General features: G+C 40.9%; 2 protein-coding genes across 6 annotated transcripts; both read right to left on the minus strand.

Moving 5' to 3' along the window:
• Positions 1-9,531: 9,531 nt before the first annotated feature.
• On the minus strand, positions 9,532-14,086 carry LOC125465407 (tumor necrosis factor ligand superfamily member 15-like). Of its 2 annotated transcripts, XM_048558869.2 has the most exons (4): positions 13,762-14,086; positions 13,624-13,657; positions 12,012-12,062; positions 9,532-10,347 (listed from the first exon to the last, which is right to left on the minus strand). In XM_048558869.2, the coding sequence occupies exons 1-4, from the start codon at positions 13,876-13,878 to the stop codon at positions 9,938-9,940; spliced, it is 612 nt and encodes a 203-aa protein (XP_048414826.1). In that variant the 5' UTR covers positions 13,879-14,086; the 3' UTR covers positions 9,532-9,937. The 2 variants fall into 2 exon arrangements, with proteins under 2 accessions (XP_048414826.1, XP_048414827.1); XM_048558870.2 differs by lacking the exon at positions 12,012-12,062 and having other exon boundaries at positions 13,762-14,083.
• On the minus strand, positions 13,623-44,747 carry LOC132205981 (tumor necrosis factor ligand superfamily member 15-like). Of its 4 annotated transcripts, none has more exons than XM_059638176.1 (5): positions 43,640-44,747; positions 43,269-43,296; positions 43,110-43,154; positions 41,728-42,067; positions 13,623-13,786 (listed from the first exon to the last, which is right to left on the minus strand). In XM_059638176.1, the coding sequence occupies exons 1-5, from the start codon at positions 43,943-43,945 to the stop codon at positions 13,753-13,755; spliced, it is 753 nt and encodes a 250-aa protein (XP_059494159.1). In that variant the 5' UTR covers positions 43,946-44,747; the 3' UTR covers positions 13,623-13,752. The 4 variants fall into 4 exon arrangements, with proteins under 4 accessions (XP_059494159.1, XP_059494160.1, XP_048414825.1 ...); XM_059638177.1 differs by lacking the exon at positions 13,623-13,786 and adding an exon at positions 33,104-33,849 and having other exon boundaries at positions 41,944-42,067; XM_048558868.2 differs by lacking the exon at positions 13,623-13,786 and having other exon boundaries at positions 40,039-42,067; positions 43,772-44,747.
• Positions 44,748-72,089: the final 27,342 nt, after the last annotated feature.

A 72,089-nucleotide genomic window follows, 5' to 3' on the forward strand; every position in this document is an offset into this window, starting at 1 on the left:
GGATCGGACCTGGTTGAGGGCCCTGTCGACAATGGAGCTGGGGATTCCTTAGTTGAGGAAGAAGGTGGACATTTCGGATGCTCCCGTGTCGAAGTTGGCCTCATCTGAATGTATGCGATAGGGATGGAGGAACTGAGAGAATGGGATGGAGTCTTTGCAGGAAGTGGGGTGTGAGGATGTATAATCCAGATAGCTGTGAGAGTCAGTGGGTTTGTATTGGATATTAGGGTTCAGTCTATCCCCAGAAATGGAAACAGAAATGTTGAGGAAGGGAAGGGAGGAGTCAGAGATAGACCAGGTGAAAGCGAGGGCAGGCTGGAATTTGGAGGCAAAATTGATGAAGTTTTCCAATTCCAGACGAGAGAGAGAAGCAGCAATGATGACATCATTGATGTATCGGAGAAAGAGTTGTGGCTGGGGACCGGAATAGGAGTGGACCAAGGAATCACTTTTAATCACTTTAGTTAACTTGCCATTTGCTTATCATAATGTATCTGAAATGCCCTGGACTATGTTCTGTATTAATAGTAATAGATTTGCAGCAATGATGCTTGAAATTGAGAGGAAAAAGCTTAAATTGCTGCAAGGTAATTAATTATTATACAAACTCAAGAACCAGAAAATACAGGGGAACATTTTAACGTGCCGACGTATTTGATATCAATCTCTTTTTACAGGACTGAATTTAAACTGATAAAAAGAAGTCATGATAGTGACAGAGACATCACTTGTGGCAGAATGTTGACCTCATCTCTTCATATTTTCATTCCTTTGACAAAATATTTATTTCAGCTCGCTTCACATCTCAGTTATAGATCTCTTTTCCTTACACCCCAAATCCATTTGATATAGTCCAACAGATTAAGTTCCATTATTGTGTAACTAGTTTTGTAAGAAGTAGGTGAAGGAGACACTCATGATATTGGTACAGGTATTTTCTAACCTTGGTCATTCCATAGAATTTCCTGATTGACGTGACAGAATAATCAACATTGAGCTGATACAATCAGGACCTGTCTCTCTTGTTTAAAGCCCATGTTGTCAAACTGAATCTAGACACCAATGGTGATATTACTTTATCTAACTCCACTGTATTAGCAGACTTACACTAACTGAACAACTGAATTTCTTCCAAAACTGAGAAGACATTACATGCATAACACACACGATCACACATATTTGTGCATGATGATTCTCACCTCAAATTCAGATGAAACCAGAACATCCGCGGACATGGTCACTGCCACACTTTGTAAGTAGCCACCTTACATTAGCTGCAAACCAAGAAAAACATACTTCTAATAGACTGAAACATATTTGAATTTTCCACAAAACAGCAATCCTCATTGAATTCCCAATCTTCTACTATTTTTCTGCACTTGTTGAAATTCTTGATTTCTCGTTGGGTCTTCCAATCCTTGCTTTGACAGAGACATGTAGTGGTTTTCCATCAATCTGGTCTCAAATAGGGCTGAATCATGATTGTGGGGAGAGCCCACCACCCTTTTTTAACAGCACTAGCTGCCATACCTCAAGTGTTCAAATGACCAGACGTTTTTCAACGTTTGAGTAAATAGGTAATCAAATGGGTAAAAATGAGCAGGTTCAGTGAGCCAAGTGGTTAAATGGATTGGGTTGCAGCTGAGTAGAGTGGCAATAGGGTGGGGTGGGCAGTCGGTTTGTCAGGGAGGACAGAGATTTAGGTCAGGTTGTCAGGTGGAGAGCTAGTCAGTTTGGGTTGGAGGATAATCAAACAATGGGGGCTGAGAAAGCTGATTTGGGGCAGTTTGGAATCAGGCAGGGTAACTGGAAAGATGGGGTCAGTTATGTAGTTACCCAGGACCAGGAGTTAGGCTAGGATTTTCCAGTCTAACTCTTCTTGGGTAACTACCTACATAAATAAATCAGAATTGCTCACCTTGTCAATTCTAACTCAGGGCAGGAAACAATTTTCAGAGGCTTCTAAGAATGAGGAAATATCAATCAGAAATTCAAACTTCCTGGATTATTCCCACAAAGTCAACATGAACATCTTGAATGCGGGAGCACCTTGCATCGTATGCTGTCAGTGTCTGACAGTCTGGAAACAGGAAGATCTGGGTCACTGCCCATCAGAATGTCAGAATAAACCCTAGATTACAGTATGCTGAATTGCCTTTTATCAAATAGAATTAAAGAGAATATATCATTTAAACAGAAAAATACAGACAGGAAAATTCTGATGCCCTTTCTCATTGAAACCTTCATACCCCCATTTTTCACTAAAGCTACATTCAAGTTCCTTCATTCCAAATTATATCCTTTCATCAAATTTATTTGCTGATCATACAATTAAGTGTGTTTGGGAATAAGATTATTGCTAAATAATTACTCTAATACTTTGGGGTGGTAGTGAAGTATTTTGTTCAGCAATTCTCAAGTGATACCTGTATATTTCTACAACGAGTAGCTCAGTGATTAGCATTGTTGCTTTGCAGTGCTAAATACGTGGGTTCAGTTCCAGCCTCAGGTGACTGTCTGTGTGGAGTTTGTACATTTTCCCCATCTGCTGCATGTTCCAGTTTCCTCCCACAGTCCAAAGATGTGCAGGTTAGCCGCATTGGCCATGCTAAATTGCCCTCTAGGATCCAGGAATGTGCAGACTAGGTGGTTGAGTTGTGATCAATGTGAGGTTATGGGATAGAATGGGAGCTGGTTCCAGGTAAGATGCTCTTTGGAAGTTCAGTGCTGACTCTGTGGGCAAAATGACTTCTTTCCACACTGTAGGGATCCTATATGATGTACATATGAGAGCAGAACAATATTATCCCACTTTGCTTGAGTAGCTTGATAGCCCAACCTGTACTGTCTTCTGCTGTTGGGCTTTACTTCGATTCCTGACTTCCATAATTAAGTGTAGTTCTTGCAATTGTATCAACCAGACACTTATATATCAATCAAAGTTGCTGGAAAAGCTCAGCAGGTCTGGCAATATCTGTGAAGAAAAAAATCAGAGTTAACGTTTGGGATCTGGTGACCCTTCCTCAGAACTTCAAACTGGGGTTTTAGTGTGAACCTTCTCTTAATTTCTGAACATTTTTAAAAAATAATGGAGTAAAGATACTTGATGGGATGTGGAGAAGTGGTGTTTAAGGATTTTGAACAGGCTTTGATTTATGGATTTGAGAAATTTAAGGACCTTAAAACTATCAAGGTTAATGGATCAAAGTCATTTCAAAAACTCGAGAGCACTTGCCTGAACAAAGACATATTTTGATTGTAAAGGATATAAAAGCAGAGCATTTAGAAATACATAATGGAATTAAGCAGATTCAACATGACTTCTCGAGAGGGGGAAATCATGCCTGGCAAGTTTTCAAAAACTCTTAAGGAACTAACACACAATAAAACCAAAGATAGAGGAGCAGAATTAGGCCCTTCAGCCCATCGGGTCCGCTCTGTGATTTGACAGTGGCTGATATGTATCTCAACCCCATTCTCCTGCCTTCTCCTCATTAATCTTGATCCCTTTACTAATCAAGAAACTTTGTGTCTCTGTCACAAATATACTCAATGACTAGGCTTCCACACCCTTCTGCAGCAATGAGTTCCACAAATTAACCACTCTCTGGCTGAAGAAATTCCCCTTCATCTCAGCTCTGAAGGGTTGTCCTTTCACTCTGAGACTGAGCCCTTGGGTCCTAGTCTCTCCTACGTGTGGAAACATCATCTCTATCCAGGTTTCTCAGTATTCTGGGATAGTAGGAACTGCAGATGCTGGAGAATCTGAGATAACAAGGTGCGGAGCTGGATGAACACAGCAGGCCAAGCAGCATCTCAGGAGCAGGAAAGGTGATGCTTTGGTCCTAGACCCTTCATCAGAACTGGGGGAAGGGAAGAGGGTTCTGAAATAAATAGGGAGCGAGGGAGAGGCAGATTGAAGATGGATAGAGGAGAAGATAGGTGGAGAGGAGAGGTGCGAGTTACTGTTCCTGCAACCTTTGGGTGACATCGTTGTGGCACTGCAGGAGCCCCATGATGGACATGTCGTCTGAGGAATGGGAGGGGGAGTTGAAATGACTGGGAGGTACAGCTGTTTATTGCGAACCAAGCATAGGTGTTCTGCAAGCGGTACCCAAGCCTCCGCTTGGTTTCCCCAATGTAGAGGAGGCCACAATGAGTACAGTGGATGCAGTATACCACATTAGCAGATGTGCAAGTAAACCTCTGCTTGATGTGTCTCCTGCATTTCCCACCACTCATCACTCACACCCCATCCCCACAATAATAACCCAAAAGAGAATCCCCCTAGCCCTCACATACCACCCCACCAACCTCCGGATCCAATGCATCATCCTCCCACCCCACCACCAAAGACATTTTTCCCTTCCCACCCTTGTCTGCTTTCCGGAGGGGCCACTCTCTCCGTGACTCCCTTGTCCACTCCACACTCCCCTCCAGCCCCACCACACCCGGCACTTGTCCCTGCAACCGCAGGAAGTGCAACACCTGCCCCCACATCTCCTCCCTCACCCCTATCCCAGGCCCCAAGATGACGTTCCACATCAAGCACTCACTTGCACATCTGCTAATATGGTATACTGCATCTGCTGTACCCGTTGTGGCTTCCACTATATTGGGGAAACCAAGCGGAGGCTTAGGGACTGCTTTGCAGAACACCTACACTCGGTTCGCAATAAACAACTGCACCTCCCAGTTGCGAACCATTCTAACTCCCCCTCCCATTCCTTAGCCGACATGTCCATCCTGGGCCTCCTGCAGTGCCACAGTGATGCCACCCGAAGGTTGCAGGAACAGCAACTCATATCCACTTGGGAACCCTGCAGCCCAATGGCATCAATGTGGACTTCACCAGCTTTAAAATCTCCCCTCCCCCCCATACCAAAACCAGCCCAGCTTGTCCCCGCCTCCCTAACCTGTTCTTCCTCTCACTTATTCCCTCCTCCCACCTCAAGCCAAATCGCCCATTTCCTAACTACAAACCTCATCCCGCCCCCTTGAACTGTCCATCCTCCCTGGACTGACCTATTTCGTCCCTACCTCCCCACCTCCACTCACCTTTCCTGGCTCCATCCCCGCCTCTTTAACTTGCCTGTCTCCTCTCCACCTATCTTCTCCTCTATCCACCTTCAATCCGCCTCCCTGTCTCTCCCAATTTATTTCAGAACCCTCTTCCCCTCCCCCATTTCTGATGAAGGGTCTAGGCCAGAAACATCAGCTTTCCTGCTCCTAAGATGCTGTTTGGTCTGCTGTGTCATCCAGCTCCACACCTTGTTTTCCCAGTTTCAGTCAGATTCCCCTCTCATCCTTTTAAACTCCATAAAGTACAGACCCAACACAAGTACAACCAATCTTCATACGTCGAGCATTTCATTTCTGGGATGATTCTTGGAAGCCTCCTCTGGATCCTCTCTAAGGGTAGCACATCCTTCCTTAGATACAAGGCACAAAACTGCTCACACTATTCCAAATGCAGTCTGACTACAGCAATATGCAGCCTCAGCAGTATATCTCTGCTGTTGTATTTGAGCCCTCTTGAAATGAATGCTAACATTGCATTTGCATTCCTAACTGCCAGCTGAACCTGCATATTAACTTTAGGATAATCATTAACTAGAACACCTCTGTCCCTTTGTGCCTCAGATTCTGAAGCCTTTTTTCCATTAAGAAAAATGTTTACACCTCTATTCTTCTTGCCAAAGTGCAGAAAAAAACCTCACACTCTCCTCCATTGTTTTCCATCTGCCACTTCTTTGCCCACTCTCCAAGCCTGTCCAAGTCCTTCTGCAGCCTCCCGGCTTCCTCAACATTACATGTCTCTCCACCTATTTTTGTATCATCTGCAAACCTAGCAACAATACCCTCAGTTCCTTCCTCCAGAACGCTAATATATATTGTGAATAGTTTTGGTCCTAACATGTACCCTGCAGAGCTCCACTAGTTACTGGCTGCCATCCTGAAAAAGAACTCGGAATCCCTACTGCTCATGGGCCCCTATTTAGCAGCCTCCTGAAGACACCTTGTCAGAGGCATTCTCGAATTCCAAATAGATTGTGTCCTCTGGCTCTCCTGTGTCTACCTTGCGGTCAGGCATGACTTCCCGCTGATGATGCCGTGCTGACTCAGCCACGGTACTCTGCAATCTCATCATTGATAAGATTTTAGAATCTATTATTAATGATTGAGGTAGACTAACCAGCCTGTAACTTCTAGTTTTCTGCCTCTCTCCCTTCTTAAACAAGGGGTTACATTAGCCATTTTCCAGGCTTCTGGATTCCTCCCTGACTCATGATTCCTGAAATATCATTACCGATTCTCTTACCATCTCCTCAGCTACGTCCTTCAGAACCCTGGGGTGTAGTCCACCCTTTATTAATCTACCCAAAGCTTAATTAAATAAATCGAAAAAACAGGCTGGTCCGATTTTTTTAAAAAAAGGGTAATGCCAGTTTATTGGTCAATCAGCAGAAATACAAGTCCACCACCTAAGCCATTCTTCAGATTCTAGCATCGGTGCATCTTCCATTGACTTTGCTTGCATACCTTAGTTGCTTAATTCCACCTCAGGAGCCCACAGCCCAAAGGCCTAAATGTGGATTTTACCAGATTCAAAATCTCCCCAGCTATGACCAACCCGCCCTCTCATCCCCACCTCCTTGACCTGTCACAACCTATCCATCCTCTCTCCCACCTATCTGCTCCTCCTACTTCACTGACCACTCCCCACCCTCCCTACCTGCGCTCATCTATCATCATCCCACTTATCTTCCCTAGTGCCACCCCTCCTCTCTCTCTTTATTTCTGAGCTCCCTTCCCCCACCCCAGTTCCAAAGAAGGGTCTTGGCTCGAAACATCAACTTGCCTGCTCCCCTGATGCTGCCTGGCCTGCTGTGTTCCTCCAGCTCCACACTGTGTTATCTCTGACTCCAGAATCTGCAGCTCTTACTACCTCTGAATTAATTTAATTTGGAACCATTCAGTGGTCAGCCTGCAGGACCAGTTCCCGAATTGACAGAGTATTTATATTCAGAATTCTTCAAAGAGTAATTCAATCCCTAACACAGCAAAAAGCCGTCCACTGTCTGCAAGGCAGAAGTCAGGAATGTGATGAAATTCTCCCCACTTGCCTAAATGAGTATTACTCCACAAATATTGAAGAACCTCAATCACTACCTAGGACAAAGCAACCCACCTGAGTACCACCCCATCCATTACATTTCTACCTTTGTCCTAAAAGCCACTTGGGGCAGAAGTGTGTACCATTTACAAGATATATTGCAGTAATTTGGCTAGGCCTCTTTCAAGTTTGTGACCCCTACTGCCTAGAACGAGGACACAGCTGTCCTGACGGATAATATATGCATTCTCCTCTCCCTCCGGAGAGTATATTTATGTTACTTCATAGACACTGGTCAAAATCCTGGATTTCTGTTGCCAGAAAGTTGGCACGGTGCCTCAGTGGTTAACACTGCTATCTCACAGCGTCAGGAAGGCAGGTTCGATTCCATGCTTGGGCACCTGTCTGGAGTTTGCACGTTCTCTCTGTGTCTGTGTGGATTTCCTACAGGTGCTTCATATCCTCTGACAGTTCAAAGTTATACAGGTTGGGTGTTTTGGCCATGCTAAATTGCCCATAGTGTCCAGGGATATGCAGGATATGAGGATTAGCCACAGGGATTGCAGTGTTACAGGGACAAGACAGGAGATAAGTCTGGGTGAGATGCTTTTTGGAGAGTTAGTGTGGACCCGCTGGGCCTAATGGCTTGCTTCTGCACTGTAGGGATGCCATGAATAGCACTGTGGGTTTATACCTACATCTGGACTCCTGCAGCTCACAACCCATTTACTGAGCAATTAGGATTAAACCGCATATTGCAACCTTGCCAATATCAACCATATTCTACATACAGCGGTTTGTGATATTTAAGGAATGTGAAATATAATCTGCCAAACTTGTGATCCAGATGTCGTAATAAAATCTCAACTACAGTGAAACTGGCCTAATTTCAGACAGCAGTTCAACTGTCTGATTTGGCTGCTTTTTTGGCATCCAATACAGAAATACTTTAAATATTTGTGAGCATGTTTGCCATTGTTTTCATGCTTTTAAAAAGTAATATTATTATAGATTAATAATATTTGAATCAGAATCTACCATGAAATGTGCAAACTAATGACTATAACTATGAATTGGAAATCTTAAGGAATAGGAAGGTGGGTGGCATTATTGGTAAATCATCGGATTTGTAATCCAAAACACCAAATTAATGTTCTGGGGACATGTTCAAATCACACCTTGGCAGATGGTGAAATTTGAACTGAATTTTAAAAAAACCTAATCTTATGATAACCATGCAACAATTGTCATTGAAACATCGGGTTCATTCATGCCCTTTAAGGAGGGAAACTTGCTGTCCTTACCTGATCCAATCTACATGTGACTCCAGGCTCACAGTAACGTGCTTAATTCTTAACTGTCCTCTAAGCTATAAATACTGGTCACGCCAGTGAACAAAGAAAAATGGAAATTTTAACCAACGACTCAAAATTCATTGTGAATCCATCATTGGCGACATGTTCATCAAATACATTTCTTACAAAGCCTACAAATATTAAAGAAAACTTGGTCTTAAGCTACACCCATTATGATCTCTATTAGATCATTATGGTTAAAAGAAGTGCAGCCCAATTGATAGCTGAAAGGATGGTACAGATTTCATGATTTCACACAACCAGACTAAAAGCCCTATTGACCAACACTGTTTTTACAAGCAATTTATAAACTATAGATTAAACTGCTTTCAATCTACAAATCCTAACCTACATACTGGTGCTGTGAAGATAGATTTCTAATCTCTAACTCCTGCTTGTCTCCTGAATCCTCTTTGTTTCCACGTTTCAGGGGTTTCACAAAAACCCTCCTCCTCTCAGTGCAATGTGAATGAAGAGAATCTTGTATCCTAAGAAATACTGATGAAATTTTGAGACCTGCAACTCTCTTTTATCTTGGAAGTAAATGAACAATTTAAAGCAGACTGTTTACAACCTAAGATAATAAAGTGTGAAGCTGGATGAACACAGCAGGCCAAGCAGCATCTCAGGAGAATGCTGCTTGGCCTGCTGTGTTCATCCAGCTTCACACTTTATTATCTTGGATTCTCCAGCATCTGCAGTTCCCATTATCTCTGTTTACAACCTAACATTCTTAACAGCTTTGGAAAACTTCAGAGTTTAGCAGACAAACCATTGTAAACACAGACACAGCTGCCATTGTCTCTTTACATCTCTCCAACAAAACAACACAGACCTCCCTATAATCTTTATCATACCATTATGTGGGGTTACGGGGATATGGTGGGATGCTCTTCGGAGGTGCAGACTCAATGGGCTGAATGGTCTGTTTCCACACTGTAGGGATTCTATGATCAGCTAGACATGTTTTTAGACAAATTTCACTAGTTTACATGATCCCCTTCCATTAACCCAAAATTATAGACAGAGTGTTAAAACAAAACAAACAACAGTTGTAACTGCAATACAACACTTTTTTATTGGTTCAAAATAATTCAATTTCATTTCAGTGTGGTTGCCTAATGGAGTATTACCAAGTCACTTTCAATTCAAATTCAAGTATGTTGTAAATATGAGCACATTCTTCCAGTTTGCTTTTCATATATTAATTATAATAGGGATTTTGGTTCAGCACCCTCTTCGCCATGGCATTTTGAATGCTTCAGTCCACCACATATTAACAGGCAATCGCCAAGACACCATACAGGAATAGAACTTATTTGAAATGGTATAAACATATTAGAATATACAATAAATTGTACCAGTAATAATTTCAATCGCACAACTTGTAGAACACTGTTTAATGCTTCTGAATAATAAAAATGTTTTCCTTTGTATTGTCATAGTCCTATTAATGTGTCTCGTTTTATAGTAACAGTGCTCCGAAGAATGTTTTATTTTCTTCAAAACCTAGTAATGTCAAATCAGAAATATGGGCAAACAGTTCATCACCCTTGTTCAATGCAAATGTGCCTCCTACATAGTTTGTTTGAAACCATAAGTGATCCATATTCGGTCGACACTGGATTCGCTTGCTGATTAGTGTCGTAGGAGCTGAATCGATTTGTGTCTTTTTGTTGACTGTATGTGTGATGAGTTCATTGCTCTCCAAACAGTTTTTGTCACGTAAGTAAACCTGAGAGTACACAAAGTACCGTCCAGAGACAGGTACAATTAAACTGCCATTTCGATAAATGAATCCATTTTTAACGAATGCCAGCCCCTCTTCCGTTTCCCATTCCATATATTGGCGAGGCCCATCACTCAATTTTGTTCCTTTGCAACAATCGTAAAACGAGTTAGTTGGCAAATATGTCAGAGTTTTACACAGCTCTTAATATTATAGTAAATTCTCTAACAATTACATTTACGACTGCTCTAATATTTAGACTTTACAGAAACTAATTGGGTGATCATATAATTGTCAAGCGTGATGCTAAGATGGTTTCTCTGAAACATTTTTGTTTTTGTTTCAAAAACAATTTTGCAGTATATGGTCTCTCATCTATGTCTATATTATTTAGATTGTTTCAGTGGGATTGATTGCTAGTTTTCTCCTTCCTCTGTGATTTTGAAAGAGTAAATAAAAAGTAGAAGAATAAAGAATTTGCAATAACTCTACATTCATATCAACAGGGTGTCCCAAAGTGAATCATGGATCATTAGTTGCTTTTTGAAGTTTAATTATGCTGTTCTGCACACAGCAGGATTCCACAAGTAGTAACAGGATAAATCAATAATTAAACTGTGTTGCTGTTGGCTAAGGGATAAAGTTATTCCAGACTCTGCAAAGGTTCCCTTCGATATCAATGAACAGTGCTGTGGGATCTTTTATGTTCATCTTAACAGGCCAAGTACTTACACAAAGTTCAAACATCACAAATACAGAACAAATCCCAGTCTAAAACAACCCAGTGCACAGGAATACCACCACAAAGACAGCCCAGCAATAATGTGGATAACTGTTTGTTCTGAGTGACAATGCTTCCATTGAATCAAACTTAGACTGAAAATAATGAATTAATAGACTTATGTTGGTGAGAAACTTGTATTGCTTTAAAAACTGGCCCATTCAGGAATACCTCACAAATAGTAATTCAGTCCAGTTGTCAACCATCCAGGCAATCTGTTCAACTATGTACAAGGGGTTTTGTAAGGTAACCTAGAAGTCAGATTACTGTGATAAATTGTAACTTTCGACAAGAGATGTGGAAATGCCAGTATTGAACTGGGGTGGACAAGGTCAGAAGTCACACAAGGTCAGATTATAGTCCAACAAGTTTATGTGAAATCACAAGCTTTCAGAGTGCTGCTCCTTTGTCATTTCACCTGACGAAGGGGGCAGCTTTCCAAAAGAATAAACCTGTTGGACTATAATCTGACCTCATGTGAGTTCTGACTCTAAGCAAGGAGTTCAATCTTTGGCTCTCAATAACTACATTTAATGGGTAATTGATCAAAGTCATGTGCAACTGAATTCAGCGATTAAGGCGTGAGAGAGGGTACAGGGCTGAACATAATTAGAGTAGTTACCTTTTGTAGATTCTAACCTTGATTTTACATTTAAGATTAGAGGTATAGTGAAGTAAATTGCAGTAACGTGTAAAGAAGTGATAGAACTGATTGGAGCACAGAAATTTCTTTCTAGTACACATTAATGACAGAGATGGAAGCCCAGATTTACCTAACAATCATTGTTCAAAGAGAGTGATTACAGTATGACAGCTTTTATATAAGCAGCCACAATTAAGAATAAGGGCAGAGAAGATTAAAAGTTGACAAGAATGTACACCTATTGTAGACTCATTATTATAAAGATATTCAATTTTCACACATGTAAAAAAGAAAATACGTAATAATTTATCTACAGAATATCCAAAATTTCCCACTGTATCTGCTTGAATTTTTATCCATCCTGCACATGACTGAACAGAACTTACCAGTAAGATGAGCCACAGGTCTTTCAGAGTGATACAGAATGGAATCAGAAGCTACACATAACAAGAAATAATCATCGCTGATATCAATATTGCACCATATTTTTGTTGTAACTTTAATTAAAAGACATACCCACTTTGTTCAACCACACAAACAAGAGCTGCATGGTGACCAGACTGTGTGTTCACATTTTTTTTTATTATTCGTTCACTGGATGAGAGCATTACTATCTAGACAGCATTTATTGCCCAGTGGATAGTTAAGAGTCACACCAGATCAGATAAGGATGACAGTTTCTTTCTCTAAAGGACATTAGTGAACTAGATGGGTTTTTCCTTGGCAATCAACAATTGATTCATAGTCATCATTAGATTCTTAATTCCAGATATTTATTGAATTCAAATTCCACCATCTGCCACGGCAGGATTCAAACCCAGGTCCCCAGAAGGTTATCTGGGGGTCTGGATTGATAGTCTAGCAACAACACCACTAGGCCATTGCCTCCTGTTATGGAGTATTACTAACTATTTTCCTTCTGTTTCGTTGAATTAGAATGCTAAACTAGGAAGCTATCCATACAATGGGAGATTTCTTGTTTAGTTCTAATATCCATCTATCATAATCTATATTGATCAACTAGTCACTGCCAACCTAAACCTTTTTTTGAAGCTGCAAATGTCCTATCAAAATAACTGTTCACTTCCTTTCACTTACTACTAAAATTAACATTCATTGGCCAATCCTATTTCACAAGATATCCTCACTCATCACTCACTCACTTATTCCACATCCTCAAATGACTTATACTGGCTTCTAGTCATGCAGCTAATTGCATCAAAACTCCTATTCACCATTATTTTGCCTCACCTCCACTCCTTATTCTTGCAACAGATCCAACATTCTCTCAAAACTGACATGTGGTACATTCCTCTACCATTGTTGCTGGATCACGACGTCCAGCCCAAACTTCACTGACTCATCACTTTAAAAAATATATTGAAAACACAATCATTGGATTATTCTTTCTAATCGCAGTATAGCTTGTCGTCTGAAACCATGTTTTTTTTGATCTGTAAAATCGTATGAAGAAAACTACTTTTTCTCCAAGACCCTAATTTATTCCTCCCATCACCTCAAACCGCTTACTACCTTGGGATTTTAATTTTTTTCCTCCAATAAAAAGGCTTTAAGGGCAATGTTTGGTATCATCTGATTTCTACATTCTAACTTTCTTCTCCAGCTTTGGATTCTTGGTCTGACCCTCTGCTTTGCGCCTTTACCTGGTCCCTTACCTAGATTTAAACATCAAATTCTCATCTTAAAGGGTCAGAATCGGGTTGCAATTTGCTCAATTTTAAATGAGGTTTACACTCGAGTCACAAGTTGTTTTAAACAAATGTTTCCGCCACTTCACACTTGCCCCTCCCCCCACAGTTATTTAAATCACCAAAAAAAAAGTTTTTTCCCCTAAAAGGTTGTTTGGTGGTGATGCAGTAATCTTTCTCTCGTTATCCGAAACACGATTTTTGTTTTCTTTTGTCGGATCGTTTTTATTTGGAGGTCTTCAACAGAAGTATGTTTTTGAAGTTTAAAACGGTTCTCGTAAAGTGTTACCTTTCAGAACGGAGCCTTCGACTTCTTCCTCTTCCTGTAAAGAGCCAGAGAACGGGCCATTACACCGGACACCACATAGACACACATTTTGAAGTTTTGGCAACTTCTTAAAGATCGCGAAAAAAAGGGTTAACTTGCCAATAAGAGGCCGGGGTTTTGCTTCCTGAGGACGAGAAACAAAATGAGAGAGGCGACAAGCAGAAACACGGCGCAAATGCAGCTCAAAGGAATACAGCGGAGGCGATCTGCGCCCATGTTAAAGTTGATTGTGAATGTATTTGGGTATTATTTGCCTTTTGTTTTCTCTTTGAGGAAGCTAACAAATAAACTTTGGGGATTGTTTCAGGGGTTGGAGCGAGCTGAGGAAGGCTTGTTCTGTGACTCAGTCCGACCTCGCCCTGGGCACACCGCAGTCCCGCCCCCACTCACACACCGGGGAAGTTGCTGCTTGTAGGGGGGGAGTGTGGGTGGGTGTGGAAATGCTGCTGCTGCTGGAGTCCGGTGCAGCTGAAACCCAGCCCTCTGACACCCTGGGTGATCTGTCTGCCTGGAATGCGCCAGTTTTCTCAATTTAAGCTCAAAATCCAGCTCGTCACAGATTTGTTCCCGCAGATATTTTGTTCTTTCTCTCTCTCTCCATGCCTGTCACGTACGAAAGTATGATTTATGGGTGCACTTATCATCAGATAGACGACGGGAATAGAAATCGAGAGTGTGTTTACAAAAAACATTATTGTAAAGCAGTTAAAGGCCCCTTGAATGTTTCAGCCCAGACACGAGAGACCCCTTTTTCCCTCGTCCCTTCAGTACCTCTGTTCATGGACGAAATAGATTTTTGGAGGTACAGGGAATCCGGGAGAACTAGCCATTTGGATACAAAATTGGCTGAAATGTAGGAGACAGAGGGTGGTGGTGGAGGGCTGCCTATCAGACATTTGAGTACACCTCTCAAAATAGTAATTCAGATCTAGCTCTCTGCACCTTCTCTACAGCTGTAACAGTATATTGTGCACTCTGTTCTGCTACCCTCATGCATTTTGCTAAGATCTGCCTGTATAACATGCAAAACAACACTTTTCACAGTATCTCAGTGATGTGACAACAATAAATCACTAATTTAGTGAGCAACTTATTGGAACGGGCTCTGAGAGATAGGATTTATGATCACTTGGATAGGCACAGTTTGATTCATGATAGTCAGCATGCATTTGTGAGAGGTAGATCATGCCTCACAAACCTTATTGAATTCTTTGAAGAGGTGACCAAACATGTGGATGAAGGTAGACCAGTGGATGTGGTATACATGGATTTAAGTAAGGTGTTTGATAAGTTTCCTCATGGTAGGCTTATGCAGAAAGGAAGGAGGCATGGGATAGGGTAAATGTGGCAGATTGGATTCGGAATTGGCTGACGCATAGCAGAGAAAGGATGGTAGTGGATGGAAAATATTCAACATGGTGTTCAATTACAAGTGGTGTACCACAAGGATCTGTTCTGGGTCCTCCTATTTGTGATTTTTGTAAATGATTTGGATGAAGGAGTGGAAGGGTGGATTAGTAAGTTGGCGGACGATACAAAAGTGGGTCGAGTTGTGGACAGCGTGGAGGGCTGTTCTCGGTTACATATGGACACTGATAGAATGCAGAGCTGGGCTGAGAAGTGGCAGATGGAGTTTAACCCTGAAAAGTGTGAAATGATTCATTTTGGAAGGACAAACTTGAAAGTAGAATACAGGGTTAACGGAAAGATTCTTGGCAGTGTGGAGGAGCAGAGGGATCTTGGGGTTCATGTCGCTGAAAGCTGCCACCCAGGTGGATAGTGTTGTTAAGAAGACAAATGGTGTGTTAGCTTTCCTTAATGGAGGGATTGAGTTCAAGAGCCATGAAATTATGCTCCAGCTATACAAAAGCCTGGTTCGGCCACATCTGGAGTATTGTGTCCAGTTCTGGTCACCTCTTTACAGGAAAGATGTGGAAGCATTGGAAAAAGTGCAGAGGAGATTTACCAGGATGTTGCCTGGAATGGAGGGAAGGCCTTAGAAGAAAGGGTAGAGAGAGCTAAGGCTTTTATCTTAAGAAGGATGAAGGATGAGAGGTGACTTGATAGAAGTGTACAAAATGATGAGAGGTACAGATAGAATGGACAGCCAGAGACTTTTTCTGAGGGTGGAGATAGCTATTATGAGGGGACATAGTCTTAAAGTGAGTGGAGGTAGATATAGGGGAGAAGTCAGAGGTAGGTTCTTTGTTCAGAGAGTGGTAGGGACATGGAATGCATTGCCAGAGAGGGTAGTTGAGTCGGCCTCATTGGGGCATTTAAGCAGCTATTAGATATGCATATGGATGATAGTAAAAGGTAGGAGTGGAGGTTAGATAGACCTTAGGTTTAGGGTAAAAGTTTGGCACAATATGATGGGCTCAAGGGCCTGTGCTGTTCTCTGTTCTAAATCAAACAAAAAAAAACTGCTGGAGAAACTCAGCAGGCCTGGCAGCATCAGTGGAGAAAGAAAACAGAGTTAATGTTTCAGACAGATCACATGCTGCCCACACCTGGTGAGATTTACCAGCTGTTTCGGTTTTTGTTTGTTGAACCATCTGCTCTGATTCATTAGTGAACCAGACGGTATTTGGACCCAGACGACCTTACCTACCAAGAAGAACTGTCAATGCACCACATGACCTTTCTTACTGTAAATTAAGAGGACAAAAAGACCTTGAATTGCTCGGATCAACAAAAAGTCATGGTTGAAGACTGTTAACAAAACTCTGATCAGAATCTTCCTCCTTTAACGGCAGAGTGTAACTGGGGAGATGCAGAACTCAAAGCCTCATCTGCCGAAAGTGCAGTGATTAAAATCAAGGGCAGATCATTTTTAAAAACATTTGGAATAGTATTAAAGTAACTTCTGAAGGGACTGTGGATGCTGAAAATCAAAAACAAATCTAGAAAAGCTCAACATCTGTGAAGAGAATTCAGAGTTAACATTTCGGGACAAGTGAACCTGTTTTGAGGAAGAGTTATGGGGCCAGAAATGTTAACTTTTGGAATTTTAAATGTAAGGCATAAAGCTCTTAAGGTGTGATCATTGTGTCCATTTCTCTGAGCCAGGAGGCTTGTGTTCATGTCCCACTTGCTCCAGAGATGTTTAATGACGTCCTTGCGTAGGTTGATATAGCTAATATCTAAATATGATTTCAGTTATAAAATATGTTAAGGAACAGATGAATAGGAGTTGGTGTAAATTAAAATACGATGGTCAAACTTTAGCTCAAGTTTTAAGGTCTTCTACATTGGTTAAACTTCTCTCTTTATTTTGTTCTTTGCTGTTCTTTATATTCAGATCAGTTTTTTGATCTGTCATTCATTTTTTGCAGAATTATACACATTTCCTTTTAAGTCTGATTTTAAATTTAAGTTCCTTATTTAGACATAGCTAGCGTGTCCTCTACTCTCAATTATTCTTTCTCACCGGTTTGTGTATTTTCTGAGTATTTTGAAATATCTCCTTAAATATCATATTGTATCTTGACTGATTTATCTCTTAATGTATTTTCCCAGTTCACTGTAGCCAGGCCTATCTTCATGCCCTCATAATCGCCCATGTTTAAGTTTAAAACACTAATTTTAGATCCAACTTTCTGTTCCTCCAATTAATTAGAAAATTAAGTCACACGGCATGGTGGCTCAGTGGTTCGCGCTGCTACTTCGCAGTGCTAGGGGCCAGGGTACAATTCCACCCTCAGGTGACTGTCTGTGTGGAGTTTGTACGTTCTCTCCGTGTTCTGCAGGGTGCTTTGGTTTTCTCCCATTGTCTAAAGATGTGCAAATTAGGTGGATTGGCCACGCTAAGTTGCCCATAGTGTTCAGGGATGTGTAGGTTAGGTGCATAAGCCTGGGAAATACTGGGTTACAGGGATAGGGTAAGGAGATGGGTCTAGATGGGATGTTCTTTGGCGAGTTGGTGTGGAATTGTTGGGCTGAATGGCCTGCTTCCACACAATAGACAGTAGACAATAGACAATAGGTGCAGGAGTAAGCCATTCGGCCCTTCGTGAAAGTATTCAGAGACTTGGCCTCCACTGGCATTCTGTATATCCACCACTCTCTGGGTGAAGAGGTTTTTCCTCAACTCTGTTCTAAATGGTCTACCCCTTATTTTTAAACTGTGTTCTCTGGTTCTGGACTCACCCATCAGCGGAAACATGCTTCCTGCCTCCAGAGTGTCCAATCCCTTAATAATCTTATAAGTCACAATCAGATCCCTTCTCATCCTTCTAAACTGAAGTGTATACAAGCCCAGTCACTCCAATCTTTCAATATATGATAGTCCAGCCATTCCAGGAATTAACCTCGTGAACCTATGCTGCACTCCCTCAATAGCAAGAATGCCCTTCCTCAAATTTGGAGACCAAAAATGCACACAGTACTCCAGGTGCGGTCTCACTAGGGCCCTGTACAGCTGCAGAAGGACCTCTTTGCTCCTATACTCAATTCCTCTTGTTATGAAGGCCAGCATGCCATTAGCTTTCTTCACTGCCTGCTGTACCTGCATGCTTGCTTTCATTGACTGATGTACAAGAACACCTAGATCTCGTTGTACTTCCCCTTTACCTAACTTGACTCCATTTAGATATTAATCTGCCTTCCTGTTCTTGCCACCAAAGTGGATAACCTCACATTTATCCATATTAAACTGCATCTGCCATGCATCCGTCCACTCACCTAGCCTGTCCAAGTCACCCTGTATTCTCATAACATCTTCCTCACATTTTACCCTGCCACCCAGCTTTGTGTCATCAGCAAATTTGCTAATATTACTTTTAATGCCTTCATCTATATCATTAATGTATATTGTAAACAGCTGTGGTCCCAGCACCGAACCTTGTGGTACCCCACTGGTCACCGCCTGCCATTCCGAAAGGGACCCATTTATCACAACTCTTTGTTTCCTGTCAGCCAGCCAATTTTCAATCCAAGTCAGTATTTTGCCTCCAATACCATGTGCCCTAATTTTGCTCACTAATCTTCTTTGTGGGACTTTATCAAAGGCTTTCTGAAAGTCCAGGTACACTATATCCACTGGCTCTCCCTTGTCCATCTTCATAGTTACATCCTCAAAAAATTCCAGAAGAACTGTAGGGCTTCTAAGACATTGTGATCACTTATACATAAGGATAACTTTACTAAGAGGTAATTAATCAATTCTGTCCTATTGTACAATTATAGCTTGGTATAATTTGGTATAGCTTGTTTTCTAGATGGCTTCAGAAAACACACTGCAATCTCAAGCAAGCTACCCTTGCCAATCTGATTTGTCCAATCTATATTTGGATTAATATCACCCATGAGTATTGCCATGTGTTTCTCACAAGCCACTATTATTTATTCCCACATATCTTATCCTAGAGTGTAGTTACTGATATGGGGCCTATAAACGACTCCACAAGTGACTTCTTGAATTTACTATTTCTCATCTCCACTAAACTGATTATATCTTGATCTTTAGAATCAAGGTATCTCTCTATTATTACCAATATTACCCCTAATTAACAGAGCTACCAGTCAACCTTTACCTTGATTCCTGTCCTTCCTACATGTCCTCTGTCTTTGAATATTTAGATCAGTCTTTGTCATCTTATAGATATGTGTCTGTAATAGCTATCAGAGTATACATACTTATTTCTATTTATGCTGATAATTAATTTTTGTTGAATGCCACATGTATTGAAGTATAGAGCCTTTAGTTCTGTGATCTCCTAGTCCTATCTATTGTTGGATTTTTAGATTTATTTACTCCGTCCCTTCCAATCATATTTTGATCACTATTTCCCTTGTCATTACCTTTCTCTGTTGCCTTAAATTCTCCATTTAATTTGGAGAATTTTGCCAAATTTGATCATTTTGGAACATTAACTCTGTTTCTAGCTCCAAAATGCTGCCAAACCTGTTGAATCTCTCCAGTACTTTTTGTTTTTATATCCTGCCCTTGTGTGCTGCTTTTCCATTTTGCTGTGCCGCTCTATTATATATGAAGTCTAATCACTCAAGAACTTGACAATTCCATGTGACTGACTAACTGGCATGTTTGTGGACAATCCCAGGACTAATTTGAAACAGTTTTTTTTCAACAATATTTATGTGTTTCCCTTTCATTTTGTCCTTGAGTTTCCTGAATCTTGCTTTTTGTTTCTCACCCTCAGTTCTATTTCTGCTTTTAAAAGCTGCCATTGATGCAATGATATATATTATCGAAGTCAACTTATCTATATTTATTTAGCATGGCTAGGAGGATCAGACTCTGGTCCCACCTGCACTCGGAAGTGTGCCATAACACCATCTAATAAGTTGATTAGAACATAGCATCAGTCCAGTTTTACCACACAATTATTCTTGCTTCACAGTAGCCACCTACCATCTCGTCCAAATTCAAGATATCCCTCTATTCCATTCTACTTTTGTAATTATTTGATTATCCCTTAAGTATGTGTCTTCTGTATGTTTGAACTGCTTCCTGTTCTAACCTCTCCAGGGCACCTCTTTGGTAAATCAATTTCTCTTGGATCCCTATTACATTTATCTAGATGACTTGTGTTATTTGTAGCTCCTAGTTCTGACGTTGCTGAAAGTGGAAACATTTTCACCATCAGCTGCTTCCACATTGTGAAAACTTCTATCATGCCAGCTCTCCATATTCTCTCATTCAGAGAAACCGCAGCAGACTGTTTAAAACTTCCTGAAAGCTAAAGTGGTTAGTCAATTTAAATCTCTATTGTAAGGAGTTTGTTTTGATTTTGAATATCAAAATCTCAAAGTAAACAAAGATATTTTTCTAATCAATCAGTTCAGAGATGTTATTACACATTGACAGCAGGTGGAACTTGAACTCAGACCTCCTGGGCCAGAGGTAGGGATACAAGAACCCCTCAAAGTAGAATAGGTGAATTCCCAGATCCACAGATCCCTCTGCTTTAGATATGTGATTTCATATTGTTTGATGGTATTTCTGATATTGAATTGAATTGGAATGAGTCAGCTTTATTGTCACATGAACTTGAATGAGTGCAATGAAAAATTTGCTAAGTCGCAGCTTTATAGCACGATCTGAGGTACAAGATACCTAGCTACAGATACTTAAGTATTTGGTTCAAAATTGAAAGAATAATAAATAAAGGTCCAACATAAGAATAAAGCAGAGAAAGATAGTACTTGATCTATCGTCCTTTTCACTGAATCTGTGCCAGCAGCTAGCCCCCAGACTGCGCTGGGCCATATCTCCAGACCACGTCCGGCTTCAAAGGGTGAGGCCTTGCCTCCAGTCCAGGGCTCACCTCCAGGACCTGCTCCTGTATCAGCCCCCGGTCTGCGACTCACTTCCCGCTCCGGCCTCCTGTCCGCGACTCACTTCCCGCTCCGGCCTCCTGTCCGCGACTCACTTCCCGCTCCGGCCTCCTGTCCGCGACTCACTTCCCGCTCCGGCCTCCTGTCCGCGACTCACTTCCCGCTCTGGCCCCCTGTCCGCGACTCACTTCCCGCTCCGGCCTCCTGTCTGTGACTCACTTCTCGTCCGGCCTCCGGTCTGAGACTTGCCTCCCCACACTGGCCTGGCGTGGGACTCACCTCCCCGCACTGGCCTGGCCTGGGACTCGCCTCCCCGCACTAGCCAGGTCTGAGAGTCACCTCCCTGCGCTGGCCTCCAGCCTGGGACTCACCTTCCCACGATGGCCTGGTCTGGGACTCCCCTCCATTCCCCTCCGAGTAAGTTTAATAAGTTAACATAGAACATTACAGCACAGTACAGGCCCTTCGGCCCTCGATGTTGTGCCGACCTGTCATACCGATCTCAAGCCCATCTAGCCTACACTATTCCATGTATGTCCATATGATTGTCCAATGATGACTTAAATGTACCTAAAGTTGGCGAATCTACTACCGTTGCAGGCAAAGCGTTCCACTCCCTTACTACTCTGAGTAAAGAAACTACCTCTGACATCTGTCCTATATCTTTTACCCCTCAATTTAAAGCTATGCCCCCTCGTGCTCGCCATCACAATCCTAGGAAAAAGGCTGTCTCTATCCACCCTATCTAACCCCGTTAAGAGCTTTTAAGAAACACTCAAGCAAAGAGAGAAAAATAGACGAAAAAGAATGGGTCGAGCAGAAGAGTTCTGGTTGGAGCAGAGGAGATCTGGCTGGAGAGGCCTACTCTTTCACCATCTCATACAACTGAAAAAATTCCCAAGTTATGTTAGTCAAAGTTGAGTTTAAAAATTCTGTATGGATTATGATATTTCAAACATTTGTGATTGTTGAGACTTTTAAAATTATGGGCTGAATTCTCTTATTTTGGGCAAAGTATTTTCTCAGAGAGATTCATGGACTCCTTTCCATCATTCCTGATGGTCAGATTAGCGACTTTCTACACTTTTTACTGTACTCCTTAACTTCTGTACTTCATTACACATGACAGTAAACATAATTCTAATTCTAATTCTTTTCCCAGTTAATCTTTCGCTCCTCATCTCAATAATTTTGCAAATGGCCTTCACAGTGCCCATATAGTGGAATTGCTCACAGCTACAGAACCTTGTAAGGTTCACGCCACTGACTCCATATTAAACTGATTCCATATTAAACTACAACTCTACGATTAACTCTGCAGCACTGTTTTTTATTCTTTCACAGGGTTTAGGCATCACGAGATGGTTCATCTTTTATTGCCAATCCCTAACTGACCAGAGAACAGTTGAGCATCAACTACATTGCTGTGGGTTTGGAGTCACATGCAGGCCAGACCAGGTAAGGATAGTAGATTTCTTGCCCCGAAGGAACCAGTTGGGTATTTTCCTGACAATCAACAGCACTTTTGGGTTCATCATTTGATTCTTAATTCCAGATTTTTATTGAATTCAAAGGCAGGATTCAGACGAGGGTCCACAGAACATTACCCGGGTCCCCTGGATTAATGATCTAGTGATAGTGTCACTAGGCCAACACCTCCCGCTATGTGCTACAAGTCGGAGGTGATCCTGTGTCGTCATCCCCAAAGAATTCGCCAAGGAAGACACATTAGCTTCTTGGTTTGCTGACAGGACCCTGGAGGAGCTTGTGGACAGGTAGATGGAGAGGAGTGTATTGCTGCATCCAGCCGACCAGCAAAGATTGCTATACCATTAGACCTAGTCCCCTGAGATAGCGATCTGGTTCACTGCAGTTTCCAGATGAAACTTAATGCATAGTAGTGTCAAAAACGGTTGATGATTTTCTGTGCTCCCTCAGGGTAAGTGTCAATAAATTGCTACCTCTCTGAATTTCTCCCAGTGCCCCATGCAAATAGGAGTATGAATATAAGGATAGAGCAGACAAATGCATGTTTGAGGAGTGGGTGCAGGGGATAGGTATTCAGATTTTTGAATCATTGTGATCTTTCTGGGGCAGAGGTGTCCTGTACAAGAGGGACAAGTTGCACCTGAACTGGAAGGGGAGCAGTACTCTGGCAGAGATATTTAACAGAGTCACGCATGAGGGCTTAAACTAGTCTGGCACCATAAACATTGGTGAGACAAAATAGAAGGTTGTGTCTTATCCAGAAGTTAAAGACAGCATGTTAAATAGACAAGGCAGCGCCAGGGACCCGGGTTCAATAACAGCCTCGGGTGACTGTCTGTGTGGAGTTTGCACATTCTCCCTGTGTCTGTGTGGGTTTTCTCCCACAGTCCAAAAAAAATGTGCAGGCTAGGTGGATTGGCCATGCTAAATTGCCCGTAGTGTTCAGGGGTGTGTGCGTTATAGGGGGATGGGTCTGGGTGGGATGCTGCAAAGGGGTGGTGTGGACTTGTTGAGCCAAAGGGCCTGTTTCCACACTGTAGGGAATCTAATCTAATCTAATCTAATCTAATCTAATCTAATCTAAAAAGCACGGCATAGAGTGAGGGAAGACTGATGAATTAGGCTGTATTCATTTCAAAGCATGATGTCGGACGGATAAGGCAGATGAGAACATGAGACTAGAATGTCACAGCTATTACAGAAACATGATGGAGAGAGGGACAGAACAAGCACCTTAATGTTCCAGGTGCCAATGTTATAAGAGGGGTGGCATTGGGGAGCGGGACTGTGGTTGGGGGGTGGGAGGCATTGGGGCACAGCAAGTGGTGTTTTTGATTAGATTAGATTCCCTACAGTGTGGAAACAGGCCCTTCGGCCCAACAAGTCCACACCGTTCCTTGAAGCATCCCACCCAGAACCATCCCCTAATATCCACACACCCCTGAACACTACGGGCAATTTAGCATGGCCAATCCACCTAGCCTGCACATCTTTGGACTGTGGGAGGAAACTGGAGCACCCGGAGGAAACCCATGCAGACACGGGGAGAATTAGTATGTATAAGAACTGTTTATAAAGAGGCTACTGTTAGAACTGTATTTCAGATTCAATCACCACTTTTAACAGTGCTACTGCGAATGCTCAATGAAGAGGCTATTTTCACCACTTGTCAATCTCGATTATTACTGAAGCATGATCCAGGAGACCATAAGACATAGGAGCAAGAAATTAGGCCATTCGGCCCATCAGACCCGCTCTGCCATTCAATCATGGCTGATAAGTTCCTCCAGCCCATTCTCCTGCTTTCTCCCCACAACCCTTGATCCCCTTGACAATTAAGAACCTATCCATCTTGGTCTTAAATATATTTAATGACCTGGCCTCCACAGCCTTCTGTGGCAGCAAACTCCATAAATTCACTACTCTCTGGCTGAAGAAGTTTCTCCTTAAATCTGTTCTAAAAGGTCTTCCCTTTACTCCAAGGCTGTGCTCTCAGGACCTAGACTCTCCCACCAATGGAAGCATCTTCCCAATGTCCACTCTGTCCAGGCCATTCAGTATTCTGTAAGTTTCAATTAGACTCCCCCTCATCCTTCTCAACTCCAATGAGTACAGTCCCAGAGTCCTCAAACGTTCCTCATATGTTAAACTTTCCAATTCCTGGGACCATTCTGATGCATCTCCTGTGAACCTGCTCCAGCGCCAGTACATCCTTCCTGAGATATGGGGACCAAAACTGCACACAATACTCCAAATGTGGCCTGACCTGAGCTTTATAAAGCCTCAGTAGTACATTCCTGCTTTTATATTCAAATCCTGTCAAAATAATAGCCAACATTGCATTTGCCTTCCTGACTACGGATTCAACCTGCAAGTTTAGCTTGAGAGAATCCTAGTCTACAACTCCAAAGTCTTTTTGCACTTCAGACTTCTGAATTTTCTCCCCATTTAGAAAATAGTCCATGCTTTTATTCTTCTTACCTCACACTTGCCCACATTGTACTCCATCTGCCACTTCTTTTCCCACTCTCCTAATCTGTCCAAATCTTTCTGCAGCCTCCCCACCTCCTCAATACTATCTGTCCCTCCACCTATATTTGTATCATCTGCCAACATAGCCAGAAAGGCCACAGTTCCTCCATCTAGATCATTAATGTATAAAATGAAAAGTTGTGGTCCCAGCACTGACCTTCGTAGAACACCACTTGTCACTGGCTGCCATCCTGAGAAAGACCTCTTTAACCCCACTCTCTGCTTTCTGCAGGACAGCCAATCTTCTATCCATGCTAGCACCTTGCCTCTAACACCGAAGTCCCTTATCTTACTCAGCAGCCTCCTGAGCGGCACTTTGTAAAAGGCCTTATTGAAGTGCAGGTAGATAACATCCATTGGCTCTCCTTGGTATACCCTGCTCATTACTTTCTCAAAGAATTCTAGCAGATTTGTCAGGCATGACCTCCCTTTGATGAAACCATGCTGACTTCGCCCTACTTTATCATACACTTCCAAATATTCAGAAATCTCATCCTTCACAATGGACTGTAAGTTTCCATCTTTTGCCTTACTCGCTTTTTAAACAGGGCTGTCATGTTAGCGATTTTCCAGTCCTCTGGAACCCTCCCTGACATTAGCATTTACCATGGAGAAAGACACGGAAGCTAGGGAACTCAGAAACAAAATAGCCTTGAAAAGAGTCTACATTAGAGAAGAGGAGTTGCTGGAGTTCTTAAAATGTATAAAGATAGATGAATCTCCAGGATCTGATCTGGTGTATCCCGGGACATTGTGGGAAGCAAATGAAGAAATTGTGGGACCCCTAGCAGTGACATTTGTATCATTGGCAGGTGGAGTGCCGGAAGACTGGAAGGTGGCTAATGTTCTGCCATTATTTAAGAAAGGCTATAAAGAAAAGCCGGGAAACTACAGATTGTTGAGCCTAACATCAGTGGCATGTAAGTTTGTGGGGATTCTGAGAAACAGGATTGATACACATTTGGAAAGGCAGGACTGATTAGGCGTAGTCAGCGTGGCTTTGTGCATGGGAACTTTTGTCTCACAAATTTGAATCATAGAATCCCTGCAGTGTGAAAACAGGCCCTTCAGCCTAACAAGTCCACACCAACCCTTGAAGAATCCTGCGCAAACCCACCTAATCTACATGTCCCTGAACACTATGGGCCATTTAGTATGGCCAGTCCACCTAGCCTGCACATCTTTGGACTGAGGGAGGAAACTGGAGCACCTGGAGGAAACCCACGCAGACACAGGGAGAATGTGCAAACTCCACACAGACAGTCGTCCAAGGGTGGAATTGAACCTGGGGGTCCCTGTGAGGCAGCAGTGCTAACCACTGAGCCAATGTGCCACCCCGTTGATTGGGTTTTTTGAAGAGATGACCAAAAAGATAGATAAAAGCAGAGCGGTAGACATTGTCTATATGGAATTTAGCAAGGCCTTCAACAAGATTCCGCATGGTAAATGAGTTAGTAAGGTTAGATCACATGGGATCTAGGGAAATCCAGCCAATTGGTCACAATCTCACAGGTCTGTAGTTCCATGGCTTTTCGTTGCGGGCTTTGTTAAATAATAACACAACATTAGCCACCTTCCGGTCTTCCGGTTTGACTGTAGGAGACAGACAATAATGATAGAGGATTGTTGATTAATCTGTAACCAGCAGTGTGTTGTAAGGATTAATGGTATATCCACTGTTGTTCATCATTTATATAAATGATTTGGATGCAAATATAGGAGGTATGGTTAGTAAGTTTGCAGATGGCACCAAAATTGGTGCTGTTGTGAACAATGAAGAAGCTTATATAAGAGTACAATGGGATCTTGATCAACTGTGCTACTGGGTCAAGGAATGGCAGAGGTGTTCAATTCAGATAAATACGAGGCATTGCATTTTGGTAAGACAAACCAGGGGAGGACTTGCGCAGTTAATGGTAGAGCCCGATTGTTGAGCAGAGAGAACGAGGAGGATAGGTACATAGTTAATTAAAAGTGGCAACACAGGTGGACAGGGAGGTAAAGAAGCCATTTGACATGCCTTCCTTCAGCAGTCACAGCATTAAGTACAAGAGTTGGGATGCCACGTTACAGCTATACAAGACACTGGCATGGCCACATTTAGACTACTGCATACAGTTCTGGTCACCCTGTTTTCGGAAGGATGCTATCAAACTGGAAAGGATGCAAAAAGGATTTAGAAGGATATTATTGAAACTGGAAGGTTTGAGTTCTAAGGAGAGGCTGGGTAGGCTGGGACATTTTTTCCCCTGGGGTATAGGAGACTGAGGGTTGACCTTATCGAGGTTTATAAGATCATGAGGGGCATAGATGAGGTGAAAAACCAAGGACTTTTCTCCAAAGTAGGAGAATCTAAAACTAGAGGGCAAAGGTAAAGGGGAGAGAGGTTAAATGAGAGAGGGAAAAGATTTAAAAGGGACCTGGAAAAGTTGAGGGGCAACTTATTCACAGAGGATAGTGTGTATCTGCAAGAAATCTCCAGAGGAAGTGGTAGAGGCAGGCACAATCACAAGATTTAAAAGACATTTGGGCAGGTACATAGATAGAAAACGTTTAAAGGGATATGTGCCAAATGCAAGAAAATGGGACCAGTTCAGCTTAGTAAACCTGGTCACAATGGATGAATTGGACTGAAGGGTCTGTTCTAAGTTGCATGACTTTATGGCTCAATGACTCAAATTCATGGGGCTATGACTCACTCTAACTCTGACACTGCACGGTCATTTCTCCAGGATTCACAGACAATTATCATTATTCCACATGGTCTGTCCAATTAATGATTGATACACATCTCTCATGCTCCTAAACTGCTAAGCCTTCCTGCCCTCTGTGCTTCCTATGCACTCACTGAGGATGCTTCACCAATCCTCCGATCTTGTGTCCCCACTGACTGTTTGTCCATCTAATTCCGACACACTCAGGACCCTGACCTAAAGCATCACCTTTCCTGCTCCTGTGATGCTGGCTGGTCTGTGTTCCTTAGCTCTGCTGTGTTATACTCGGTCCCTTCCTTTGTCTAATTGCAGGAGAATTTGGTACATCCCTGGACTGATGGTATAATAGCAACCCAACTGATGTTTCTGAAAGCAGCAGAATGATTGCACTTGACCTGTAGAACTAAATCTTGCCCAGTCCCTGGACCTGATTGACCATAGCCACCCCTAGGGTGGAATCAAATGAAACCCTTTTCTGACTGTGGTGGTAGCCTCTGACTGTCCTTAAGTTACCCTTGACCCTGCTAAGTCCTAGTCCCCTTTGATTTTCAAACATGGCCACTTTGTTATTGCACGTGCAGTGACTTTGCCATGTAAACTGCTGACATATGCTGCAAGTGTGACATCGATGTAGCATGGTGCTGTGCAACAATTTATTGAATACTCTGAACCATTTCCAGCTGCTTGTTTGTCCCGCCAATCTAAAATACAATGCAAACCCCAGAGACTGACAGCCTCCAAGTGAGTGCAAAGTTATTGAGCTCTAAGAAAGAAGCTAAGAGCCGTAAAGTGCATCGTGTGTAGATGTGTGAAATTTGTTTGTGTTTAAAGGCACAAAGTGACCTGGCAAATTCTTGCAAATTTTAGGTGTCCCTAAGTTCCAAAGTGGAATCCTGAAGGGCTGAAGTGGTGTGTGAATTAGTTCAAGAGCAAACTTGCTGATGCTAACTTGCTCAGACAAAGAGTAAAGGAGGACAATATTTATGGAGCATGCCAGGGACATGCTGATGAAGACAATGTTGGAAGAAGGCTCAGAGAAGCAAGTGATGAGCTGCTGCCACCAGGGTAACAACCTGCTTTTCATGTCAGGAATTGACACCATCTCGGCTCCCAGGGACAGAAAGGAAAAATTGAAACATAAGGATGTAGAAGACAGGAGCAGGAGTATGCTGTTTGACTGTTCTAGTCTGCTCCACCATTCCGTTTGATCATGGCTGATCATCAAGCTCATTACCTTAATTCTGCTCTCCCTCTCCCACCTGATATCCATCGATCCCCTTGCCACAAGAGTTATATCCTTCTTGAAACACAATATTTTGGCCTCAGCCATTTTCTGCGGGCCATTTCTGAAAGACAGGCAGTGACTAGTGGGGTACTGCAGGGATCGGGACTAGGACCCTCGCTATTCACAATATATGTTAATGATTTAGGTGAGGAAACCACATGCGATATCTTTAAGTTTGCAGATGACATGAAGCTAGGTAAAAAAGTGAACTGTGAGGAGGATACCGAGATGTTGCGGGGTGATTTGCACGAGCTGCACAGGTGGGCAAATGGTAGATGCAGTATAACATGGATAAATGTGAGGTTATCCACGTTGGTTGCAAAAACCGGTAGGCAAATTATTATTGGAATGGCTGTAAATTGAGAGAGGGGAATATTCAACGAGAGTTGTGCATTAGTTACTGAAATTAAGCAGGCAGGTACAGCAGGCAGGAAAGAAAGCAAACTAAATTTTAGCTTCATAGCAAAAGGATTTGAGTACAGAACAAAGGCCACTACTGAAATATTGCGTGCAGTTTTGGTCTCCTTATCTGAGGAAGGATGTTCATGTTATAGAGGGAGTACAGTGAAAGTTTATCAAATTAACTCCTAGGATGGCAGGTCTGACGTATAAAGAGAAATTGAATCAGTTAGGATCGTATTTACAGGCAGTTTAGAAGAAAGAGGGAGTATCTCATAAAAGCCTATAAAATTCTAACAGGAATAGACAAAATGCAAGAAGAATCATAACTTAAATATAAGGGGTATACCATTTAGGTCTGATAAGAGGAGAAATTGCTTCACCCAGAGAATGCTGAGTCAACTGAGTCTCAGAATCAACCACCTCACTCTCCATCCTGATGAAGAATTCCTTCATATGAAATCCCCAAGAGGTCACTCATGACTACATCATCAATTATTCATAATTGATGTATAATACCCAGTCTGGGGTGGCCTGTTTTCTGATTGGTTCCTCAATGTATTGATCCAGAAAACCATCTTGTGTACACTGTAGAAATTCCTTCTCTACTGTATTGTAACTAATTTGATTCATCTAATCAAAATGCTGATTAAAGTTACTCATAAGCACAGTTGTTCCTTTACTCCATGCATTTCTGATTTCCTGTTTAATGCCATTCCCAACATCGCCACTATATTTTGGTAGTTATATACCATCCCCATTAATGTTTTTTTGCCCCCTTGGTATTTCTCCATTCTATTCATACAGATTCTACATTGTCTGGGCAAATATCTTTCTTCAGTACTGTGATATATCCTGTTTAACCAGTAATGCAGCTCCAGCACCTTCTCCTTTCTGTCTATCTCCCCTAAGTACCGAATTACACGGGATATTCAGTTCCCACCCCTGGTCTCACTACAGCCATGTCTCTTTAATTCCAACCGCACCATAACCATTTATGTCTTCTACATAATTAATTCATCCATTTAATTTTGCTCCATGCATTCAGACACTTGTCTTTTTGACATTCCTTTGTCCCACTCACATTATTTTTTACTATGGCTTTATTTGATTCTGACCTTTGATTCCTTTGCCTATCATTCTTAGTGTTTTGTTCTTGCCCTTGATACCCTTCCTCTGATTCCTTGCGTATTCTCCTGCTAATCTAGTGCAAACCATCTCCAAGCATTCTAGCAAATACTCCGTGAGGATATAAATCCTGGTTCTGCCCAGGGTCAACCCTTCCAGTTTGTACTGGTCCTACCTTCCCCAGAACTGGACATAATGTCCCAGGAATCTGGAACCATTTGAATCACACAATCCCTTTAGACATGTATTCATCTGATTTATCCTGCTGTTTCTACTCTGACTTGCACATGTCCCTGGTCGTCAATCTAAGATCATTACCTTGGAGGTCCTACTTTTCAGTTTGTTTCCACTCCCTATATTCTGCTTTCAGGATCTTATCTCTTTCTTTACTAATGTAAATATCTGCTCTGAGTCTTCTGTCACCCCAGCATCAGGGAGGCAACATAGTATCCCACAGGAGATAGCAAGAACTGCAAATGCTGGAGTCAGAGTCGATACAGTGTGGGGCTGAAAGAACATAGCAGGTCAGACAGCATCAGAGGAACAGGAAAGTCAGGACTGACTGGAAACGTCAACTCTCCTGATGCTACCTGAGCTGCTGTGTTCCTCCAGCCCCACACTGTATCGACGATAGTATCCTACAGCCTTGTTTGCAGCCTAAACTGCATAAAAAAACTATTAGGATATTAGTGAGATGCAAATATGTGGAAATAGTCACCACTCAATAACGAGATTCTAACCTCACCATTTTAGCCTTAGGGGGAAATCTGAACTTTTTTTCACTACCTGGAGATTCTGAATTATTCATTTTCAACCAATTTTTGTCACATTTCTCACCAGTGCCTACACAGGGGACAGAAATATCCAGCTTAACATCTGTGGGCATTGTGTTGCTGATTATTTAGGTTTCTGTAATTAATGAATTAAGTAAACAAATATGATGTTTTATTGGGAATGACAATTGTTCAGGAGCACTGCATAAGCAACCTCCAGTGCGATCTCTCACAATGTGCAAAATGAAAGCTGTACTTCATTTATTCATCCACGGGATGCAATCATCACACCCTTTTGGGACGATGGTTAATTTCCCAGAGGATATTTAAGGGTCAACCACATACCATAGATCCAAAGTCGCATGTAGGTCAGACCCGGTATGGGGAACAGATCATGAACCATGTTGGCAGTAGTTACATTAGGCTAGCATTTTAATTTCAGATTATTTTTCAAATTGAATTCAAGTTTCACCAGTTACTTTGGGTGGATTAAAGCCATGTCTCCAGAAAATTAGCTTGAGATTCAGGATTGCTAATTTGTGACATTACCTTTACACCACTGCCTACATACAAAGCGGAAGAGAAGTTTGTTACTTCTGGAGCATTTCACTTTTTTTTCCTGTGCAGAGTAAGTCACAGCAACTTTTTCAGCTTGTTATTCTTTGAGAGGAAGTTGATTTTGTTTAGAGATGCTGGTCTAAAGTGTAACAACTGGAAACTGACACACTAAATATTCACCGTAATTACAAAATTAGGCCACTGCATGTATGGTACAGAAACGTTTCTTTAAAAAAGTGAATATTATTGCAGTAGCATTAATTTAACTGTGTTCCTTTTGTAGGTATGACCTAATGCATTTTCTCCTGCCTTTTATGGAAAGGGACTTTTTGTTTCTGAATGGTGCCTTACTTCAATTCATAATGTGATTAAGATTTCTAATAGTGATCCTTTGGGGATTTTTAACAGGCAATAGAAATGTATTAATTTACTGAGAATTTTGTCTCCAAAGGAGATTAATTGATATACTGGAAATGTTCTCGTCAAAAAATCATAATACTTAAAACAGTACAATATGACAGTGACTGAAAACGTTGTTCAAAAAATCCAGTAGAATTACTTATTCAAAGTATGAGATGCAAATGAAAAATAAATCCAGTTGAAACCTAGTTTAAAGTTGCTAACATTTTGTCTACCATTGGAAATTGGTTGCATTGATTTTCTCTTTAAGAACAAGATGGTTTTTCAGTTAAATTCAGTGAAGAAAAATATCTGTATTGATTGAGAACCTTATCACATCCTCAACATCTCAAGGTAAAATAATTCACAGTGCTTACTTAGGCAAAAATGGCCATCTATTTGTGCTGAAGAAGGTCTGACGGAGGCCAACAGCTTACAGATCATATTAATGTCTGTGCAGACTCAGAGATAACACTGCTAAGCCAAATAAACATTTAGCATTATCAAATCATAGAATTGTAAAGCACAAAGTGAGCCATTGAGCCCATTAATTCTATGCCATCTGTTTTTAAAGAACAATCTAGTCAGTTCTACTTCTAATTCTTTTCCAACATTCCTTCAAATTGTATCCATTGGATAGGATTCACAAAGTTCTTCCAGATGAAAAAGGCTATTTGTCTGATTTCATTCAGTTAGAGAAATTCCAGCTAACATAAATGTGAAACACTGTAATAGATGGAAAGAATCCTTGACCTAAACGTTAACTCTATTTCTCTGTCTGCAGATGCTGCTATACCTGCTGAGTATTTCAGGCATTTTTATTTCAACATTCTAGTTATTTTCTACATCAGACAAAGTGTTGTTGCATTAAAAATGTCTTTAATTTGGCTTTTACTTTTTAAAAAAAAATGACATCAACATCTCTTCTCAAGAAATCCTCTTTCCTTGCAGAATGTGATTCATTCATTTTTGGGAGATATGGGTGAGCCTGTGCCAAGCCAAGACTTTTTTTTCTCATTAATTCATATGCAAAATTTAGCCTTGAGTATTAAGAATTCAGTTCGGGGCCAAAGATGTGGGTACTATTAAACTGGTTTGAAATGAACAGATCCCTTCCCTAATGGATATTAGTGAACTGACTGAGTAATTGAACCAGTCTGCTTCTTCTGAAAGTCACAAGTTACAAGATTGCTTGTGATAAATTTCTTAACTTGCTATTGTAGAATTATAAATACATAGTTGCTGCAATGTCAGGTTAACAATATTACAACCACTTCTTCAGCCATTCTAAATCAGTTCAACACATATCTATGACCAAGCATAATGTTTGACGGCATACATTGTATGACACCATGGATTTAGAATCTGAATTGTGTTGATTTAGAGACTTTGTGAATGTGCTGATTTTCTACCATATGACTCAATTACAAGCGCTAGGGAATATCATTAATAAACAGAAAGGCTTTTCTTTTTCTGTGAAATTGGCATTGGTTTCTTCCTCTCTGTGCTTCCCTTCATGTTACCTTGGTGTCACCAGATAGAATCAAGTATACGTAAATCTTGGAAGAATTGAAATGTTGCCGAATATCTTGTCACTTACACATATGTCCTCCTGAAAGAGTTAACACCACACAATATAACAATATTACACACACATCTGTGCTCAATTATCTTTAAATCAGTTAAATCACTTTTTTAAATAGCTTGTTTATATATTTCTTCTTAGGAATTTCCAATATAACTTGAAATTTTGCATATGAATTAAAATCATATGAATCTCATATCAATGGTGGCATGGTAGCTCAGGTGGTTAGCACTGCTGCCTTACAGAGCCAGGGAACTGGGTTCAGTTCCACCCTTGGGTGACTGTCTATATGGAGTTTGCATATTCTCCCCAAGTCTGCAGGGGTTTGCTCTGGTTTCCTCCCACAGTCTGGAGATGTGCAGAACAGGTGGATTGGCCAAGGGAAATTGTCTGAAGTGCCCAGGAATGTGAAAGCCTTGGTAAATGTTGGGGTCTGGATGGGATGCTATTTGGCGGGACAATGCAAACTTGATGGGCTGAATGGCCTCTCTCTGCATGTAGAGAATCTAAATTAAAATCACGAGCAAATATTCTTAAAACAACAAAGCATAATTTACAACCCACATGTTGTTTGAAGCAATCTCAAATATTGATATAATATATAATGTACTTTAGGTTTAAACCATAAACAAATAGATACAGTGGATTAAATACACCTAATCAAAGTTACAGCTGCAGGATCTGAACAGATTTGAGTAAAGATATAACATTAAAGTCAAGCTAGATCATCACTCCAAAATAAACATCTGTGCACCACACTTTATTTTTGCATGAAAAAAAATACATCCACTCTGCCCTGCAAAGAGCATCCCACCCAGTTCCACCCTATTCTTGTAACAGTGCATTTTGAATGACAGATCCACTGAGCCTACACATCTTTGGACTGTGGGAGGAAATTGGAGCATCCAGAGTAAACCCATGCAGACACAGGGAGAATGTGCAAATTCCACACACAGGGTGAAATCAAACCTGGTGCTGTGATCAGCAGTGCTAACATCTGAGCCACCATGTTGCCTGAATGTAGTACTATTTTTTCATTTAAAACTAGTTCAAAAGCCTGTGTTTTGGACCAGACAAGACACCCTCAAAATATACTAATAAAATAGCCTAGATCCTAACTTTTTCTTATTTTAAAGGTAAGCATAAGTTATTGTGTTCCAGATGCAATTCAATTTGCCAAACTACTCGATGTTAAGATAAACACACTTTATTTTTACACTACAATTGAAATAAAGATAAAATCAAAAAATTGTTTCACTGCAACTCTTATCAAAATGCTTATCAAAATAATATATATATATTAACCACTACCAATTAGCTGTTCCAGTGTAGTAATATTTCATAAATACGCTTAGCAAAGACAAATTCAGTGAAACAGATTGTCTCACATGCAATTCTAGCAGCAAGAAGAAAACCTCAGCTTTTAGTTGTATTAGAGAGAAAGGAATAAGAGTTTCCACATCCAGCTGCAAGACCCCTGCAACTGCTGAAAGCTAAAATTAAACATCATGGTTCTGTGGGAGCTGGACCCCACCCATTCAGGCTGTTTCTATTGTCCCAAATCTTAAAAAATGCTTCAAGGCCTCACAAGCTGTTCACTCTATTGGGTTTCAGCAGACTGCTCAGCACCTCTGACTCAACCTTTCTACATAAGACAAAAACCAGGATAAAATATACTTCTTAAAGCCATTCTATTACCACACCTGAAACTCACTACTGAGCCACACTGTGAACAGCAATGATTCAAGAAATGTGAACATCACCTCCTCATGGCAATGGATAATAAATGCTGGTATTGCTCACATTTTGGGAATGATTTAAGGAACTATTTTTAATTATAGTAGGCGATTTTGATATTAATCATATGATAAATTATGTCTTTTTTGTTTTATGTTTTATGTATACCTATGTTAATCAAGACTTACAACTGAATAGTTCAAAAATATGCTTCCTTAGAAAGCAGTTTTATAAATAAGCAAAGTTAAATGTTAAAAGGTAAATGGAAAAATAGTTCTTTAGAAGAATTATTTTATAGTGCTTTTTATGCTCCCGATAAAAGCTACTTAACCATTTAACTGTCTAAAAACTGTTAATGCAGCTCAGAATTACATGATGAGCATACAGCAGGGCTTTTGTGGGACCACATCAAAAGTATTGTTTACAGTTTTGTTCTCCTTACCTGAGGAAGGATGTTCTGGCTTTGGGGGGGTGGGGGTGGTGTGTACACCAAAGATTTACCAGACCAATTTCTCAGACAGCAGGACTGATGTATAAAGAGAGATTGGATCGGGTAGGTCTGTGTTCACTGAAAAGTAATGGGGGTATCCTTATAGGAACCTGTAAAAGGCTAACAGGACAAGACAGGGTAAACAAGAAAAGATGTTCCCAATGACCAGAACCAGGGAGTCACAGTCTGAGGATAAATGGTAGGCCATTTAGGATTGAGATGAGGAGAAATTTATTTACCCAGAGAGTGGTGAGCCTGTGGCATTCTCTGCCACAGAAAGCAATTGAGGCTAAAACATCGAGTGTTTTCAAGAAACAGTAAAATATAGTTCTTAGGACTGAAGGAATTAAAAAGTATGGGAAGAAAGCAGGAACGTGGTGCTAAGTTGGATGCCATAATCATATTGAAATGTGAAGCAGCTTGTTGGGGCAAATGGCTCACTCTTGCTCCTTTCTTCTGTGTTTCTTGTGTCTAAATTGCCTTATAGCCATACTCATTTTGGTTATATTTATTTACTATGAGACTAGATACAGTGGTAAGTATTGTGAGAAATTTGAAGTGGTATGATCGAAGAATGTAAAGAAAAGAACTGACATAACATTGCATCAGTAAAAAGTATCAATGTAAAACTAACAATTTGGTTAACTTTGCTTTTTGATCTTATTTGGAAGGGTAGGTTACAGGAATTAATGCTAAACAATAACAATAAGTTGCGTCTTGATGAACTGAGATTTTCAGCAGCAGATGAGGATTGTGGCATGGTCAGGCTTGTATGATGTTATTGGAGCTGAAGTAAGTGGTCTTGGTGTGAATATGTGGTTGATGCTTACTTTGGAATCAAACGTGTTGCCAAGCCTGCAAATGGCCCAATTCAGCCTCCCAGAGTGGTCAGGGAGAACAATTCAGTTATTAACAACATTCGTAGTTAGATTCAAAGGAAATGTAAGACCGTAAGACCATAAGACATAGGAGTGGAAGTAAGGCCATTCGGCCCATCGAGTTCACTCCGCCATTTAAATCATGGCTGATGTGCATTTCAACTCCACTTCCCTGCACTCTCCCCGTAGCCCTTGATTCCTTGTGAGATCAAGAATTTATTGATCTCTGCCTTGAAGGCATCTAATGTCCCGGCCTCCACTGCACTCCGTGGCAATGCATTCCACAAGCCCACCACTCTGGCTGAAGAAATATCTCCTCATTTCTGTTTTAAATTTACCCCCTCTAATTCCAAGGCTGTGCCCACGGGTCCTAGTCTCCCCACCTAACGGAAACAACTTCCCAGCATCCACTCTTTCTAAGCCATACATTATCTTGTAAGTTTCTATTAGATCTCCCCTCAACCTTCTAAACTCTAATGAATACAATCCCAGGATCCTCAGCCGTTCGTCGTACGTTAAACCTACCATTCCAGGGATCATCTGTGTGAATCTCTGCAGGACACGCTCCAGGGCCAGTATGTCCTTCCTGAGGTGTGGGGCCCAAAATTGGACGCAGTATTCTAAATGGGGCCTAACTAGAGCTCCATAAAGTCTCAGAAGCACATCGCTGCTTTTATATTCCAACCCTCTTGAGATGAACGACAACATTACATTCGCTTTCTTAATCACAGACTCTACCTGCAAGTTAACTTTTAGAGAATCCTGGACCAACACTCCCAGATCCCTTTGTACTTCTGCTTTACAAATTTTCTCACCGTTTAGAAAATAGTCCATGCCTGTATTCTTTTTTCCAAAGTGCAAAACCATGCATTTGCTCACATTGAATTTCGTCAGCCATTTCTGCAGCCTTCCCACCTCCTCAGTACTACCTGCCTGTCCGCCTATCTTCGTATCATCGGCAAACTTTGCCAGAATGCCCCCAGTCCCTTCATCCATGTACCCAATATGGTTTGGAGTAAATTTCTGTTCATGCAGTACTGAATGTTAGACAAGTGATCTGACAAACTAGAATGTGTTGAGAGGGTGGGGGAGATGCTGTTGAGGAAGGACTGTGTGACTTTAGTATATGTGTGGAAAGATTATTCATTTTTGATAATATTACCAAGGAGCAACATGTCAGTGAGAAATAGAAAAGGACCAAGTTAAGGCTCTTCAAGAACACCAGAGGTAATTATATGAGTGAAGCACAGAGGCCATCAGCCAGTTGTCTGGTCATGACTGTATAGTTTGGAATTAAACTGTTGTGGCCCTTCCACGTAGACAGTGGCAGAGAGGTGTTGCAGTTGTGTGACCAAATGCTGGCAGAGCTCAAAGGACAGAGAGGTATTCGTAACAAGATCAGCCAGCTGGACCTCAATGAATATGAGTTCCCTAATTGGGGGTGTTAATCTGGTCCAATCAGAGAGCCCTGGCTGACAGAAGATTATTCAGTGTTGACGTACTGACAGTCTGGTGCCTAACTCTGAATGAGACATTACTATAGTCAATGACTGTTCACCTGTTAATAAAGTTTTTTCAGAATAGTTTACCACAGTTGCAAAGACTGTTATTTGCGGCTGTGGTAAGAGAACTTTCAATTCTGTGACAGGCATGGAAATTGAACTGGAGGAATTCAAACATGGTGAAATGGGCACATATTATGGTGCAATGTCCCATTCAGTTGTATGGAGAGAAAGTAGAGCTTGGAGTTGAGGCAGCTTGCATCAACAGAATATTGGGACAGCATGGTGGTTGAGTGATTAGCACTACTGCCTCACACCGCCACGGATCGGGTTCAATTCCACCCTCAGGCGACTGTGTGAAGTGTGTTCATTATCCCCGTAGCCATGTGGGTTTTCTCCGAGTGCACCGGTTTCCTCCTACAGTCCAAAGATTGTGCTAGTTAGATGGAATGCTAAATTGCCCATAGTGTACAGGAATGTCCAGGCTGGGTGGATTAGCCATGGGAAATGCAGGGTTACAAGGATAGGAGAGGGGGCTGGGTCTGGGTGGGATGATATTTGGAGGGTTGGTGTGGACTCGATGGGCAGAATGGCCTTGTTCCATGTCGTAGAAATTCTTTGAAGAGTGTTTTGTGTTTTCTGTAAATTCAACTATTCGATTGTACTCCTGATTAACAGCCTATATTTTACTTCCTGTAAGCCTGAGGTAACCTAAACGTGTACTGGCATGCCCTAATTCATATCAGGTACAGTAGAATAGTTGTTTATTGTCATTTGTCCTTTTCACAAAAAATAAAGTGTTTAGGTTACCATACCGTGGCACTTATATTAATGACAGTAGGTGTAGATAAGAATAATGGCTTTTAAAAAAAAGACAAAGTCCATCATTGTTAAATTCATGACTTCTGGGCTTGGGAAAGACAGTACTGCTCTAAGACCGCTATGCCAGGTTGCTGGAATACAGGACCGGATCCCTGTGTTGAAGCATTAACCATTAACCCAGTTTCATTAACCCATCATCATTCCTATCGTCAATGACTCTTTTTTAAAAGAAAAAGGTTACCTTTGTTAATCCCTTTAAGCCCCACAACCTTTCAAGGTATCTATGCTCCTCTCACTCAAACTTCCTGAGTCCAAATTTTAATTAGTCTGTCCTTGGTGAGTGTGCCTTCACCTGACTTGGGTTAGGCTCTGGAATTCCCTCTCGAAATATCCCCACCTGTTGACTATACCTCCTCCTCTAAGGCATTTTTAAAAAATATCCCCTCTGGCCAAGCTTTTGGACATTAATCTTAATGTGTTAATAATGTGGCCCTGCATCAGATTTTGCTTTCTAACACTCCTGTGAAGTGCTTTGGATTAATAAAAAGCACTGTATCTGCCCCATTGTTGACAGGATGATTGTAACAGTTTTGAAGAGAAGGAGGAAGAGAAATTAATGACTTTTCCTGACTTCACATCACTTTTTTATATATATTTATCTTTTCATTGAAAGGATAAAACATGTTTATATATGCTTGTTGAGCCCAAAAACAACAAAATTATCATTGATTTCAGTCTTTATTCAATGCAAAGTTAATTTTCTTAATTAGATATTAAATCACTACAATTAACAATCAGAAATAAAATATGGCATTAAATGAAAGGTAAAAACTTTTTTCTCTCACATTATCTCACTTCCTGTTACAGGAATCACTCCTTATTAGACCACACACTATTGGAGTCAACCTCCATTCCCAGCTACTATTGTTCACATCAGTGTGTTGACAGGTTATTTAACTGTGGGAGCTGTGCAATTTGCATGATCTTAATCTTATCCAATGTTCACAGTGTTTGCATTCCTGATTGAGGGCACTTGAAAGCATCTGAAGAGCTTGGAGTCATTCCTCCCCAAGCACCCTCCCCCTCCCCCTTGACCTGGGCCATTACAGCTGTTGAAACTGAATTAGATTGTCAAATCTAGGATCTCCCTGGTTTGTGTAGCATGACTAATGGCTGGGTAAATTCCTTGAACTATGAGTAGAATATATATTCGAAATTAGTGCTATTTGAATGAATATACATCCTACAAACTAGTTAAAAAATCAGGAATCTTGATAGAGATTCAATACAATAAAAGGTAGTCAATCCAAAGAATTTCTACAATACAGATAAGTATTTGACATGATCATACAATATGTAAAATATGTCAGTAAATAATGAAGGTTTTAATATAAAACATAATATACAATCTGTAGCTTAAATGTACATCATAACGAGGAATAGATGATGTATAACTTTTGCAGCAAATTAAGTGACCGTTGAACATTCAATCAGCCTTGTCTTTCCCTTAACTCAAAGGTATAAAACTAATAAAATCAGAGACATTTCTTACTTAATATGATGTAATCAGCTGTAAGCTTTGCATTCTTTAAGTGCTTTTTATCACTATAATGTTGTACCAACATTTGACAGTATATAAATAATACATATGAAAATTTTGTATTGCATAGCAACAAAATTCATGTCATAAATTTGAGAACTTAAATTGAAAATATGAATTGGTGTAAAAATGTTTTCTTGTAAGAAGAAAAGCACACATTAATATAGCAGAATTGTAACTGTTGTTTTCTCTGTTGACTGAATGTCTAGCTCTAATGTTGTAATTTTAGTGTCTTTTTTTTTACTGAATATGATGTCTGGGCACTTTTATTAACATAAACATATGGGGTTCTTTCCAGTTGCTAACAGTGATGTGATTTAAAAGGAGGGAGTCAACTTCCCACAAGGGCCACATTGACTTCTGTAGTATTCTGACTGAGCTAAAGAGTTTTTGGCAACTTGATAGATTGCGTCACTCTTCTCAGTACTTTTGTTAACTTTGCTGCATTGTCCTGGTTTTCATTCTCCGGATGTTAAATTAATCAAACTGCATATTTTTGGTGCAGGTCCTCCAGCATTCCTTTGTTGGATTCCTTGGTCTCTCAGTTTTCAACAGTCAAACCACCCCTGGCATGAATGATGAAGCCTCTACCCTTCACAGTTCACAAGGTGACTTCATGCTTATGTAACACTATTTATAAACTAAAGATTCCTGCTGTACAAATTTGAACCCAGAAATATTAGTTCAATCAGACAGATAGAACTTTAAGAAAAAATTAATATGTAGCCCTACAACTCTTGGTATAACTATCCTCCCTAATCAATGAGTATGCCACTGTCCATTTAATTTATTGATCATAGTAAAAATGCGCCAAAGTAAGTTTTATGATCATTGGTAAAATCCACCTGATTCACATTGCTGACATTTACTACTAACCTGTCTCCTCTTTGTAGCTGGAAAATAGCTCCTAAATAAATGGTCACTTGCCAACGATTTTGATTTCCATGGAGAGATCTGGTGGAACTCAGTAAATGTGTGGGTTCAGGGTAACTTGAGGTTAACTTGGTAATGATGTGACTGATATGAGTAATGTTTTTAACCTTGCTGCTGCTTCTAAATGACACCTGGGAGTAGACAAAATAAGTTCCTTGCCTCGGAATGATGAGTGCTGGGTTCTGATAATTTAGCTGGCCTTCTGTGAAAGCAAGTCCATTTTTATCTTCCCACTGGAGAGCGGAGTATTGCCCATCGATTCCATCAACCGAAGTAAGTTTGGCTAAAATTAAAAATAAAAGTCTAGTTACTAAAAAGTTTCCCTGTTTAATTTAAAAAAGACATTTCAATAAAACCAATGTCCATACGTCTTTGAACTTGTATGTAATGACCCAATTTGAGCTAAGCTTTACCTGCCCTGTGGCACATAAACAAACCTACTTTCACAAAAGGAGTGGGTCTGATTTTTATGGTTTTAGATTATTGGTTAATCATTAGCTACATGAACAACACAAATTCTACTAATTCTGGTTGATGTTTCTACCTTCAGCTAGACAGCTATCTAATTTTCAGAGCCCAGAAGTCAAATTGGCATTTGAACCCATCAAAATGAAAAAACCTCAATGCTGAATGTATTATCTTCTGGTCACTCTCATGAGGAAATACACCTTCTACATTGCAACCTAGCGCATTCTAATTCTTGATTGTAGAAAATGCAACCTTTTTGAGTTTGAAACAGTTGCAACAAGATTTCTTTGCTAGATATATTTTGAATCATTGCATTGAATGTTAAAATAACCTGCCTTCGAATTGACTAGAAATGAAAACAAAGCCAATGACCTTTGAACAAAACCTAATGGTAGATTTTTGTAAAACATCATGGGGAGAACACTTAATAGAAGATTTCTTGACTCAAAGCTATTGCTGAATAAAGCATTTAGTACAGATACCAGGACAAGCATGGACCACAAAATCTAGGTAACATTAGCATTATAATGTTGGACAAATCTATAATTTTTAAACCACTTATGATGGTCAGAATGTGACAAGAACCAAGGAAAATATCAAAAAGCAGGACTATTACAAAGTCTGAATGGTGTGAATAACTTTTTATTTTCAATTACAGTGAAGGATTGCATGTTATATTACATATACATTCAAATTTGAATATGGCAGAAATGATTAGGGTTGCCATATATCTTGATATTTCAGAAGTAACCTATTAATTCTAGGACACACGCTTGTTATAGATATATATTTTTATAGTTTTTTTAATATGAATTGCCACCAACAAACAATAAAATGAAAACAGCGGCATCTCTGACCTGTCAGGTGTGCCCTGGGCTTCTCAACGATGTCCAACGGTTGTCCTGGGACGGGGAATAAAAGGGATAGTTTTGTCAGCACCACGGAACTCATTCCACGGTAAGAATACACTAAGAACCAGCTTTTTAAATGTAAAGTTTATTGAAAAAGATACGAACCAATCACTTCGGATTTCTGTGGTCCAGGCTGAAACAAAATAAATGGGAATTATTAGAAAGTTGAGTACATTATGAAAACGTTGCTTGAAACAAAGGGGACTGTCAATGTTGGAATTCTTTGGCTTGTGTTCCACTTTAACTTTAATGCCAAACTAAAAGATAAAATGACGAGCAAGAATGGCGTGTTACACTTTAATGCCAAGCTAAAAGATAAAATTACGAGCAAGAAAGTGGCGTTATAATCAATGCCAAGCTGGATCAACAGCACATTTAAAGTTGGCCAATGCTGTCAAGTTTTAAGAGAACATTTAGGATGAATGTCGAGCTTGAAGGGTTCAGCGCCAAGCTTAAAATGGCAAACTTAGAATTACCGCCACCGTCAGTTTGTTGATGCAGCTCGTTAGAAACAAAAAACAGAAATTCCTGGAAAAGCTCGGCAGCATCTGTGGAGAGAAATCGTTAGAAAGTCGGAGTGAGGAGGAAAGTGTCTCTCTCTCTCTCACCTTCTGGGGAGGCAGCTGTTTGACCAGTAAGTAAGCACTGAGCGATGCGAGCAGGAAGCAGCAGCTCACACAACATGCGAGCGCCAGGCGAGTGCGCCGCCAGCGAGTATCCTGTAGCTTCACCCCGGCCGCTGGCCCCATCATAGCTACGGCGTCTTCGCCCCTTGCATCCATCGTATCCGTGAGCCTTGTCTCACCGGCGGTTCTAGCTTTGCTCGGAGAGGTGGCGATTTGATGTGTGCCTTTAGCTTCCCCGACATATAAACTGGAGCTTTCCAAAGGAACTGTGACGTGGGGAATCCGTACAGGGAATGCCGCCTACGATACGAAACTCGCAGCAAACTGTGTATGTGTGTTTTTAAATGTTGCATTTTAAATGGTCACCTCTTCCCCCTCCGCTCCCGAAGTGAAAACCTGGAAAGTCCCTGCAGCAGGAACTGTGATCAATAAACAACAACAATGTAGTTTACAAACGTCCCCAGACTGACAGTACAGCAGAGGCCATTCGGAGATAACAGGCACCAAGAGTGAAAGTATTGTCTTCACATCAAATAATTTTTCAAACACCCACATGGGTCTTCTTACACTGTACTAGAAAGAGTAGCGAGCGAGGGGGAATTAACTTTCGGGTTCCTCATACCTTTACATAATTATTTATTTTCCCGTTGTAATTGAAAAGCCCGTTTTAAAAAATGTTTTGGTCTCCGCGTCAGTCTCTATCGTTTTCCAGTTCTGCTTTTGTTTTATTCCGGAGAAGCCCGAGCTCAGTTTAGCATTTAATAGGCACGCACATGGCAGTACATTTAGCGAATTGAAGGTTTCCGATTTTCAGAATTACGCAAGCATGAGGGCCTTGTGTAGAGGGAGTGGAATGTTCTGCCCAGAGCAATAGCCAGGGAGAGATTTCAATAGACGTTCGACATTGTAGGCGACTCCACTCACCGGACAGTGAATCAACAGATGATTTTACGCAATTAGTTTACGAGAAAAGACTCCAGATGGGGTGATCTGGAGAATGTCCTTTTACTCAGTTCTTTTGATACACAACTTGTGACCTGAAAGGGTGGCGGCCACAGGTTTAGCAATTAAAAGAAATAACTGAAAAGAAAATAAATTATAGGCCTGCAGGGAAGGAGGAGGGTGTGGGGACTAATGAGCTTGCCATATATTGAAACAGGCAGAAAGAGGTCAATAGTCTATGTGATTCTATAAACTATACGAAGGAAATTCTTCCTGACAAGGAATGGCTGTAATAGAAAACCTTGCGCAGTTCACAGTGCGTGGTTTGAGGAGGATATTGAATAACAAAAATCATTTATCTTTGTTTCAAATTGTGGTATGACAAGTCAAAAGGGAGGCGCATGTTCTATATGGCTAATTGCATGTTCGACTAATCATAGGAAGGAGCACATGGATAGAGATTTGATGCTAGGTAGAGGTGATGAGTTGTGTATTTTTCAGCATTTTCTGATGGTATTTTAGGAGCCATAACATTTATTTGTAAGCTTTTTAATATTCTGACTGTGTTTCAAATAATGCCCTTGAGTTTGTCTTTTGATTCATATTTCCCGATTCGATCACAGAATTTGTACCATTGTTTTTGAAACTTAACGCTTTTTTATATTCAACAAAAGTACATTGATTAGTGCTAGTAACCTTTTTCCGCTTCGGAGCCCATCATTTCCATCATCAGCTTGTGCACTATCGTATAAACTCTGCTTTACCTAAAAATTATTTCAATGGCGGAATTCACGAAGAGTATACAGTATTATTTAAGTGTTAACCCATTTCAGTATATTGATAATAAATAACAAGCTTCATATTTATTTAGCATTTGCCTTACACCATATTCCAGGCAATGTGATACCTTTTTATATTTAGCATTTTTGTTTGGAATCTAGTATTTGCTCAACACAGACGATAGTACATGATTAATTCAATCACATGAACAAAGTGATTCTGGAGCAGCTCATTGTTTCAGTGCATTCCGTGGCTTTCCATGTGGTAAATGTTGACTGTGAAGTGAATGAGTACCTGGCAGACTTGCCGTTGAAGTAGCTTGCAGTGTGAAGAAACTGAGAGCAAGCATCACCTTTGCAATTATGATGGAGATAGTTAAGTTAGATTTTCGTATTTGCAAGTTTACTGAGAAAGTATTCACGTGAATCAAAATGTTGTGTTTATTTAAATGTTTCGCTGGAAATATTCTTTTATGTACAATTGGCGAAACCTTTTGTCTTAGATATAATTTATAAATGTGAATTAAACTTTATTTTCTGAAGAGAATCGAGCTGTTTCTCTGAGCAACAGTTGGAAAATTTAAAAATGAATTACAATGTCATTTTTAAAAATATATTGCTGAGGACACTTTACGATTGAAAATAAACATTAACCTCTCTATATCAATTACTTGGTAGGCTTTTTTCTTTATTTTGCAGAAATAACTGTGAATCCAACTCTATTGACATTAACAGTATGTTGCCTAAGTTGGTAAACAAGAAGCTGACATCAATCAGCATTACAACTTGTCTGACCACTACATCTGATTTTCTAAATGGACGACAATACGTGCAACATTTGTGAGGATGTATAACTTAACATTTGTTTATACTTGGTTTTGATTCTGCACTTGTACCCGTGGATTTTGCAGTTTGGGTGGGTGGTGAATGGCTATGATTAAGCATCTGTTTTGGCTTCTTTGCTTGTAAAGGCACTTGTGTTTTTTCTTCTGCAGTTATATTTACTTTCTGTGAACTTGTTTTTACTATATAATTGTGCTGCTTCCTGCAACTTTTGGGGTTTTGATGTTTAGTTGAATGTATTAAAATAGAAAGTTTGTTTTCATATTTTTGTGGTGAATATCATGTCTCTTTAATTTTCTTCAATATTTTTTGACTAAACCTTGTTTAGTCTGCAACTAGTGATACATATTTATATTGAGGTGTGTACTTGAAAATGTGTTATTATTGAATGCTGTTGATTTGATAATTTGTTTTTAATCTCTTAGTTTGTCGATGTATGATTTGTGTTTTTTTGGTGTGTCTAATTTTTTAGGTTTTCTTGTTGTCATGCCTTGCGTTGACGTTTTGACTGCCTACCCCTCAATAGACAGTTACTATAGATAGAGTTGGTCAGGCTATCTATGATAAATGGAGGGAGCGCATTAGTTCATATGGAATTAATCCGACTTCCTTAATCTAACACTAATCATTTGTAATGCTGTATGATATTTGTGGGGTGAGGGATGTGTGGTTCTGGACTTTTTTCACATAATTATCTTTCAGATTGTTGATGTAAGTATTTTTAAATAGCTTTTAATTTGACAAGATGGTAAAAATGGGTATTTCAAAATTGTTTGTTCAAAGATGTTTTTATAAGTTGACCAAAATGGCAAGGCATTACCTCTGATTATGCAGAAATTCCATTCCAAAACACATTTTAAATTGCATTTAGAATTAGGCAAATGATGGTGTTGAGATCTTCACGTCACCTTCTGGCATATTTTTTATCCTATTGCAAAAGATCCTTGAAAAACGTTGTTGCTTTCATTTGTTAATTTCTATTGACTCTTTTTCTCATTTCCTGGTTAATTTAGGGAAAGTTTCTATTGATTCAAAGTATTCTTCTTGCCTTTCTCACCAGGGTGTTAAGAGGTAGGTAACTTTTAATGGTGATGACTTTTTTTCTTTCAATGATTCTCAGAGTGAAAATATATATATATATATATATATATTCTGAGTTTGATTCAATGTCTTGTAAAACATAGCACTCCAGCAGAAAGATTTGTCATTTCTGCTGCTAGAAATTTTCTAGTTTAGATCAAATTTGTTGCTGAACAAAGAGACCTTGGGCTGCAGGTTCACAATTCCTTGAAAGTGGAGTTGCAGGTATATTTAGTATACTTTCCTTTATCGGTCAATGCATTAAATATAGGAGTTGAGAGGTCATGTTGCGTCTGTACAGGACATTGGTTAGGCCACTTTTGGAATATTATGTGCAGTTCTGGTCTCCTTGCTATAGGAAAGATATTATGCAACTTGAAAAGATTCTGAAAAGATTTGCAAGGATATTGCCGGGGTTGGAGGGTTTGAGCTGTAGGTGGTGGCTGAATAGACTGGACCCATTTTCCCTGGAGCATTGGAAGCTGAGGGGTGACCTTATAGGGGTTTATAAAATCATGAGGCGCATGGATAGGGTAAATAGATAAGGTCTTTTACCCATAGTGGGGGAGTACAAAATGATAGGGCATACGTTTAAGGTGAGAGGGGGAAGATTTAAAAGAGACCTTAGGGGCAATGTTTTCATGCAGAGGGAGGTGCATGTATGGAATGAGCTGCCAGAGGTAGTGGTGGAGATTGGTAATTATAACAATTGTTATGTGTTTGGGAATAGGAAGGGTTTAGTGAGGTTTGGACCAATGCTGAGAAATGGGACTAGATTTATCTAGGATATTTGATCAGCGTGGATAAGTTGGACCAAAGGGCCTGTTTCGTATTGTACATTTCTATGACACTATTACTCTAAATTGCTGCACTGTCAGCAGTTTAATTCTGGAATGTATCTTTATATACCATAGTGCTACCTTCTGTTTGGACAAGGTAAATGTTGCTTATTTGTGGTTAATTGTCATTGGAAGGACAAGTCCATTTTAACTCATGTTAATGCTATAGCTGTGTGTTATAACACAGTTACATATCTGATGTCAGCTGTGACTCAGTTGATTCAACTGTTGCCTTAGAACCAAAGGTTGCACTTTCAATTCCCATTACAGAGACATGAGAACAAAATCTAAACTGCCACTTCAGTGCAGTGTCAAGGAAATACTGCACAGTCTGTGGGTGTAGTAGCCCACATGAGATGCTAAACTGAGCACCCATCTGTTCACTGGGTGGCCATAATGATCCCAATTTCACAGAAAGATTTCTCCCCAGAACTTTTATCACTGAAGCTGATGTTATGCTCATTTATCACTGTGATTTGTGGGAGTTCATAATTCAGGCAGTGCAGTTCAAAATTTCTTCATTGACTCTAAAATGTTTTGGGATATTGTGAGATCAGGAAATATACAATGCAAGCACATGTCCTTTTTTCACATTTGCTAGGCGCTGGATAATTACAATGGTATCAGTTAACTCAGTTAAACAGTTAAATGTTGTTGCTCCTCAAAGCACTATTTCATAGAATCCCTACAGTGTGGAAGGAGGCCATTTGGCCCAATGAGTACTCACTGACCCTCCAAAGAGAATCCCATCCAGACCAGCCCCCACTACCCTATCCCTGTAACGTGCATTTCCTGTTAATCCACATAGCCCTCCCATCCCTGGACACTATAGACAATTTACCAAGACCAGTTAACCTGCACATCTTTGGACTTTGGGAGGAAATCAGAGCACCTGGAGGAAACCCACACGGTGTTGGGGGCGGGGCTGGTGGGGGAGTTGTGCAGATGTAGATAGCCAACATGCATTCAAACACTTTCTTGTTTTTATGGAAATAGATTTATTGGCAACCACAGACTGCCTCCCCACTTCCTTGTTACAGGTACTTCTGGGAATTTTCCATGTATTTAATATCTTCGTTTTGTTTCGAACTCCTGTTGTACACTCTAGTTCTAATTAACAAATATTCAAAGGGAGGTTATTGTACATCTCTATCTCTGTAAGTTTAATGCTGTGAAAACTTTCAATCATCTTAGCTGCCTGGATTCCAATAACTGTTAGTGTCTCACACACCTCTGTTACAGGACATTCCTGGACATAATGTACAAATGAGAGTTTACAGTACAACAATAAAATTGAGTTATTCAGTAATTTTTCCCTTCTTCCATTTCTTCTCTGATTGAATTCTTTAATCTTTAACATTCAGGGGAGCACATGAGAATTGGGATTTGAGGAGAAGGTGTAGAGAGTGCTGTTGTGAAGTCGTGATATACAGAAGAATGTGTTTCCTGAAAATTGTGCAGAATTTGTCTGTGGGGAAGCGATGTTTTATCTTCTCACTGTGGTTTTCCTGCCTACATTGAGTTTGATTGACAGACTGAAGTCCTTCCAGACTGGATGAATCTAAATGAGAGAAAGTCAATGTATTGTGGAAATGGCAGAGATCAGAGGAGAGGCAGTCCGGAGTGTAGAAGGGACGTCAGTGATAGTCTGGAGGGGGCATTCATATTTCAGTGGGTTAGGGGTTCAGGAGCCTTCAGTGTTGAGCAAGCGTGACCATCTCCAACCACAAGAATGACCATTTCCAACAAGAGCAAATTTAACCACCAACCCTTGACATTCAACAGCATAACCCTCTCTGAATCTCCCACTATCAACTTTTTTGCGGGGGGGGGGTCACTATTAACTAGAAACTGAACTCAACCAGTTGTAAAAATACGGTGTTTACCAGAACAGGTCAGAGGCTTGAAATGTTGTGCTGAGTAACTATCTGCTGATTCCCCAAAGCCTGTCTCACCATCCACAAGGCACCTTGTCAACACTGTGATGGAATAGCTTCCATTCACTTGAATGGATATATCTTAACAATACCTCAAGAAGTGAGGATAATGTGAGGATAAAGCAGCCCACTTGGTGGATGTCCCATCCAACAATTTAAACATCTATTCCCTTCACCACTGGTGTGTTCAGTTAGCAAGATATGCTCAGCAAATCACCAAGGGTCCTTTCAGTTGTCCTGAAATGAATGTTTTGTTGCTTCCAAATAGCCAGTCAGCCAGTTTCAGAGCTTCTAAACTCATAATCTATACTACATAGAGCAGAATTGTCCAACTGATGGCCTGTGGCTCATACTGCAGTCCACAGAGGAGTGCTGTGGGCCACCAGGCCATTCAACATACAATTAAGTGTGACTGCATAGCTTCACAAGGAGATGGCAAGAACTGCGGATGCTGGACTCAGAGACAACACAGTGTGGAGCTCAAAGAATACAGCAGACCAGGCAGCAGAGGAACAGGAAAGTTGACATTTCGGGTCGGGAAGAAGAGTCCTGGCCCAAAACGTCAACTTTTCAACTCCTCTGATGCTGCCTGGCCTATTGTGTTCTTCCAGCTCCACACTGTGTTGTCTCTAGTTTCGCAAGGAGCCACACCTATGATCAGAGGCCATTTCTTTCCCATGATAGCTGCTGCTGTGTTACTAGTCAACCTGTTGCAATGGAAAAAGTCTTCGAGTGAAGGAGAGCAAGTGGGGTAGTGTCAGAGATAATGGGAACTGCAGATGCTGGAGATTCCAAGATAATAAAATGTGAGGCTGGATGAACACAGCAGGCCAAGCAGCATCTCAGGAGCACAAAAGCTGACGTTTCGGGCCTAGACCCTTCATCAGAGACCTCTGATGAAGGGTCTAGGCCCGAAACGTCAGCTTTTGTGCTCCTGAGATGCTGCTTGGCCTGCTGTGTTCATCCAGCCTCACATTTTATTATCTTAAGTGGGGTAGTGTGTCTGGTTTCACTGAGGCATACAACTGACTGTATATCAGCAGGACTGGGATTTTCAGGTAGATACTGGCATCAGAAAGAGGGGAATGGGAATCAGGCTGTCAGGGTGGGAGTGGAGGTGCATTATGGTTGGGGATGTGGGCTGGGAGTTTGTCATCAGTAAACTGAAATTCCCCAATCTACTTCAGCATTGAACATCTTTTCTGCACGTTGATTGGTTCATCTTGCACCAGCCCTGATTGGACTTCTGGTCAGGACAGTCTAACACATTTCAAAAACAAAGGACTGCCAATTGGCAAGTGTTTTGAGTGATAGAAAGTGGAGTTTTATTATCCATCCAACCCGAAAAAAAAGAAAATGGAAGGTCAAACACAAGCACGCAAACAGGGGTAACATGCTTACAAAGTCAGGGGAGTGCAGGAGTCTAGTACCAAAAAGAATGTAAAGGCAGTTGCAACTTAAAATGTTTAGAGTCCTAGAGTTGCAAAAATTAAAACTGAATCCAACTCTTTTGCTGCTGATGGAAACATCCCTTGGAGTGGTTAAACTGCAATTGTCCTGAAATGAATGTTTTGTTGCACAAGTAGCTTTTCGTCAGCCAGTTTCAGAGCTTGAGAGAGAGTGAGAGACAAGATCTTTCAATATCCTTGCTATTATCAGACCTTAACACAGTGTGGAGCTAGAGGAACACAGCAGGCCAGGCAACCTCAGAGGAGCAGGAAAGCTGACGTTTCAGGTCAGGACCATTCTTCAGAACACTTTTATCTCTGACTCCAGCATCGGCGGTTCTTACTATTTATAATCAGATCTTGTTGCTTTCTATTCCTTTTTGCTGAAAGGTTGCTGCTGGCCTACCATGCCATTCTGGACCCTGGTGTCTATGTCATTGTTTCATCTCAAGCTGGCTATTTGTAGATTTTTTTTAATATGATGTTATCATGCAAGTGTAAGATAGACAAGAGATGAGAATTTCTCAATGCCTCACTGAATTTCACTGCCTCTTGATAAAAATATTAATTCTGATACAGCCAATTTTTGTATATTCTGTGTGGATTCCCTGAGTTTGTCACTTTTAAGAAGATGTTCACAGCAGCCACTGTAGATGGGGTAGGTTTGTAGGTAGGACACCTTTGTAGGTTATTAGTGTCATTTTTAAAAACATTTTTAGTGTCAAGTAATAAAGTCAAATCTTGAAAGTTGAATAATTATAGTCCAACTTGCCTGCTGTCATAACAATGGTACGTTTTATTAATTACTCATTTCAATGATGAATTTATTGTTTTACATTTTTACCTAGAAATATATCTTTACTGAGTTTATTGACTTGTTCACTGAGCTGGCTCAATTTCATTCAGACTCTTCATCACCATGCTAAGTGATGAAACTTAGCATCAGTGAGGTTTCTGATGAAGTGATGTTGTTCTACTCCACTTGGAATTTATACTGCCTGGTCGCTTATGGTGAATACTGTCATTTCCAGCTTTGTTCTCATGCCAAACATTACCGGAAATGACACAATTCACCACAAACGACCAGACAGTATAAATTCCAAGCAGCGTAGAGCAACATCACTGATGATGTCACCTAGCATGGTGACAAAAATGCCTGAAAGAAATTGAGCCAGCTCGGCAAGCAAGTCAACGACCTGAGTTACAATTCTAAATATATCTTTACTTTTGTGGCAAACCTTACCTTTCTAAAATTTGCTCATTTACCCCCTCCCCTGCTGCCTCCAAGTGTGAGAACGATTGGAACTGGTTTCCTCTGTGTGAAAAGGTTGCCTCATCCAGAAGGTCAAGCAGATGTGTGGGAACATCATCATCAGTGAGTCACCCTTTAATCAACAGACCATCCTGACTTGGAATAATATTGCTGTTGCCTCACTGACGTAGGGTCAATGGCCTGGAGCTCCCATCCTAACTCTTGGGCTGCAGCGGTTCAAGAAGACAGCTGAGTCCTGCTTCTCGTGCAATTAGGATATACAATAAATGCTGGTCCAGCTGGGGATGCACAAAATCTGTAAATGAGTTTAAAAGATGTTTTAAGTGCCATTCTGCAAATATAATTATAAAGTTAATCAAAACACCATATCGGAAGAAGTAATTTCCCCATGTGGTAGATAGACAGGATGGAAACAGACCCTTTGACCTAACCAGTCCATGCCGACCATAATCCCTATCACTTCAGGAGTGGCTATTAATTTGTTTTAGGAAAGAAATTCAAGAAATGTGTTGTGACATTGAAATACTTGCAGAAATAATTGAATATTTTATGAGACATTATGATACTAATGCAATATCTGAAACTATAAATGGTCTGAAGAAATATGCAGATTATGGTGGTGAATTTATTTCTTGGGCATTTCCCCTAAAGACACTGGTTAGGCAACAGCTGCTGACATTTTTCTACCTTTTTTTGTTTATCCCATGACTTTTCAGCTTGTTTTAAAGATTGAGCAAGTTGGATACACTCATGATTCTCCACATTGAATGTGCTTTTCTCTTGCAGTGTGATTTTGAGATTAAGTGGCCCATACTGGAATTTCATGTTGCAGGATGTTCAATATAATTAACTGCTTCAAGATTGAATGTCCTTCAGAGATTATGAAAATGCATGTGTTCTGATTAAAGTTTACAACATGAAAACTGTAAAGATAAAATATATTGTATGCAAAGAGCCCGCATAGAATGGTTATAAAGTGCTAGGTTTGAGATGGTTTAGCTCAGTTGGCTGGATGGTTGGTTTGCAAAGTTGTACGACACCAACAGTGTGATTTCACTTCCTTCACTGGCTGGGGTTACCATACTCCTTTCCAAATTCTTCCCTCTCCTGTGGTGGTCCTCAGGTTGAATTACCACCAGTCATGTCTCTTTAATGAGAGAGCATTCCTATGGTCTCTAAGGCTATAGTGATATATGTACAAATTAGAACAAAGAACAAAGAAAATTACAGCACAGGCACAGGCCCTTCGGCCCTCCAAGCCTGCGCCGATCCAGATCCTCTATCTAAACCTGTCGCCTATTTTCCAAGGATCTGTATCTCTCTGTTCCTTGCCCATTCATGCATCTATTTAGATACATCTTAAATTACGCTATCGTGCCCATGTCTACCACCTCAGCTGGCAACGTGTTCCAGGCACCCATCACCCTCTGCATAAACAACTTTCCATGCATATTTCCCTCAAACATTTCCCCTCTCACCTTGAAATCGTGACCCCTAGTAATTGAGTCCCCCACTGTAGAAAAAAGCTTCTTGATATCCACCCTTTCTGTAACTCTCATGATTTTGTAGACCTCAATCAGGTCCCCCCTCACCTCTGGCTTTCTAATGTAAATACTTCTAATCTACTCAACCTCTGTTTATAGCTAGCACCCTCCATACCAGGCAAAATCCTGGTGAACCTCCTCTGCACCCTCTCCAAAGCATCCACATCCTTTTGGTAATGTGGCGACCAGAACTGTACCCAGTACTCCAAATGTGGCCGAACCAAAGTCCTATACAACTGTAACATGACCTGCCAACTCTTGTACTCAGTACCCCATCCGATGAATGAAAGCATGCCGTATGCCTTCTTGACCACTCTGCTGGGTAATCCTGTTTATTTTAAATTTCAAATTTGGTATAAATTCTCACAATTTCCATTTCTATGCCCAGTCACTAATATTTACAAACTGCAAGATTTATTGTGGGCATTCTTTTATCAGCCTGTTCAGAGATGCTATGACACACATCCGGAGCAGGTGGGCCTTGAAACCAGGCTTACTTGGCTCAGAGGTACCACTTCACCACTAGTATAGTATGTTGATCATACAGTATGTAAGTGATGTTTGAATGGTTCGTGTCTATGTTCCCATGTCAGGATACATATTGGTTACTTAAACTCAGTGGTCAGTTTGGGCTGACTTCTTGAAATAGTTCACACTACCTCTATGTTTTATGCTCAACTAAAAGCACTTTATTTGGAGTCAGTCAAAGCTCAATAATGTTTTTGCCTGTGAGGCAGAAGTTGTATCTTCAAGACCCACTCCAGAACTCAAGCTGACATTTCAGTACCTTGTGAGAGTGTTAAACTGTGAAATTTTGGTATTTAACATTAAATGGAAACCATTACACTTACAAAACAGGTCATAACAGTACTAGTTGGTCTAACTCACACAAACTGTTGCTTTAGGAGGTAATCGCACCACTATAGTGGAAATAAATGTTGCCTTTGCCTACAATACCCACATTTATAGAGTCCTACAGCATGAAAAAGACCCTGCAGCCCAACTTGTCCATACCACCTAAGTTTCAAAAACTGATCCAATCCCATTTGCCTGCATTTGGCACATATCCGTCTAAACCCTTCCTGCCCAATGACTTCAACAAATGTCTTTTAAATGGTGAAGGGGAGGCAATGGCGTAGTGCTTTTATTGCTGGACTGTTTAATCTGGAGACCCAGATAATGTTCTGGAGACCGAGGTTCAAATTCCAGCAGATGGTGGAATTTGAATTTAATAAGTATCTGGAAGTAAGAGTTTAACGATGACCATGATGAATCTGTAGTTGATATTTGGGAAAAACCCATCTGGGTCACTGATGTCTTTTAGGGAAGGAAACTGCCATCCTTACCTGGTCTGGCCACATGTGATTCCAGATCCACAGCAACGTGGCTGACTCCTATTTGCTCTCTGGGCAATTAGGAATGGGCAATAAATGCTGTCTATCCAGAGATGCCCTTATCCCATGAATGAATAAAGTTTTAAAAATTGTATCGCCTCGACCAATTTCTCTGTCATCTTGTTCCAGAAATGCACCACCCTCTGTGTGGAAATGTCGCCCATCAGGCCCCTATTAAACCCCCTCTCATCTTAAACCTATGTCCTCAGGTTTTGGCCTCCCCCACCCTGGGGAAAATACCTTATTCACCTTATCTATGCCCCTCTTGATTTCATAAACCTCTATCAGGTCACCCTTCAACCTACTACACTCCAGGGATATAAGTCCCATTCACAAATAATGGTAAAAATGCAAACTTTTAGCACAAAAGCAGTTCTTATAAGAGTCATAGTTAACTCTATTTCTCTCTCCACAAAAGCTGTCAGACCTATTTAATACTTTCAGCATTTTCTGTTTTTACTTCAGATACAATTTGCACTGGACACCATTTTACTGAAAGCATTGGCACATTGCATGGCGAGTAATCACAGAAAGTATGCATTTTGGAGCTAAAAGGTCTATTTATTACCATTTCTTGATCAAACACAGCTAGAAACTTGTTCAGCAGCTCGAAGGACCATTCAGTCTACTTCAGAATAGTTGGATGACACCTTTGCCAATGGCTAGGAAGGTGACTGTGGACACTAAGTTTTATGTTTCAGGCTCCTTCCAGGATAAACCCTTGAATATTTGCCACACTTTCCGACCAGTGTTGGATTAGGAAAGTCACTGAGGCTTGCAATTCTGGGGGAGATAAAGACTTTCCATTCTTTACAGATTGAACGGATATGTTCTATGAAGTGATGCTTGGTCTCCTCAAAATTTATATCTCCCTTTGTTCTGAAAGCATGACTGAGAGTCCCAGTAGCCTTATCTTAATTCTCCAACCTGTTGACAACTGACGTTCTTTTCTCATTTCACTTATCCAGCCTCAGGAAAGCCTGAGGAATATCTTGTTATGTTTTGACTGGACAGCTCACAGCCTACTGGACTCAACATTGAGTTCAGCAGTTTCCAATCATAATCTCTGCTCTGTTTTGTTTTCTTTGCTTATATTGATTTTTTTTTCCACCACAACTCCTCTAGGCATAACTTTTGTTACTTTGGTTCTTTTCTTGCCTGTCACTATAGATTTTGGTCCTGGAGGATGACCTCTTCTATCATTCAGTTTTGCCTGCTTTTTACTCTACAATGGTCCCAGTCCAACTCAGCCTTGCTGACAACCTACTACATCTCTAACTTGTCCCAGCTCTGATGAAAGATCACCCACCTGAGATGTTAACTCTGTTTCTCAATCCCCTCAAATGGCGCAGTAGGCTGCTAAGTATTTTCTTTTCTGCTTTTGTTTTAAGCAAAGCATTTTTGCTTTTAAATGTTGTTGATGAGTGGATATGTCACTGATTGTAATCTCTTTTCCTCAGCATGAAAGGTTGTACAAGGCAGAAATATGCATCAGCTTCCTGTGTGCCATTCTGGGCATTTAGACAGTTAGTGTGCATGAAGGCTGCACAGCCACATTTCTAGGCCCTCACATTTGAATGGATCTCACATGGTTATCAGCAGTACGGGGAAAGGAAATAGTTTTCTAACCAACTTTCTACTGACTTTCAACTCTACAAACTCTGATCATAGGGGAAAGTCAGTATCACTTCTCAATGTATTATATGTATATAATAGAAACAAAGTCATAACAGTAGGTTTTGAATCAGTCAGGTCATTTTTTTTCTGTTTGGAAAGCTAGAAGAGGTAACTAAGTATGTGTGAAAGTTTATGAATAATCAGTTGCAAGTTACAAGCATCACAGTTAGTCGTGGCATTGGCAAAAATTAGAACAACAGGAATGACTCAAAAGATTACATTTATACTATACATCAAAGCTCATTCTATTTTATAGCTCTTCATATATGAAGCGGTTCATTCGCACTACGTTCACCCTGAGCTACTCTCTCTATATGCAACAAAAATTACCCTGATGCTGATCATGTCTGTTCAAAACAATCTTTGGTTTTAATTTGTTTTAGGTTAGTTCTGACTGATCTGTGGCATTGATCATGGGTGCCTGCAGCATCAATTTTGCTTGCTGTTTTCAAGTCCCTAGTTCTTGCTTTTGGGGTAAAACTCTGTGTTTGTTTAAAGTGTACTCTGAATGTGATCAATGAGCATTTGATACAAGTCATATATACAGACTAGCAGAGGCTTGATTGCCACACAGCACCTAATCTTTAAATCAAAATGAAATTGCTGGAGAAATTCAGCAGGTCTGGCAATATTTGTGGACAACAAGCAAAGTAATGTTTCAAATCCAGTGAACCCTCTTCACAATTGATTGTAGCTTGGAAAAGGTTAGTATAGAAGTTGAAGATGGGGTGGTAAGGCACAGGGAAGGGTAAATGATAGATGGAGCACATAGAGAGAACAACAATTGACAAGATAAAAGAATGGATAATGTTGAGCTTGGGAGAAAGGAAATCTGCTAATGGAGACCATTAATAAGTGAAAATGGGTTGGAAGTGATGAAAGCAGCCCATGTGTTGACAAGAGATAGTAGGAACTGCAGATGCTGGAGAATCTGAGATAAGGTGTCAAGCTGGATGAGCACAGTAGGCCAAGCAGCATCAGAGGAGCAGAAAAGCTGATGTTTCAGGCCTAGACCCTTCTTCAGAAAACAAAAGTTCTGAAGAAGGGTCCAGACCTGAAACGTCAGCTTTCCTGCTCCTCTGATGCTGCTTGGCCTGTCGTGTTCATCCAGCTCTACACCTTCTTATTTCATGTGATGATGAGGCTTGGTGTGTGAGGGTTGGGGTGGACATAGAAGAAGGCTCTGAAATTATTGAACTTGATATTGAATCCTGAAGACAGCTGGATCCTCAAGTGGAAAATGAGATGCTGTTCTTCCAGCTTGCATTGAGCCTCGCTGGAGCACTGCGGCAAATCTGAGACACAGATGTTGGCCAGGAAACATGGTGATGTGTTGAAGTGGTAGGCAACAGGAAGTTTCGGGTCTCTTGCAGACAGAACATAAATGTTCTACAAAGCAGTTGCCCAGTTTGCATTTCATCTCCACAGAGTAGAGGCGATTACGTTGTGAATAGTGAATACGACAGACTAGATTCAGTGAAGTGCAGGTAAATCAGAGTGTGACCTGGAAGGTGTGTTGGGCCATTGGATAGTTAGGAGAGGGGAAGAAAATGGCATGTGTTACACCTTCTGAAATTACATGACAAGGTGACTTGGGGGTGTGGGGAGGTGTTCGGAGGCGTGGACCAGGCTGTCCCAGAGGGAACAGCCCCTGCAAAAGGCTAATAAGGGAGTGGAGAGAAATGTGTGTCTGGTGATGGCATCCTGCTGGAGGTGGTTGAAATGACAGCTAATGATAGTTTTGATGTGGGCATTAGTGGAGTGGCAGGTGAGGACCCGGGGACCCTGTTGGTGTTGTGGGAGAGAGGGAGAGAAGGGTGTGAGCAGATGATTTTCTTTCCACAGATGCTGCCAGACCTGCTGAGTTTCTTCAGTTATTTCTGTTTCCGTGTTAGATCTCCATCATCCACAGTTCTTTGTTTTTGCTTAATTTTTGAACCAACGTTTATTTTCAAATATTGCTGAAAACAGTCAACATACTCTGACTCAAGATTTCTCCTACAACAAAGCAATAAAGCTAATGATTTATGCCAAAAGGAGCTTCTAAATAGAAACCAGTAAATAAATAATTTATGCTCAGGAGGGATCAGATGTTTTTCTTAGTTTTCTAAGGCCTCACTGCCAGCTGTCAGAGTCTCTTGATCAATATTGTGGACATTGTGATAGAGATCATGTTATTATTATGTCTGTTTTAGTATTGGATTCTGTATAAATAGACTTAAGTACATTTAAGAAATCAATGCAATGATGACTTTTTGACAATAGATTTTCAGCCCATGAGCATTTTTTAGCTTTTCTTCTCTTGAAAGCAGTACTAGCAGATGGCATCTTGTATCATTCTATCCAGGAATTGTTTTTTCATAGTTCTTATTGACTTCAGTTTTTCCAGAAATCTTTAATGTTTCACTCAATCGAATACTGCTTTGATGTCAAGGGACACTTCTAAGGTGAGAAAGGTGGGTCTCAAACCGATGTCTTAACCTTACGTGGAGACAATAAAATGAAAACTTTGTTAGCTCACTCTGCAACAAGGAAAATAGTTCAAAAGATAAAACTGGAGCCAAGCATTGACATGATTATAGAGGTATTTCAGGATGCTCAATAAAGAAGTATTCCTCTGAGAAAGAAAATCTCTGGAAAAATTTCACTATCTGTGAATAATAAAGAATAATAAATAAGAGTTACATAATGCTATTAATATGAATGGTAGGCCACAAGATTGTGAAACCATGACTAAAAAACAAATAGAGAAATAAGAATATGAGAGAAAACTAGCATACAAGGAAACAGAATAAAATACATGAACATCTCAAAAATAGTAGAAAATCAAAATGCCATTAGAAAACAAGAAATGTGAACTAACCATGATCACAAGAGAAAAAGGTGCTAGTAAAATGGATGGAACTAAAGATTGATCAGACCCCTGGACCAGATGTTCTGCATCCTAGGGTCTTAAAAGAAGTGACTGTACTGTTGGTTAATCCATGTTTTAATTCCTTAGATTTTGGAACTGTCCGGTGATCAGAAAGCTGCAGGTGTAACTCCTGTGTTCAAGACAGGAGGTAGATAGATTGCAGGAAACTATAGACCAGTTAGTCTGATATCTGGGAAGACATTAGAAATCTTTATTAAATATATAAGAACTAGGAGCAGGAGTAGGCTGTTCCGCGCTTCGTGCCCGCTCCGCCATTCAATAATATCATGGCTGATCTTTTCGTGGACTCAGATCCACTTACCCACGTTCTCACTGTATCGCTTAATTCCTTTATTGTTCCAAAAAAAATCTGTCTTAGCTTTAAAAACATTTACTGAAGTAGCATCAACTACTTCACTGGGCAAGGAATTCCATAGATTAACAACCCTCTGGGTGAAGAAGTTCCTTCTCAATTCAGTCCTAAACCTGCTCCTTCTAATGTTGAGGCTCTGCCCTCTTGTCCTAGCTTCACCTGCCAGTGGAAACATCCTCTCTACTTCTATCTTATCTATTCTCTTCATAATTTTATATGTTTCTATAAGAGCCCCCCTCAATCTTCTGAATTCCAATGAATATAATCCCAAACTACTCAGTCTCTCCTCATAAGCCAACCCCCTCAACTCTGGAATCAACCTAGTGAACCTCCTCTGCACCCCCTCCAGTGCCAGTACATCCTTCCTCAAGTAAGGAGCCCAAAACTGCACACAGTACTCCAGATGTGGCCTCACCAGCACTTTGTACAGCTGCAACATAACCTCTCTGCTTTTAAACTCAATCCCTTTAGCAATGAAGGACAAAGTTCCATTTGCCTTCCTAATTACTTGTTGTACCTGCAGACCAACCTTTTGTGATTCATGGACAAGGACACCCATACAGAGCAGCATGCTGCAACTTTTTACCATTCAAGTAATAATCCCTTTTACTATTATTTTTACTTTTACTATAGGATCAGGACATATAAAACATGATGGTATAATTAGGCAGGGTCAACATGATTTTCTGAAAAGGAAATCATGTTTGAAAAATTCATGAGAGCATATTGACAATGGATCAAGCAGGGTGGATAAAGGGTAATCAATTGATATAATGTATTTGGATATCTGAAAGACATTTGTTCAGGTGACACATAAATGGTTTTTGATAAGAGCTCATGGTATTGGGAGTGATATATAAATGTGGATTGAAGTTGCCAAACTAACAGTAAACAGAGTTATCGTGTAATTAACGTGTAATTTTCAACTTAGCAAATTGTGAGTAGTCAATTGCTATAGTGGAAAAACTAAATATTATTTAAATGGAGAGAGATTCAGAATGCTATAGTATGGAGTAATCAAGGTGCCTGTGTACATGAATCACAAAAGCTAGCATCCAGCTACTGCAAAATAATAGATTGTTTGCCTTATTGCAATGTAGGTGCATTTTATTTCTCATTTGCAGGATATAGGCATAACTGGCAAGATTAGCATTTGTGGCTCATTATTAATTGATCTTGAGAAGGTGACAATGAGCTGCTTTTTTTATTTGCTGTAGTTTGCAGGATATAGATACAGGCACAATACAGTTAGAAAATGAGTTCCTGGATTTTGACCTTACGGCCGTGAAGGTGTTCCAATTTGAGATGTGCAACTTTACAATTCTATTAGAGTGATACAGTCCTTCTGCTGTACAGTATAAAAACAGATGCTTCAGTCCAACTCATTCATACCAACCAGATATTCTAAATTAATTGAATCCCATTTGCCTTGAAGGGGAATTTGCAGATGGTGGTGTTTCCATGTATCAGCTGGTCAAATATTTTTGGGTGATAAAGATTGCAGGTTTGAAAGGTGCAGGTGAAGGATCCTCAGTGAACTGTTGTAATGCATCTTGTAGATAGCACTGCATATCCATGGTGCAGGGAGTAAATGTTAAAGATGGTGAGTGGGATGCCAATTTCACAAACTCCTTAGTCCTGAATGCTGTTGAGCTTCTTGAGTATTTTTGTAGCTGCACTCATCCGGGCAGGTGGAGAGTATTTTAACACACTTCTGATTTGTGCCTTGTAAATAATGGACAGGCAGAGCAGAGACAGACGAGTTAGTTATCACAGAATTCCCAGCCTCTGACCTCCTTTAGTAGCCACAATGTTGACCTCTCTAGTCCAATTCAAATTCTGCAAATTAGTAAACCCAGGATTTTGGTAGTGGCTAATTCAGTGGTGGTAATACCATTGAACATCAAGGGGAGAGGTAACTTGCATTGAAAGCTACTTGCCAGTTACTAGCCTAAGCCTGGATATTGTCAGGACTTGCTGTATGTGAAGATAGACTGCTTCTGGATCTGGGGAGCATTAAGCAGTGCTGATCATTGTACAATCACCAGTGAACTTGCCCACTCTGACCTTTATGATGGAGGGAAGGTCACTGATGAAGCACCTGAAGATGGTTGGGCCTAGGACACTACCCTGAGGAACTCCTGGGACTGAGATAATTGAACGTCGATAACCATCACTGTTTCATTTTCCTTACTTTAGGAATCATTTAAGCGTTCATTGAAAGTTCACTAAGCCTAATTGCTGTGATGAGGTGGAAGTCTTATGCAGACAGATGGATGGGTTGGGCTTATACTCATTGAAGTTTAGAAAATTGAGAGGTGCTTTCTTTGCAACATGTAAGGTTCTGACGGGTCTTGACAGGACAGACAATAAATGAATATTTCCCATCATGGAGGAATCTAAACTATGGCAGTCAGTTTAAAATTAAAAGGTCACCCATTAAAGAAGGAGATCAGGAATAATTTATTCTCTTGGAGGATCATCAGTCTTTAAAATTCTTTTCCCTAGAAAGGAGTGGATTTATTGAATGTATTAAATGCTGAGTTGGACAGATTAATGATCTACATGGGAGTCAAAGGTTAAGGGAACAGAAAGGAAAATGGAATTAAGGCAATGGTCAGGTAAACTATAATCTTATCGAATGATTGAGCAGACCCAGTTGGCTGAAAAGCCTGTGACTGCTTTTAATTCTTCTGACCCAAGCTCCGTATTGCAGTTTTTTTCATTTATGATTAAATTAATGTTGTAATGCAATGAAGGTTTAAGTGACCATGGAGAAGTCCAAACTGAGTAGCAATGAACAGGTTACTGCTGTGTGTGTGCCATTTACAAGCATTGTTGATAATACCTTTCACTACTTTGTTGAATGTTAGACGTTTGTGGCGGTAATTATTTTGTTTTCATTTGACCTGCTTCTTGTGAACAGGACCTAGCTGAGCAACTTTCCATCTTGTTAGGTATATACCAGTCCAGTGTTGTAGCTCTACTGGAACATTGTAATTAAAGGCACGGCTACTTCTGGAGCATAAGTTTTCAGCAATTAAGCTGGGATATTGTCAGGCTTAAATTTGTTTCTGAATCTAATGCCTTCAGCTGTTCTTTGATACCTTAATGGATGAATCCAGTTGACTGAAGACTGACTTCTTTAATGTTGTGGATCTCATGAAGTGACTGAGATTGTTCATCCACTTAGAGTTTTTGTTTGAGGATTGGATTGATTTATTGGAGCCAGGGTGATTCTTCTTGCTTGCTATTGTGCATTCCTCATTCAATCATGGTGGGCCTCCTCTGGCTTGATAATAATGGTAATGTGAGGGATTTCCTAGGACACCTGGTTACATGTTACGGTGGAGCACAATTCTCCTGTTGCCAGCAGTCCACAGCACATCATAGAAGCCCAATTTTGACTTGCTAGATCTATTGTGAAGCTATCCCATTTAGATTAATACAACACAGTAAAGGATTATGCTTCCTCAGTGAAGGTAGATTTCATCTTCATGTTCATTCCAACCAAGACTTTCACGGATAGTTATTTCCGTATCAAGTGGATCAGTGTGAATGAGATCAGACAGGCTTTTCCTTCTTGCTGGTTCTCTCACTATGTGTTGCAGGACCAGTCTGATGGTTGTTTCCTTAGGACACGGCCAGCTTTGTCACTGATGATGCTACTAAGCCACTCTTTGTGATGGTCATTGAAGCTCCTTATGCAAAATGCATGCTGTGTCTTCTGCCTCCAAATAATGTTCAAAGGGAGTACTGATTTGCCAGCTGAGAGAGGTCTGTAGGTGGGAAGCAGCAGGCCATTTCCTGTCTGTGTTTAGACCCTCAATATTATACTTAATGGCTCACAGTGACAATATATATTTGATTTGACGACTATCAGGGAATTCAACATGTGACCATGAGAAACTTCTGCTGAAAAGGGTATGTGCAAGGGACAGACAGAAAATAAATACTCCTTCAGAAAACTAGTTGAGCCACAACTTATTTTCTCTTGGCAAGATTTCAAGTCTGTGGCAAGGCTTTTTCACTTGGCTGTGTAATCTGGAATTTTTTGCTGTAATTTCTTTAGTAGAAGTGAAACTTAAATGTTAAGTTTGATAAAGATCAGCATATTATGAAACATAAAATGGCTGCTGTTTAGAATTTGAAGCAAAGCAATAACTTATTTGTATTGTCACTGGCCCTGGTAATCTCGTGACCCAGGCAATGTCATGGGGAACTGGGTTTGAATCCCACCATTGACTTTGAAATAAATAAAAATCTGGAATTAAAAGTCTGCCAATGTCCATGAAATCACTATTGACTGTGTAAAAACTTGCTTGGTTCACTGATGTCATTCAGGGGAGGGAAAACCTCTGTCTTTACTTGGCCTGTGACATGTGACTCCAAGACCATAACAAAGTAATTGACTTTTAGCTGCCCTCTGAATTGGCCTAGCAAGCCAATCAGTTGTATTAATTGTTAGAAAGTGTCAGAAAAGGAATGAAACCAGACAGAGCATCTGGCATCGAACCTAGCCACCATAAATGACAAAAGCAAATTCAACCCTACAAAGTATTTCTTTCCAATATCGGGGGATGCGGGGTGGTGCACGGCTGTATAAATTGAAAGTGCAGGCTCACAGACTAGTTAAGCAACAACATGACAGTCATCTTCATGGAATCATGTCTTATAGACAACACCCCAGTAAAGGTCATCAAAACACCTTGGAATTTCCAATCCCATTATCAGGATAGACCCAGCAGAGGTGGTGCTGAAGTGTTTACAGTCAGGAGCAAGTTGCTACTGGAGTCCTCAACATTGACACTGGATATCATGAAGTGTTGTGGTATCAGGTCAAATGTGGGCAAGGAAACCACTTGCCATACATACTGCCCCCTCCAAACCCCTTGCCATGTCCTTCCATCCCTACCCCTGATTGATGAAGCAGTATTTTGCTATGTTGATCACCGCTTGGAGGAAGCATTTAGGGTGGCAAAGGAACTTGACTGACTCTGAGGTCTTTTATGTCCATCACCATGAGCGGCTTGGCAGTACCGCTACTGATTGTGTTAGTGAACTCAGAAAGGACAGGGCTACTAGACTGAATCTACGGAAGGTAATGAGGGAACCAACATAGTGAAATGTACCTGTATATGACAGTTTTAGTAAAAGTGACTACTACACAGTCCTTTTGGAAGCTGAAGTTCCATCTTCACTTTGGGATTAACCTGCATCTTGTTGAATCACATTGACTTCAAACAGATCTCATAATTGAAGACTGGATATCGCCAAGGCACTGCAGACTATCAGTAACAGCAGCATTGTACTCAAACACAATCTGGAACTATATCTTCCATCATTTCCTCCACTCTGTATTACCGTCAAGCCAAGAGATCAATCCTGGTTCAATGAACAGTGCAGGAGGGTATGTCAGGAGCAGCACCAGGTTTGTCAAAAAATGAGATGTCAACCTATTGAACCAACAACACAGGTTCCTGCCTGCTAAACTGGATACGTAACAAGTAATAGCCAGGGCTAATTGATTCCACAACCAACAAATTAAGATCTAAGGTCTGCAGTCAAGGAGCTCAAAGAACAAAGAAAATTACAGCACAGGAACAGGCCCTTTGGCCCTCCCAGCCTGCGCTGATCGAGATCCTAAGTCTAAACCTGTCATCTATTTTCTAAGGGTCTCTATCCCTTTGCTCCCTGCTCATCCATGTACCTGCCCAGATACATCTTAAAAGACACTATTGTGTCTGCATCTGCCACCTCCACTGGCAACGTGTTCCAGGCACCCACCACCCTCTGCGTAAAGAACTTTCCATGCATATCTCCCTTAAACTTTCCTTCTCTCACTTTGAACTCACGACACCTAGTAAATGAGTCCCCCACTCTGGGGAAAAGGCTTCTTGCTATCCAGCTTGTCTATACCCCTTATGATTTTGTAGACCTCAATCAGGTCCCCCCCCCACCCAATCTCAGTCTTTTTAATGAAAATAATCCTAATCTACTCAACCTTTCTTCATAGCTAGTGCCCTCCATACCAGGCAACATCCTGGTGAACCTCCTCTGCACACTCTCCAAAGCATCCACATCCTTTGGTAATGTGGCGACCAGAACTATACATAGTACTCCAAATGTGGCCGAACCAAAGTCCTATACAACTGCAACATGACCTGCCAACTCTTGTACTCCATACCCCGTCCGACGAAGGAAAGCATGCCGTGTGCCTTCTTGACCACTCTATTGACCTGCGTTGCTACCTTCAGGGAACGATGGACCTGAACACCCAGATCTCTCTGTACATCAACTTTCCCCAGGACCTTTCCATTTACTGTATCAAGCAAAATTGGAGTCAAAGGCAATCAGGGGGCAATCTCTCTGCTGGTTGGGGTCATACCAACCACCATAGAAAGGTGGTTGTGGTGGCCAGAGATGAGCCATCTCAGCTTCAGGACATCTGTGCAAGAGTTCTTCAGGGTAGTGTCCTAGGCCCAACCATCTTTAGCCACTTCATCAATGCCCTTCCCTTCATCTTAAGGTCAGAAGTGGGGATGTTCAGCACCATTTATGACTCCTCAAATATTGACACAGCCCATGTCCAAATTCGGTAAGATTTGGATAATAACCAGGTTTGCCTGACAACTGATGAGTAACACTCATGACACACAAGTGGCTGGCAATAATCCATCCAATAATAGATATAACAATTGCTCCTTAGTGGTCAATGGCAATACCAAAGCTGAGTACCTCACTGTAAAGATCCTGGAGGTTACCATTGACCTGAAACTGATCTAGCCTAGCCACTTAAATACCGTGGCTACAAGAGCAGGTCAGATGCTAGAAGTACTATAGTAACTCATCTCCTGATCCCTCAAAGCCTGTCCATCACCTACAAGGCACAAGACAGGAGTGTGATGGAGTACTCCCCACCTGCCTAGATGAATGCTGCTCCAACAATACTCAAGAAATTTAACACTATCGAGGACAAAACAGCCCATTTCTTTGGTGCCATACCCCTAAACACCCAATCTCTTCACCCCGAGCACTCAATGGCTGCAATGTGTACCATCTGCAAGATGTGCTGCACTAATTCGCCAAAGATCCTTAGACAGCACCTTCCAAAGCTACAATCAGTACTATCTGGAGGGAGAAGGGGAGCAGATATATGGGAACACTAACACATGCAAATTTCACTTGAAGCCATTCACGATCATAACTTGGGAATACATGGCCTTTCCTTCAGTCAGTGGGTCAAAGACCTAGAACTCCCTTCTGAATAGCATTGTTGGTCGACCAACTTCAAATCAACCACAGCATTTCAAGGAGGCAGCTCACCAATACCTTTCTCAAGGGCAACTCTGGATGGACAGTAAATGCTGGCCAGTGAAGCCTGCACCCAATGAATGAATAATATGTTTTAAAAATTGTCAATTTGGATGCTGGTACACAGAATGGAGCAAATTTAACAGTTCAGTAGTAAATAGAACTTAAGAGAATGTCTTCATGAAAGAGTTAAGTGGTCATTCATTAATTGATGATTATGGGAATGTATCTTAACAAAAATTAAAATATATGATTTGTTATCCTGCATGAAATTATGTTAGTTTGAGCACTTAGAATCATAGAGTTATATGGCATGGAAACAGACCCTTTTGATTTGTTTTGAATTGATTTGATTTGATTTATTGTAGTCATGTATACCTATGTAAAATGAAAAGTTTTGATTTGTGAGAAGTACAAGCGAGCAATGACATACAGATCATTGGGTGCTTAGGCAAAGCAAGACATACAAATTACACTGTACTGGAGGTGCTCAAAGCAAGATAAACATTAGCAAGATCAATATTATTTGAAGTTAGAAAGTCCATTCATCAGTCTAATAATGTCAGGGAAGAAGCTGTTCTTGAACCTGTTGTTGCGTTTGTTCAAGCTTGTGATCTTCTACCTGACAGAAGAGGTTGTAGGAGATCATTGCTAGAGTGTGATGGGTCTTTGATGATATTGGCAGCCTTTCCTCAGCAGTGAGGCATGTAAATGGAGTCGACGGATGGAATAACAAAGTGTGGAGCTGGATGAATACAGCAGGCCAAGCAGCATCTTAGGAGCACAAAAGCTGACGTTTCAGGCCTAGACCCTTCATCAGAAAAGGGGGGAGGGGGAGAGGGTTCTGAAATAAATAGGGAGAGAGGGGCAGGCAGATTGAAGATGGATAGAGGAGAAGATAGTTGGAGAAGAGACAGACAAGTTAAAGAGGCGGGGATGGAGCCAGTAGAGGTGTGTGTAGGTGGAGAGGTAGGGAGCGGATAGGTCAGTTCGGGGAGGACGGACAGATCAAGGGGGTGGGATGAGGTTAGTAGGTAGGAAATGGGGGTCCGGCTTGAGGTGGGAGGAGGGGTTAGGTGAAAGGAAGAACAGGTTAGGGAGGCGGGGATGAGCTGGGCTGATTTTGGGATGCAGTGCGGGGAGGGGAGATTTTGAAGCTTGTGAAATTCAGATTGATACCATTGGGCTGCAGGGTTCCCAAGCGGAATATGAGTTGCTGTTCCTGCAACCTTCGGGTGGCATCATTGTGGCACTGCAGGAGGCCCAGGATAGACATGTCGTCTCAGGAATGGGAGGGGAAGTTGAAATGGTTCGTGACTGGGATCCTGGGCAGAGCAGTTGCCATACCAGGGCGTTTTGCAACCAGACAAAATATTTTCTGTGGTGCATTTATAAAGGTTAGTGAGGGTCCTAATGAACATGCTGAATTTCCTGAGCCACCTGAGGAAGAAGAAGCATTGTTATGCCTTCTTAACTATTGCAACGATGTCTGAATCCAGGACAGACTGTCAGTTATCGTCACTCCCTCGGAATTTGATGCTCTTGACTCTCTCAACCTATGATCTGATGATGTAGATGGGGACCAACTCCTATATTTGATGCACTGAGCAATAAAGGCATGTGTACTAAATGCTTTCTTCACTATCCTGTCTACCTTGACTTCACTTTCTAGGAACTAGGAACTATGAACCTGCATCCCAAGGCCACATTGTTTGGCAGCACCCTCCAGGACTTTACCATTAAGTGTATAAATCCTTTGCCTTTCCAAAATATGAAAACTCACATTTGTCTAAATTAAACTCCACATGTCACTCTCGACCCATCAGCCCATCTGATCAAGGTCCTGTTGTACTCTGAGACAACCTTCTTCACTGTCTACCACACCACCAATTTTGTTGTCATCTGCAAACTTATTAACCATTCCTTCTATATTCACATCCAAATCATTTATATAAATGACAAAAAGCAGTGGACCCAGCGCCGATCCTTGCGACACACCACTGGGCATGGGGCTCCAGTCCAAAAAGCATTTTTCCAACACCACCTTCTGTCTTCAAGCCAATTTTTTTTTCACCCAAATAGCTATCTCTCCTTTGATTCCACTAATGCAAATGGCATTTAACATGCATTAATTCTAGGAATTATTTTATGACTTTTCAGCATGTTACTTCAGGATTAGTCATGTGTCGGCACATGCTTGATGATTTATATGATGTCTGATTTTCAGTTGATTCATTTGTTGATATTTATCAAAGTTCACTAAAGATTTTGACAGTCTGGTTTGTGTACAAAAACATCGGAAAACATTCCCTGGAGCCTTTTCCACTCTTCAGTGAGGTCATGGCTGATCTGTGGTCAAATTCCAAATACTTGCTTTTGATCCACTTCCCTTCATATCTTTGCTTAACTAAAAATTATCTATCTCAGCTTTAACAAGAAAAATGGATCTAGCATCTATCATCATTTGTGGAAGAGAGTTCCAAACAGCTACCACCTTTTGTGTAGAAGTGTTTCCTAACATCTCCCCTGAACAGTCCGGCCCTAATATTTAGACTATGCCCCCGAGTTCTAGGATGTCCAAGTGGTCTAAGTAGTTTACCTTTATGAACCCAGTCTCTTTCTGTTAATATCTCGAAGACTTCAATCCAATCAATCCTCAATCTTGTAAATTCTAGGGAGAACAGGCCTAATTTGTAAAATCTCTCTATATGTCTTAATTAGTGATGTCCAGGTATCATTCTTGTCAACCTATGTCGTACTCCCTCCAAGGTCAATATATCTTTAGAGTCATGGAGTAATACAGCATGGAAACTGGCCCTTCGGCCCAAACTGATACATGCATGATGCCCACTCAGCTAGTTGCAACTGCCCACATTTGGTCGGTATCCCCCGAAACCCTTCCCATCCATGTACCTATCAAAATGTTTTTTAAACATTGCTATTGTACCTGCCTCAACCACTTTTTCTGGCAGCCTATTCCACACATGCACCACTCTCTGTGTGAAGAAGTGCCCTTCAGGTCCTTCTTACATCTATCCCCTCTCACTTTAAACCTAAGCCCTCTATTTTTCAATTCTCCAACTCTGGGGAAAAAAGACTATATGCATTCATCCTATCTATGCCTCTCATGATTTTATACACCTAATAAGGTCACTGTTCATTCTCCTATGTTCCAAGGAATAAAGCCCTCTCCTGGCTAACCTCTCCCTATAATTCAGGCCTTCTAGTCCTGGCAACATCCTTACATCTTCTTTGCACACTTTCGAGTTTAACTATCTCTTTTCTATAACATGGTGACAAAAACTACCTACAACACTCCAAGTGTAGCCTCACCAATGACGTTTACAACTGTAACATAATGTCCCAATTCCTCGACCGATGAAGGTCAGCATGCTAAATGCCTTCTTCACCACCCTGTCCATCTGTGACTCCACTTTCAACAAAATATGTACTTGTACAAAGAACAAAGAAAATTACTGGACAGGAACAGGCCTTTCGGCCCTCTAAGCCTGCATGGGCACACTGCCCATGACAACTAAACCGCCCTCCTCTTCCGGGGACCATATCCCTCTATTCCTATTCTATTCATGTATTTATGAAAACACCCTTTAAAAGTCACTGTAGTATCTGTTGCCTCCTCTGGTAGTGAGTTCCAGGCATCCACCACCTTGTGTGTAAAAAAAAAACTTGCCTTGTACATCACCTTTAAACTTTGCCCCTCGCACATTAAACCTATGCCCCCTAGTAACTGATTTTTCTATCTTAGGATAAAGCTTCTGACTGTCTACTCTGGCCATGCCCTTCATAGTCTGATAGATCTCTATCAGGTTGCCCCTCAACCTCCGTCGTTCTAGTGAGAACATCCCAAGTTTCTCCAACCTCTCCTCATTGCTAATACCCTCCATACCAGGCAATATCCTAGTAAATCTTTTCTGCACCCTCT

The sequence above is a fragment of the Stegostoma tigrinum genome, chromosome 29, assembly GCF_030684315.1.
Source record: "Stegostoma tigrinum isolate sSteTig4 chromosome 29, sSteTig4.hap1, whole genome shotgun sequence".
In the NCBI taxonomy this organism is placed as follows: domain Eukaryota; kingdom Metazoa; phylum Chordata; class Chondrichthyes; order Orectolobiformes; family Stegostomatidae; genus Stegostoma; species Stegostoma tigrinum.

Bases quoted from the DNA above. Each gene is read 5' to 3' on its own strand.
- LOC132205981 (XM_059638175.1), bottom strand. From the start codon at position 43,945: ATGGATGCAAGGGGCGAAGACGCCGTAGCTATGATGGGGCCAGCGGCC. The intron at 43,155-43,268 runs GTTCGTATCTTT...TCCCCGTCCCAG, and splicing joins ACAGAAATCCGAAGTGATTG to GACAACCGTTGGACATCGTT. The intron at 42,068-43,109 runs GTCAGAGATGCC...TTTTAATTTTAG, and splicing joins GCCCAGGGCACACCTGACAG to CCAAACTTACTTCGGTTGAT.
- LOC125465407 (XM_048558869.2), bottom strand. From the start codon at position 13,878: ATGGGCGCAGATCGCCTCCGCTGTATTCCTTTGAGCTGCATTTGCGCC. The intron at 13,658-13,761 runs GCAAGTTAACCC...GGCTCTTTACAG, and splicing joins AAAACCCCGGCCTCTTATTG to GAAGAGGAAGAAGTCGAAGG. The intron at 10,348-12,011 runs GTAAGTTCTGTT...ATTGTTGCAAAG, and splicing joins ACCTGTGGCTCATCTTACTG to GAACAAAATTGAGTGATGGG.